Source organism: Lepidochelys olivacea (genome assembly GCF_965140295.1).
Source record: "Lepidochelys olivacea isolate rLepOli2 genome assembly, chromosome: 1".
NCBI classification, from domain to species: domain Eukaryota; kingdom Metazoa; phylum Chordata; order Testudines; family Cheloniidae; genus Lepidochelys; species Lepidochelys olivacea.
The window spans coordinates 47,032,646-47,093,593 of NC_140411.1; the positions used below are offsets into that span (position 1 = coordinate 47,032,646).

The 60,948-nt window shown below is 46.7% G+C and overlaps 2 protein-coding genes across 2 annotated transcripts; one reads left to right on the forward strand and one right to left on the reverse strand.

Moving 5' to 3' along the window:
• Positions 1 to 23,371: 23,371 nt before the first annotated feature.
• On the forward strand, positions 23,372 to 29,236 carry PDX1 (pancreatic and duodenal homeobox 1; the record flags this gene model as incomplete). Its single annotated transcript, XM_084617487.1, has 2 exons — positions 23,372 to 23,771; positions 28,804 to 29,236. The coding sequence occupies 2 exons, from the start codon at positions 23,372 to 23,374 to the stop codon at positions 29,229 to 29,231; spliced, it is 828 nt and encodes a 275-aa protein (XP_084473613.1). The 3' UTR covers positions 29,232 to 29,236.
• A 24,591-nt stretch (positions 29,237 to 53,827) lies between these two features.
• On the reverse strand, positions 53,828 to 60,327 carry CDX2 (caudal type homeobox 2). Its single transcript, XM_084644096.1, has 3 exons — positions 59,803 to 60,327; positions 56,228 to 56,373; positions 53,828 to 55,470 (listed from the first exon to the last, which is right to left on the reverse strand). Exons 1-3 carry the CDS (start codon positions 60,293 to 60,295, stop codon positions 55,270 to 55,272), a joined length of 840 nt encoding a protein of 279 aa, XP_084500222.1. The 5' UTR covers positions 60,296 to 60,327; the 3' UTR covers positions 53,828 to 55,269.
• Positions 60,328 to 60,948: the final 621 nt, after the last annotated feature.

Consider the following 60,948-nt stretch of genomic DNA (forward strand, 5'->3'; position numbering starts at 1 on the left):
TTGCTGTATAGGATGTTGATCTGGTGGTTTTGCAGTTTCTTTGAGACTGTGTGGCACAATCTCTCAGCATAGTCTGTGTGATATGTAGATTGTAATGGATTTTTTACCTTTAGTCCTTTTGGTATGAAGTCCATCTGTTTGCATTTGGAAAGGAAGATGATGTCTGTTTGTATCTGTATGAGATTTTTCATGAAGTTGATGGTTTTCCACTTCATATGGCTAAATTCAGTGCCTTGCATAGTGACAGGTTTCAGAGTAGCAGCGGTGTTAGTCTGTGGATACAGAGTAAAACGGCTGCTACTCTGAAACCTGTTTTATCGCACACACTCCTCCTTTGCCTTTCAGTCCTTTCCCCCTTTAACAGTGCCAATATATCTATGCCTGTGTCTGTGATTCTCACTCCATGCATCTGAAGAAGTGGTTTTTTACCCACAAAAGCTTATGCCCAAATAAATCTGTTAGTTTTTAAGGTGCCACCGGACTCCTCATTTTTTCTAAGGGTAGTGAAGCTCCAGAGCAGGCTTTCAAGGGAGGTTATGGAATCCCCATTTGTCATAAATATAAAGGGAAGGGTAAACCCCTTTGAAATCCCTCCTGGCCAGGGGAAAGCTCCTCTCACCTGTAAAGGGTTAAGAAGCTAAAGGTAACCTCGCTGGCACCTGACCAAAATGACCAATGAGGAGACAAGATACTTTCAAAAGCTGGGAGGAGGGAGAGAAACAAAGGGTCTGTGTCTGTCTGTATGCTGGTTTCTGCCAGGGATAGACCAGGAATGGAGCCTTAGAACTTTTAGTAAGTAATCTAGCTAGGTATGTGTTAGATTATGATTTCTTTAAATGGCTGAGAAAAGAATTGTGCTGAATAGAATAACTATTTCTGTCTGTGTATCTTTTTTGTAACTTAAGGTTTTGCCTAGAGGGGTTCTCTATGTTTTTGAATCTAATTACCCTGTAAGATATCTACCATCCTGATTTTACAGGGGGGATTTCTTTATTTCTATTTACTTCTATTTTTTTATTAAAAGTCTTCTTGTAAAACACTGAATGCTTTTTCATTGTTCTCAGATCCAAGGGTTTGGGTCTGTGGTCACCTATGCAAATTGGTGAGGCTTTTTATCCAACATTTCCCAGGAAAGGGGGGGTGCAAGTGTTGGGAGGATTGTTCATTGTTCTTAAGATCCAAGGGTCTGGGTCTGTAGTCACCTAGGCAAATTGGTGCGGCTTTTTACCAACCCTTGTCCAGGAAGTGGGGTGCAAGGTTTTGGGAAGTATTTTGGGGGGAAGGACGCGTCCAAACAGCTCTTCCCCAGTAACCAGTATTAATTTGGTGGTGGTAGCGGCCAGTCCAAGGATAACGGGTGTAATATTTTGTACCTTGGGGAAGTTTTGACCTAAGCTGGTAAAGATAAGCTTAGAAGGTTTTTCATGCAGGTCCCCACATCTGTACCCTAGAGTTCAGAATGGGGGAGGAACCTTGACATCATTACTGGAGGCTTTTAAGAACAGGTTTGACAAACACCTATCAGGGATGGGATAGATTTACTTGGTCCTACCTCAGTGTAGTGGTTTGGACTTAATGACTTCTCGAGGTCACTTCCAGACCTGTATTGCCATGATTCTATGGGTACCATATTAGTACCTGATATAAATAGATATAAATTTCCAGATTTTGTGAGCAGGATGTCCACAGAATCTCATGGCATTTTTCAGCTTCTTTCAAGAGTATTACCCCTAATGCGAGCATGGATCACAAGCAGATGGGAATTAGAATACTCTCACAGGCAGACAAACAACAGTAGGCGGTAGGAGTTTTAGGTTAATGCTTGCTACAGTCAAACTCTTATAGTCTTTTCTAGTGTTTTGTATGCTTTGGTATCTCGCTTTAAAGCCAAGCAATTTAGCCAAAATGCAGCCTAAATAAGAAACCCAACATATAACAAACATTTTCTATTGAAATACTTAAAACAGTACTTCTAACGCTGATTATGTTCTTATATCATAGACTTGACTGAGAAGATGCAAATGAGCAAGAATCAAAATCATTTCTCCTTTTTTACCAACAGATTATATTAGTACTGCAAGTATTTGTTACAACAGATAGTAGAGTTGCTGGTGCATATATCAATGCTGGAAAGAAATGACCAGAGGGATAAACACACTATTGGAAACAGATTTACCCCAGAGCCGAAGCTAGCTATATAGAGCTGGCAGCACGTCCTGGTGGATAAAGCTCTGGACTGGGGCTCAGGAAATGTGGGTTCCATTTATTGTTTCTGCCACTGGCCTGCTGGGTGACCTTGGACAGGTCATTTCACCACCATGTGCCTCACTTTCCTCATCTGTAAACTAGGAGAAATGATACTGGCCTCCCTTTCTAAAGTGCTTTGAGGTCTACTGATGAAAAGCACCATGTTAGAGCCAGGTTACAGGTATTATTATTATCTACCTATGTACTCATCACTACTTGGAGTTTCTGTAAGGCACATGTGATAGAATGTGCCAGTAGTATCCAGACAAATCATTCCATATTATTGCATTTGTTTGGTCTATCTTTTCTCTTTGCATTTGTTTGGTCTATCTTTTCTCTTTCCAATAAAGCTTGGAATTATTTGCAGAAATTGTGTTGAGAGAGGAGTAAGGTTGCCCATTTAAGCACTCCCTGGAGACTAAGGCCCAGATTCAAAAATGTATTCCTAAAATTAGGCTCCTAAATCCATATTAAAGCACTTTAAAAAGGGGCCTCATTTTCAAAAGTGCTGAACATCTGGTGGCTCCAATTTAAATCTATGTACAGCCTTGGTCCTGCAAAGACTTAAGTCTGTGCTTAACCTTATGCACTGTGAGGTGAGTCAATGGGACCACTCCCAGTGCATAGAATTAAGCCTGTGCACAAATCTTTGAAGGGCTGAGGCCAGTGGGTGTGCGGTAAATGGGGCAGAGGCCCAGAATTCCTAACTTGAATTGGAGCCCTTGCCTCATTCACTGTGTATCTCAGAAGGTAAAAGCTGCACAGTTCCTAAGATTCTCGTGAGAGGGATTCCCTCAGTAGGTGCATGGGACAAGTTGTTCCAATGTTATTGAGCCAAAAATTGTAATTCCACATTTTGGAATTTTTTTCCCCTGGCTTTTTGAAAAACAAAAACAAAAAATAAAAAACCCCAATCACCTATGAAATTTCCCCATAAAAGCTATGTTACGAGAACCTTAAACTCCAAACTCAGAAGTCAGGAATTATTTTAACTCTGGCCCCCAGTGCATATGCAACGATACATTACTTAATTACATGATGATACATTATTTCTCAGTTAATACTGTATAATATAACACAAAGTTTCACATATGGAGCATCTTATAATTCTGTGTACTACTCTGTGTACATCAGGCAAATAGAGTCCAGTAATGTCTATGAAAGTACACATAAAACTGTTCTTACATAAATACAGAGTAAATATGACAACTTATAAAGTTATCTGGAGCACTTCCAGGTACAGACACATGAATTCTGAAAAAAAAAAATACAAATCACCTAAAGAACTTAAATAAAGTAAATAAAATCAAATCAACTAGTTGTTACAACTAGAGTAATACATTCAAAGCAAAACTGAACTGCAGTTCTATGAAATGACTATATCAAGACCTCCACTATTACTGGACTATATACTAAGGACCAAATCCTATTCTCATCATGCAAATCCAGAACAATTCTATCAACTTCAGTAGAGTTATTTTAGATGTACATCAGAATAACTGAGAGCAAAATCTGGTCAACCATTCTTGTGCTTGACTTATCATTTCATGGACAAAGCTGGTGAAATAAATGGAAATGCCACCAGAGCCATCTGTGATGCGTGAATATCTACCTTAAAACTTTCTGTAACTTCCTCAGTGCTCCATGGAAATTCCTACACCTCTTTTGATTTAGGGAAGACAGTGAAACCATCACATTTTAACTATAGCAAAATACAGTAAAAAACAAATGAAGGCTCTTTACTTAGTGGATATTAGGAGAACAGCCAATCTAGATGGAAGAGGCTCTTCTTTCATTTCCTTGGCTCATAAAACATATTGGAGAATTGACTTTCCTCTGATATCTCATTCCTCTGAACAATTTCTACACGAGAGGTATAGACTGTACTGCTGTAGTGTTGAAACTTCCCATGTCAACTGAGTTTTTCCATCGATGTAGGTAATCTACCTCTTTGAGAGTTGGTGGCTAGACCTAACTACATCTCACAGGGTCCAAAATTTTTCCCAGTCCTGAGCAATGTATCTAGCTCACTGTAATATTTAGATTTAGACCATGCCTAGATATAGTTAACATCTCAAATCATGCCTCAATGTATTTGTGGAATTTAAAAAAACAACAAGGAGTCCAGTGGCACCTTAAAGACTAACAGATGCTGAAGAAGTGGGTTTTTTACCCACGAAAGCTTATGCCCAAATAACTCTGTTAGTCTTTAAGGTGCCACCGGAGTCCTAGTTGTTTTTCTGGATACAGACTAACATGGCTACCCCCGATACTTGTGGAATTTAAAGACATGCATGAATTTTCTAACATAGAGATTAAGGCCACAAAACTGCAAAGACTAGTATGCATGCATAAAGCTAAGAGCATACATAAATCTTTGCAGCATTGTGGCCTAAATGTGTCACTCCTAAATAAGAGAAACAATCTGTAAAAAGAAAAAAGAAAAAAAATTAAAGGAAATTGCTTTTTTCATTAAGGAGACAGTTATATCTTTTGCCTCTAAAACTAAAGGAAAGGCAAAATAAGTTAATTATAGACGCTTTAACACAGCCAATACTGAGGGCTATGTTATTCCTTCAAGGCACAGCCCCATGAAGGTGAAGAGCAAGCCTTTCTGTAGTGGGAGCCCCTAGTGGAATTTTGGCTGACACTATAAGGACAAGTCTATACTGGGAACTTACATCTGCATGGTGTCCCTAGCCTCTGTATGGTGTCCCTAGCCTTTGTTTGCCAGAAGCTGGGAATGAGTGACAGGAGATTGATCACGTGATGATTACCTGTTCTGTTCATTTCCTCTGGGGAACCTGGCATTGGCCATTGTCGGAAGACAGGTTACTGGGCTAGATGGACCTTTGGTCTGACCCAGTATGGCCATTCTTATGTTCTTATAGGTACATCTCTCAGGGAGTGAAAAATCCACATCTCTGAGAGATGTAGTATGCTGATCTAACCCTCAATGCAGACAGCGTTAGGTCAATGAAAGAATTCTTCTTTTGATCTACCTACTGCCTCTCAGGGAGGTGGATTCCCTACACCATCAGTGTAGGTGGATTACCTTCCCTTTGCATAGGTAGGGTCTACACTTAGAGCATAGGTAGGGCTACAGCAGCACAGCTGAAGTGGTTTCAGTGTAGACACACCCTAAGGATTATTCCAGGAGCTCCAGAGCAGTGAACTCTGCCACTTTTTTCCACAAGGCAGAGTACACTATGTACCACACCCATGCACCTCCACGGCTGCTAAGGACCAGGGTAGGGCCCTCCTATTTGCTCTGGAGTTGACCGATTGCAATCATGCACTACCCAGCATATAAGGGATCAGCATTTGACTCTAAATGTCTAGCTTTGCCTCTGCACAAACTGCCTCCCTTTGCCATTGCAGAGTGGAACACCATTCCCACTGCCTTTCAGTCCCTACAGCTCGGCAGAGAAGGAGAAAAGGGAAGGATTTGTGCATAAATAAACATAGAAAAATCTCACCAGAATGCTCCGGGGTAGAACATTTTCATTGCTGCCTAGTTATTTAATATTTAGTCCAAACCATTCAAATCACTGTTCAAATAGAGATTCCCCCCCGCTCCCGTGTAGCATATGTGTAGAGCCCTGCAAATCCACACATATCCATGAATCATTTTTACAGATCACGGATAGGATGCAGATACAAACTTTGTATCCAGGCAGGGCTCTACATATGTGGCTGTCCAGTTACATCATAATGCGAGGTAGCTGAAGGGCATTTCCCAGACCAGTCATGCTGAAATACGGTGCCGCAATAATGGAAGCAAATCTAGGGCCAGATTCTGGAGCCGGTGGAACTTCACTTGAGATAAAGGACCACTCAACGCAAGGGAGGAGACCAGAATCTGACCTCTGTTTTGTGAACCTTCTTTTGTCCACTTTGGATATAATCAGATTACAGTGTTACTTTCTGTCTGATTATTTATTTATTTATCTGTGCAACAATAGAGGCCACAAGGAAGATCAGGACTTCATTGTGCTAGGTGCTGTACAAACATATTAAGAGACAGTCCCCGCCCCAAAGGTCCTATACTCTAAGTAGGCACACCTGATGAAGGAAGTATCACGTTTTACATAGGCGGAACCAAGGCGCTGAAAAATTAAGTTACGTTGCCCAAGGGCATTCAGGAAACCTCTAGCCCAGGGACTGGCAACCTTAGGCCTGCGGCCCGTCAGGGAAAGCCGCTGGCAGGCGGGGACAGTTTGTTTACCTGCAGGGTCAGCAGGTTCGGCCGATCGCAGCTCCCACAGGCTGTGGTTCGCCATGCCAGGCCAATGGGGGCTGCGGGAAGAGGTGGCCCGGCCTGGCACAGTGAACCACGGCCAGTGGGAGCTGCGATTGGCCGAACCTGCTGACCCTGCAGGTAAAGAAACTGTCCCCGCCTGCCAGCAGCTTTCCCTGATGGGCTGCATGCCTAAGGTTGCCAATCCCTGCTCTCGCCCATCTGGAAACCCAACCTAGATCATCTGTGTCCCCATCTAATGCCTTCATCGCAAGCCCATCTTTCCTTTCATAATCTGCTGAGTGGCAGGGTAACAATTATTTTGCTGTCAGTGTTGAAGTATCATTAGCAGAGAGCTATCTGACCTCTGTTATACAGCCATTAGCACTGGCCTGCCCAGCTCGGTTGAAGAAGGTATCACTCCTACACATATTTGGTAGCAAATATTAAGTTATAGGCATTGTGCCCTGGTAGTGTTATGTATTTATTGAGTTTAACCTTCTTGCTTTTTTTCCTTTGGACCTTAGACATACTTGATTATATCAAATAACAATTAACATTCCTCTGAGGTGAAGGTAGCGGCATGGTGTGTTTGCTGAGGCGGCCAGCTGTCGCCGCTTGGCAAGCAACTTTTATCATAAGCCAGTTGAATTTAACATATATCAGTATTTATCAGCCAAGACTTTGTCAGTTTTATAAACGAAAACTGAGGGACAATAAATCAGTTGGTGCCCAGGTGATACAGTTCACTTAATAGCATATTTGCCAGTCCGGGTGTATTCTTTCAACTAAAAGGCAAGTAAGGTTTTGTTTTATTTACCTTTTATTAAATGTAACTGTGAATGTCTTTGTCCTGATTTACAAATGGCATCCGTGACATTTGAGGGTCAGATCTGACTGGGCTTTTTTTCCTGCCAAGCCGAATGCTGCAATCCTCACTCACGCTGTGTACCACTCTTGTAAGTAGTTCCATTGACTTCAGTGGAACCGCTCACATGACTAAGCACGGAGCGTATTAATTAATTATTTAGCCAATGAATTTTGTTTCATTCTCAGTGTCCGAGGCACAAAACTGGGGACGGGAGGGCTCGGGTAGATACACCATTAGACACGGCAATCCCTTATTGAAAATAATCTTCTAAAACTATTGCTATTCATTGCACGCATACGCATTACTGTGAGCTTAACGCGCAATCTATGAACTTTATTGCCAGCAATGGTAGCAAGCTTTACAAGTCTATTTTTTGGCTCACCTAACACAATGTATTCCTTACCATTTCAGTATGTTGTTTCCACAGTTTAACAGGAACATTTTCACTTACATCAGTGATTCCCAGCTTTTGTCTGGTATGTGTTGATATATGTCTGTATTTTTAAATCTGTAGTAGGAAGTCTGGCAGGAGGGGGCTGGCCAAGATTCTAGTTAGAAGCTCTACAGTGAAGCGCAGAGAGACAATGTAATTTTGGGGAAAATACTGTTTTAAGAAAGTTCCTTGTTCAGTGTTAGAAGAAATCAGCTCTTTATCTAATTCTTTACCACTAACATATGTTATGGTGTCAAAAGTTGCTGTTCCATGAACTAGCATGACGAAGAGGTAAAGAAAATGCCAAGGTTCAGCCCCTCCCACCCCCCATAAAACTTTCAGCCTGATAAGCAGCTGACGTAAGTGGGAGGAGCTCTTCCCCAGATTCTATTGCTGGGCACAACACAGAAGTTGAAATGAAATTTCAAAAACAGGAGAAGAATGGTTTTGTCCCCTGTCATAAATATAAAGGGAAGGGTAAACCCCTTTGAAATCCCTCCTGGCCAGGGGAAAGTTCCTCTCACCTGTAAAGGGTTAAGAAGCTAAAGGTAACCTCGCTGGCACCTGACCAAAATGACCAATGAGGAGACAAGATACTTTCAAAAGCTGGGAGGAGGGAGAGAAACAAAGGGTCTCTGTCTGTCTTTATGCTGTTTCTGCCGGGGATAGACCAGGAATGGAGTCTTAGAACTTTTAGTAAGTAATCTAGCTAGGTACGGGTTAGATTATGATTTCTTTAAATGGCTGAGAAAAGAATTGTGCTGAATAGAATAACTATTTCTGTCTGTGTATCTTTTTTGTAACTTAAGGTTTTGCCTAGAGGGGTTCTCTATGTTTTGAATCCAATTACCCTGTAAGGTATCTACCATCCTGATTTTACAGAGGTGATTTCTTTACTTCTATTTACTTCTATTTCTATTAAAAGTCTTCTTGTAAGAAAACTGAATGCTTTTTCATTGTTCTCAGATCCAAGGGTTCGGGTCTGTGGTCACCTATGCAAATTGGTGAGGCTTTTTATCCAACATTTCCCAGGAAAGGGGGGGTGCAAGTGTTGGGAGGATTGTTCATTGTTCTTAAGATCCAAGGGTCTGGGTCTGTAGTCACCTAGGCAAATTGGTGAGGCTTTTTACCAAACCTTGTCCAGGAAGTGGGGTGCAAGGTTTTGGGAAGTATTTTGGGGGGAAGGACGCGTCCAAACAGCTCTTCCCCAGTAACCAGTATTAGTCTGGTGGTGGTAGCGGCCAATCCAAGGACAAAGGGTGGAATATTTGGTACCTTGGGGAAGTTTTGACCTAAGCTGGTAAAGATAAGCTTAGGAGGTTTTTCATGCAGGTCCCCACATCTGTACCCTAGAGTTCAGAGTGGGGGAGGAACCTTGACATCCCCGCTCAATACATCAATGCAAAACCATTATCCATCTTCTGAATTCAGAAAAGGCAACAACTTTCTCATGTATGATGACATTTAAACAGGCAAATGTCAAAAGCACTCGTTGGCCTGGGTCTGCTCCCATTGAAGTGAATGGGAGTTTTGCCATTGATTTCATTTTGAGCAGAGTTAAGCCAGTGCTGAGAGCTTTTGAAAACCCTACCCACAGTGGTGATGCATGGGTCAGCTCATTCACTCATGGTGGTGGAGGAGGGGTGATGCTGAAATATTTATAAACTATTTGTCCTTATTGTGGGAAGAGATCAAAAGAACCATGACACAAGCCTTAAAAAGTCTGATGAACTTTCCATTCCGAAAACAATGAGCATGCTTTTACCAAAGGCAGCAAGAGCCCAGAGAAAGCATGGAAGCTTTTAGCATGGCTCAATATGAAAATCACATTGTGACCTTCGTAGCAGTGAGGAAGAACATGTACAAGCTAGTCTGACACATATGGTTTTAAACAAGGCATTTTCAGAAAAAGTACTGCTACTGTCCGAGCTAACTCGGGGACAGGCAATACAGCTGGGCCTGTAGTCTGAGCTAGTGAAAGTGGGAGAAGAACAGTGTGACGCTGGCAACCCTGGGCTCCCTCATGCCAAGGTCCCCACCCAGGCCTCACTGAACACTCACAAATGCATCTCTGGACTCAGTCTGGCTCATCTCTGTGTTAGTATTATTGCACGAGGTGTTAGACTTATAAGAATGTGTTGGGTGTTTAGACTGTACTGAATGCTTGTGAGTCGCGGCATGCACTAGTCTCACTTATAACATCAGTATGCCCCATTGTAGGGTAATATTTAAACAAGTGTCACTATGTCAATCACCAGACAGGAGAGAGATATTGACTAGTGTGGAGTGCCAATCTGCAGCTGAAGGTGTCACGTCCTGCCCAGCAGGAAAGATCCATCAACACCAGACAGATTAGTGTGGAACATTAAAGAGGACAAAAGACTGCCTCTCTGCTCTTCCGCCCCCCACCCTCCAGCCCCAGCAAGATGAGTGGTGCAAGAGGGCTCCTCCCATCAACTGAGTTTGCAGCTCAGAGCACATGGGAGGAGGAGAATAAAACCTCTTAACAAGAAGAAATGGTGTCTCTATGCTGCTTGGACTCTGAGGGCAAGGTTTTACTAGGCATAAGTAAGAGCATCCCACATAAGTCACACGCCTGGTGGGGGTTAGCCCTAAAGGACAAACAGAGCTTGCTGATTACAGAAGCTTCTATTACTTTGTGAAACTTAAGATTGTAACTCATTTGTGTGGGTATGTTCACCTGCTTTAACTTCATAAATAACTCTCTAATTTCCTTTTCCTATGTAATAAATCTTCAGATAGTTTGTTATAGGATTGGCTACAAGCGTTGTCTTTGGTGTGAGATCTAAAGTGCAATTGACTTGAGGTAAGTGACTGGTCCACTGGGAGTAACCTGAATATTGCTGTGATTTATGGGGTAAGGGATCACAAAGGTAGGCTTATCTGTGGGGCAAGACAGATCAGAGTACCCAAGGGGACTGTCTATGACTCCATGTTTAGGTTGTTATAGAGACTGAGTTCACACTTGATAGCTAATTGGTGAAATCTAAGTTCAGAATTCACAGCCAGTTTGAGTTTGAGGCCTGCTTCTCCACAGTCTGCCCTGAGAATCACTGCAGGCAGCCTGACAAAAAGAGCTGATACACTTCTCACAGGTGGAGTGGAGAGGCGGGAGTAGACCCTCCTTGCTTGTGCATCACCCAGCAGCTAAGGGCAGGTCTAAACTAAAAGCTCTACATTGAGGCTACATTTGGCTTCCTAGGCCTCCCCTGCTGAAAGCTTGAGGGGCAGGGGGATGGCCAGCCTCTGTTGGTAAAGTGGTTCCAGGCACTGCTGCTGGCTGTGGGTGGGAGGAATGATCTTAAAGGAGCAGGTCGTTCAAATACTGTGCTGGGGTAGGGAGAAGCCAATCCAGAGCCATGCTGGTGTCTCTATGAGCTGGTAGCATCTGGCTGCTGCTGTCCTTAAAGGGTCAGCCCCCAACCCCACCCCAAACTGCACGGGTGGAGAGAAGGTGCTGAGCTGCAATGGTGCACTCCCAGCTAATATCGGAAGATGGGGGTCCAGCTAGGCTGGTGGCAGCCCTAGAAATTCAGTGCCCTATGAGGCCTGGGCATAGCACCGGCGCTACACAAAGAAGCTCTCTATTAACCGGCTCTCTTTTTAGTCTTCCCGCGGAATATTTGAGCTCCACATCGGTCACAGGCTATCTGAGGGTTAAAGTGGTGAAACCCTGGCTTCTTCCATGGGTAGTAAGCTCAATACCCAGGAAATTCCACAACTCAGCTACAGTGGGAATAGTCCATGTAAGGGAGAATCTGACCCTGAGTTCCAGGCACAGGGCCAAATCCCACCCTCGGTTGTGCTTGCAAACCACCACTGGAGACACTGGGGTTGCACAAACGTAACAGAAGGCAGAGCCTGCAGACAATGGGTTTGCACAAGCACTGCAGGGATCCTCCTTTAGCACAAGGGGGAGTGGCCTGTGCATTGTGAGCAGGAGCCTCAGAGTCCTCTGGCTGCTGTCACTGTGAAATTCCTCGTGACCATGGCATGTGTCACAGTGACACCTGTTGAGTCCTAGCTGGGCATGGATTTGTTCCAATACTGCCCTGGCTTAACCTGCAGGGGGGATTTAAGCAGGTGAAAATAAATTACTCATATCATTATTTGGCCCAGACAACTAGAGCTGATTCATCTCTTATGAGAAGTGTCGGGCACCGTTTTTTCGACAAAGAATTGTCATGACCTGACCTGGGAAAGCGTGCCGGGAGACCAGGCTGGGTATTGGCTTATTCGTGCCTTAAAGAAAGAAGTGCTTCCTACTGAATCACCCACGGCACTTCTGTACCAACTTCCTGATCGACCCCGGGCCCGCTTAGCTTGTGAGAACCACTGAGATCACAACGAAAGGTTGTGTGGCTGTAACATTAAACACAACCCTAGAGGCAAGTTCCAGTTTTATACAAATCAAATGCATCATCCAAGGTAAAGAGTTAGGTCCATCTAGGCTGTTAAAACAATAAACGCATGCCTGAATTTATAACAATTTATGCACAGAGCATCCTAACAATTTAATGGGGAAAAACACACAGCAGTTTCAAGCTTCAGGAGTCTAAGTGGGGTGATTTCATACAAATTGCTGAGATTTTATTTGTTTATTAGGCAATCTAGCTCTTTATGTTGTTTGTCCAGCTATATAATTTTATGTGAAAGCTTTTTAGCGTGGTGCTGCTGCCAGAACTTCCTTGTACACAGGTGTCTGTGCCAATGTGCAAAGGAAATAAACCGCTAATTGCTTTCTTACCCAGTCTTGCACTTGTGCCTGGCTCCTCAATAAATTAGCTGATCACATGAATTGACAGGGCACAGATGAATTGAGCACTAAAGAGGAGGATTTCATCTGCGGTTCACTTCATTAAAGAGGTTGATTTCAGCTGCTAATATTTATATTATTCAGTTATTGAGTTGGAGATTTCCTGATTTTTCACTGGGGTAAAGGCAGCATGAACTAGGGGCTTGTCTGCACAAGCACTTAGCTTGGGCAAGCTGCGCTGTTACTCTACCCAACACTGGCCTGCTGTACACTGTGTGTCCGTGTGGACCCTGCTGCCATGCACTGAAAGCTCCTTCGTGTGCTTTGACTACTCCCATTTCAAGCCAGTGTAGAGCATAGCAGATTCCCTTATCTAGGTAACCACTGCCACTCAAATGTTTATCTATTACTTAGCTCTATTATGTTATTTCTGTTCCAGCGGGTATTTCTGTTTGTCAGGCATCTACACATAAGGACAATGAGTTTTATAAATTCAAAGGAATTGAAACTGACTAGACAGGAATTTCTTATTTCTACTGTCTTTCCATATTTTCCTGGCTACCTGTCTTATTACTCAAAGCATAATCCATTGCAAGCAATTATTACATCTTGTGTGCAGCCTTCACCAAACAACACTTATCCTTTCTACCCTCTTGCAGTCAAGAGGTGTGATTCTAAGAACAGGGAGTGTGTGCCCAAAATTGTAATACATTTGTAATAGATCAGAAAAGACTTTTCGCATCTGACTTTTCTTGACTAAACAGCTAATCAGTCTGCGGAATTGCACTGAATGTTCTTTGACTGCCTTGTTCAAAACCTCCAGTTATTTCCCACAGCTTGGACCTAGTTAATGATTACTGGGTGGAGTTTCACTGAAAATTTTGAGGAAACAGCATTTCTCAGCCTTCTAGATACTCTGAACAGGCTATTCAATCAATTAGTTTGTCCTTGTCATTCAATACATTAAATGGCATTTAGATACAAAAGATCATTCTCAAGGCTTAGACATGCAATGTATGTTCAAACGATCATGCAAGACCCTATAAAAATGGTGTGTGTGTTTAAGGCAGAGCTACCAGCTAGGCATGCTAATAAACTACCTCCAATGCGTGTGAATGCAAAGAGCATTCTAGTCTCATAAGGATGAGGAGAAGATGTTGGTTTTGTTTGGTTTGTATTTTTAATTCATGGCAATGGCACCTAAAACTTGGGATGGTCACTTCTTTAAGATGTATTTATGATACAAGCAGACCAGATGCCAGCTCATGCCAAGGTCCCATGTCTCAGTTGAACACATGACAGATACATAGCTGGAACCAGTCCGGCTCACCTGTGCATTAGCTATTAGAGTTAGAAGAATGTGTTTAGTGTTTAAACTTTATTGCATGCTTGTGAGTTGCTGCATGCACTCATCTCACTTATAACATCTGTAAACCATATTTAAGCAGTTGTATTGGGAGCCTTTGTGACTTTGTAAATCACCAAGACAGGAGAGAGACCTTAATAAGAGCGAAGGGCTGATCTTCGACAGAAGGCGTTACCCCCATCCCAAAAGGAAAGGTCCATTGATACCAAGACAGACTATTGTGGGATGCTGCAATTGGAATTTCTCTGTGTACCATCAATAAGAAGACAAAATACTTTTGTTGTTCTGCACTTCTCCCTGTGAAGATGAGTCATGTAAGTGTATTCCTGCCATCAGCTGAGCTTGCAGCTCAGAACACACTACAGGACAAGAATAAAACCCCTAACAAGAAGGAACTGATTATTTCTATGCTGCTTGAACTCGGAGGGGGCGGGGAAGAGGGAGAAGGTATTTCTCAGTATAAGTGAGAGATCCCCAGTTGCTTAGCCTGGGTTAGTCCTAAAAGACAAATAGAGCTTGATGATTATAGAAATGTATACTACCATTTGAAACCTAAGGTGTAACTAATTTTTGTGTCTATATTTGCTTGCTTTAACCTCATAAATAACTCTCTAATTTCCTTTTCCTATTTAATAAATCTTCATATAGTTTATTATAGGATTGGTTACAAGTGTTGTCTTTGGTGTGGAATCTAAGGTCTGGTCTACACTGTGGGGGTGGGGAATTGATCTAAGTTATGCAACTTCAGCTACATGAATAACTACGTCAACATACTTAGATCTACTCACCGCTGTGTCTTCACTGCGGTAGGTTGACTGCTGACGCTTCCCTGTCGACTCCACCTGTGCTTCTTGCTCCGGTGGAGTACTGGAGTCGACGGGAGAGCGCTCGGCAGTTGATTTATTGTGTCTTCTCTAGACACGATAAATCAACCTGCCCTGGATTGGATCTCTCTGGAGGAAAGTGTAGACATGCCCTAAGGTGCAACTGACCTGGGGCAAGTGACTGGTCCTTTGGGACTGGGAGTAACCTGAATATTGCTGTGATTCCATGTGTCAGGGATCATCTTTCGCAGAGTTATGCTCACTTGGGTGGTGAGATACATCAGAGTACCCAAGGGGCCTGTCTGTGACTCCATGTTTAGGTGGTGATAGTGCCCGAGGAGGTTACTCTTGATCATTGATTGGTGAAATCGTAGTATAGAGCTCACAGCCAATTTGCGGTTTATTCCCTGGTTGCAACTGTCTGCCCTGAGGTTAGTACTCATGCTCTAGAATCACTGCAGGTGGCATTGCAGGATTATTAATGTAATACATAAATAAATACAGATAAATGAAACCCAGCACTGGAAAATATGAGATTGAAACACATTCAAACCCTGGTTTGAAAGCAGTATTATTAATTTCCTCGTGGGCTTTTCTATGGTGCTCATCAAGATAGTATCTGTCCATACTGTGCACTAAATGAGGCAGGGGTCCTGTGGAAAAACATAGTTCATTATTATGTAATTAATTAGACTGTACCATAATGTTATGGCTGCACAAGCAAACTTAATTCTGATATTTCCTAACTTTTGCAAGCTTGCTTTTGCAACTAATGTGTTTGTGTGTGTGTAATTTCCTAGATTTTTGAAAATCAAACTGAATAAAACCAGAACTTCGACCATATGGATTCATATGTACTCCCACATGGTTCCTCAGAAAGGAATTTTAGATCCACTGCCCTGTCCGCTGCCATTTCAGCTAATGGACTAACTGACAGTAGAAGCAAGTTCTCATCCTCTCTGTGGAGCAGCCACTAGCAGAGGATGAAACACGCACTTTGGCTGTGGCTTTCACAGACATTTGCTGACAGCAGTGGAATGGTGAGACTCAGGAATCTTGGGTTATATACTGAGCTCTAAAGCGGAGTGATCTGTACTAGTCCCAGACCCGTCTTCCATGTTCCCTGAACTTCTGCCATCATCTCCTTCTGCCTGTCCCAGTCGTCTCTCCCCCACCCAACTCCTCATCCTAGCCCCAGTCTCCTTGCCCAGCCAATTTGAGTCCCACCCACCTATCAGCCCCCTGTCTCAGACCCTCCCTGCCCCAGCAACTTCCAGTCCCACTCTGACTCATCACCATCACCACCTTGGCTCCGTCTTTCTCCTTACAAACCCTTCCAGCTTCCAATCCCCTTCTCCCCACTCAGACTCCTTGTCCCAATTGATTCCCCACGCCTGGCTCCTAGCCCCAGTCTCCTTGTCCAGCTAGTCCCAGTCTCAATCCAAACGGTCAGCCAACAACCAATCTCAGTTTTTCCCCCATCCTCACAAACTCATTGTCCCTCTCTACTCCCTCCATCATCCCCCAGATCTGGCAACTTCTCCCACACTGCCTGAGTCCCAGCAGAACAAGCATTAAGAGCACAGGACAGACAGTCTCCCTTCTCTCATTTCCAGTGCCTTGCAGCACAGTGGCCCACAGATACACTTGCAGGAAAGTCCAGCTCATCCCCTGCAATGCAGGGTGGGAGCATGCTCAGTGTGGAAGCACACTGGAGAATTTAGCAGCTGAACTCTTAACAAGACTCTACGGAGCATGTGCAAACTGCACTTTTTCAGAGGCTCATAACTTGGCCAAATTTTTCACAGAACATCAAAAGGCACCTCCTTGACACCAGGGTGAATCGCTGGCAAATTTCAAGTTCCACTCCAAAGCATGGATGAGCTAGTGCTTCTCAATTAAATGGTTGTGAGCATCTTAAAAAATGGGCAAAACAAATATTTTATTAGCTTTGTTCTCAAAAACTTTTAGCTGAAGCTTTTCCAGAAAGCAGGCAGGCACCCAAGCATGGAAAATTTCAGTTTAGAAAAGTTAGAAGCAACTGAAACCAGGGTCTTATAATGGGAAGTGTCAGGCAACCTCAGCTATAGGGGATGCTACCAGAACACCTGTATTACAATTGTGCCTAAAGACCTTGACCAAGAGCAGGGCCCCATTGTGTTCAGCAGTATAAAAACACATTTAAAGAGACAGTCTCCCCCAAAGAGCTTACACTCTACCTACAGCCTACAGAGGATGGGTGAAAGTATTATCCCCAATTTACAGATTTTATTTCAAATCTGCAGTTCTCATTAACATTTTTGCAAGGCATTTTATTTGATAGGATATTTGTGGGAACAGAACATAAAAAGAATTGTGAACCCAGCAAAGTGAAATTGTTTAAGAATTCAATGAAAAGTCACTAAACTGTTTTGTAATATCCACTCATCTCTGCTTACAATGCAATACATTATTTTCCTGGTGTGTCTCAATATACTTACCACCACCAAATAGGGGTTAAATAATGATAACAGCATAGAGAGAAGTGGGGAGGGAAGGAGAGGGAAAGACCAAGGAAAGTAGAAACAATATGGGCCAAATTCTCTCCTGTGTTGAGATATGCTTAGTGCAGGAGAAATGGGGAAGCTATCTACTCTGCAGCTGCTGCCCCAGCCCCTGTGCCAACTGACAATGATCCCCAGGCTACTGTCCACTAATCTTAAACCCAATTTGTGCACAGAAACTGCATCAAACCCAGCTCAGGATCTGGGCCTATATCTAGATCTACCTGCAAGATCAAATTAAAGTAACAGAGCGTGTGGTGTATATGGAAGGTTGATGGAGACCAGAAAACTCCTCCTCTAAAGTTGATGATCCAGTATTACTTTAAGGCAGCTGGAGTTATTCATGCTCTAGCTTTTTATCACAGCTCTAAGAGGGTAAGACAGCTTTGTTTTCACATGGTTATTGATAATTAACCAGCTTTGTGAGAGGTTACATTTCTTCTAGATATAGCAGTGTGGGGGTTTTAAAAATCAATTCCTGGAAAAGCTCCATTTCCCAGCCATCCTTTCTTCCTCCCACTTCTTGGGCTTTGACTCTTCCACAATTTCCCTGCATTGGTTTGAACATAGATGGGAGAGGAGAAGGGGATTATTTTTAATCTGCTTCGGGCTTATTTGTTTTTTGTTTTTCCTGCCAAAATGTAAACAGTAACAACACCAGATATTTAAGGAGTGTTCACCTACAATATTAATGAACAGAAAACAACCCAATCACATCACTTTAACTAGGGATCATTAAAACCCCAATCTTGCTACTTTACACTTATATGATGGTAGTCAGAAAAGTGAGAGGAAATAATAAAAATAATAAATAATAAGTTTGTAACTTAAAAGGGAACGAACTGATTTACAAAATCACATGTAATTTGCATTGAAAGACAAAGATTGCTTTTGTTACATTTTCTAGAAATAATTGTGTTCAGAACAGTTTACATTTCAAGGACTCAGTTTATCGATAGCTTGAACTAATAGATATAAGAAAGTTACTTGGGGGGACATGGGCAAGATTAGCAAAACCCAATGCCTCGTATTAAGGTCCTAAATCCAAATTCAGGCATCTAGGATTGGGTTTTCAAAAGTGCCAGTAAATTTAAATAGGATTTGGTGCTTATATGCCTTTGGTTTTATTTATGTATTTATTCAATTTGAAACTCACAGATGGTGCTCCTGCTTTACTTCTCTACATTTAAAATCCCAACCCTAAGCATGTGGCCTGATTTTCAAAAGTGCTAAGTACCCCATTACATAAGGTTGAATTTAAAAAGAAGATCAAACGTGTTAAGCTACGGAAGTATATTGTTAAAACCACCCTTAGCTCTGCCCTGTAGTGACACCATGAAGGGGGGAAATCAATTGTATGGGGGGTGGGAGGAAACCGCCAGTTTAATCCCATTTGGCACCACAAACGTGTCTTAATTATAATCTTTTGATTATTGCATAATGTCACGTTTGCATTATTTTTAAGTATACCTATATTTCTGAAATGCTGGGTTTGTAAAGCTTGATTTTGAGATAATTATATAATTATGTAATGTTTTTATCTTTAAAACACTGATGTATATATACCCTTACCCCTGATTGAATTTTAATTTAGTTTTTTTCGTTGGTTGGTTGGTTGGTTGGTTGGTTTTTTGTCTTGGAATAGAGAACAGTATCTTACTGAGAGGTCCTTACGGCAAATGTCATGTGGGTAAGGACACACAGAAAGTGACGACTCCTCCAAGTGGTGCTGTTATTTGCCACAGTTGTACACAACCTGGATCTCGGCGTCGCTCTCAGACTGTGGTGGCACCCCATGTGATGTTTATGGGAGCCATGCACCCGGCTCAAAGGTAGCACATCACTTTTAAATGGCTGGTTTCCATACCCACTCTTCTGCCAAACCTGGCGAGTGTTTCACTCAGACATGTCCCCAAACTGTGTATGGCTTCTACTGAAGTGCTGGGAGCTACATTTTGTAGCCAGCGAGGTCCCTGTCTCAGGTGAAGCCCATAACTTCTAGTTGCATTAGATCATATCTTTTTGAAAGACATCCAATCTTGGTGTAAAGACTCCAAGTGAGGGAGAAGTTACCACATCCTTCAGTAATCCGTACCAGTGGTTAATTCAGGTCTAATGTGCCACTTATTTCCGGTTTGATTTCCCTCCCCCCCGCGCCCCCCGGCTTCAGCTTCCAGGCACTGGATCTTGGTCTGCTTTTAGCTGCTAAATTAAGAGTCCCCTAGTATTTAGATACATTCCCCCTACCTGGATACTTGTAGGAGATGATCAACTCACCTTAACCTTATCTTTGCTAAGCTAGTCAACATTCTACATTATGTCTCATCATTCTAGGTCTCCCATCCATTTCAAAGGGAGTTCTGGATGCAGCATGAGTGTGCAATATGCCTCCGGAGCGTGCATTCAGATCCTGGCCTGAAAAGCTGTTTCTGTGAGATTTGTCCCGAGCCCAAGCGGCTCAGAGGTTCTGCTCCTCCTCAAATGTGCTTAATTCCAGAGCTACGGGTCTTATTAGAACCTCCCGTCCTCTGGTCATGGGAAGGTAAGAAAATGTCGCTGTTGCCCTGGCAGGAGGGTATCTACAGTCAGCCTTTAAACCTAGCTCATCTCCCTTCTCCTCTCCATTCTGGGACTCGGAAAACCAGAGGGAGGATGATCGCGCTTGCTAACGTGCTAGGATCAGCGACGTGATCCTGCTTGAAATCCGCGAGAGCTTTGCCACGGTGTCCACAGGGCCAGGGTGCTGCAGCTGGAAGTAAAAGCGGGACCTTTTCCTGAACTTCAGTTTGCTGGGTTGTTGTTAACCAGCGCAACATTCCCTTATCGCCTGCTCATGAAGGCAGAATTAAAGAGAATTAGCTGTAAATTATATGAAATTCATTTACTTTTAAGGGAGGTTGTTTGTTCTGCTTAGAAATGCTCGTTACAGCGAGAGTATCGCATTAGGACACCGGTGGTTAATGGTACTACCTGGCGGTGAATCCATTTGCTGTGGTTTTTATTGCCCTGACTTGACTTGTCAGCCTTCTCCTCTGTGTACGCCACTGTGGCTGTACGGACGGCCTCACTTGCTGTGACCGCTGTAACTTGGAGGCAGGAGAATAGCCCAAGAATGACCCATCATTCGTTTGTCAGAGAGTCAGGGCTGTTTGTCAGCGCTGCACAGAAATGCTCGTTCTGAGCAGCTACCACGGTGATGGGCGCCCGGATAAAAGCCTAGAAAGAGGACTGGTATTCGGGGAAGGGCGTGTGTGTTTCGAAGTGACTTTGAAGGGCAGCTTTACCACTCAAAGGGACCATCCTCATCCTGCTGAAACCAAAGGTAAAACTCCATTAAGGACAATGGAGGTAGCGGATCTGCTGCGGGCAGAGAGCTGGCCACCAGAGCACGAGCTCGGCAGAGGGCTGTTCTGCTGAAAGGTGTGTCTTCAGCTGAATTCTGGGGACTCCAAGTCCAAAGATGCCAAAGCCACCGAGGCTCTGCTCCCGCAGTTGGTCCACGACCTGCAACAGAGCGACTCCCCTTTACTGAAGTTTTACCCCCCACGGGGGTAAGTGTTCGCAGGCCCCGGCCCTAAAAGTGCGAAATGAAGCGATTCGGAGACTTGGGCTTTTCCACACCAGACAATCCCACCTCTACCTAAACCCGCCCGGGAAGAGACACACCGGGGGAGACGTTTCTTGCGAGAATAATCATAATGCCACTCGCTGTGGCAGGTTAAAAACATGGAGCTTGCTTCTTGCCTTCCGCTCTCAAATAGCGCCTGGGCTTTTTCGCTGGGGGAGAGGGTGGGGTGGGGGGAGAGGAGCCAAAATAGCAGCCGTGTTTATCAGTAATTCCTGCTAATAAAATCCTTTTTTCACTCTCCGCACTGTAATTGGTTTACAGCCTTTTTTGTTTATTTATCCATAAGAGCCGCTGGTAAATGACTTGGGAAAGCAATTGCTTAATGGCTCGATATTGAATCAAATGCGCAGTGTGCTTTTTAAGCGGGGCGGGGGACGCGAATGGATTCATAGCGGAAACGCATTTGTAATGTAATGGACTCGGAGGTTTTATGATCCCCGGGAACCCTGCATTTGAGCAATCTGCTCAGCCCTGTTCGGCTCCGTGGCATTGGTTTCCGTTGTCTGCCACGCACAGAGCAGCGGACAGCCCTCTCAACCCAGGCACGCTCTTTGCCGGGTCCCTGGCCCGTGGTTAGCCCCCCGGCCAACAGGCAGATCCATGGGCACAGACTGTGTCTCTGAGCGCGGGGCTCTGCCCCCTTCGCCCGGAGATAGGGACAGGGTGGAAAGGTCAGCTTTACGCTCCCCCCCCCCGCGCCCCTTAGTTGGTGTGATAACCAAACCACAACAGGGGAGTCCAGGCAGCGTTTACATGGAGACCGCTTTGCAGAAATGCACCACGAGACTAGGGGTGCAAGGTAAGTCTGGTGTGTGTGTGCGCGCGAGAGAACACGAGCAGGTAGGGAAATGATCTTTGTCCTCTTCGGTAGCTCTCCGCCTCCTCATAGCCTCGTCACCAAGTCAACCAGCACCAACTTAGAGCACATTATCTCTAAGGGTCAACATGTCTCAGCCAAGCTGCAGAGAAGTCTCCCAAACTACCCTGTCGGGAATCAATGCCTTCGCTATCGGCCGCTATATTGATAGCATTGTGGGCTTCCACTGTGAACACCCAGCAATGTCTTTATTCACTCCAGGACAGGGAAAGATTGCAGAGAAGGCAAATCTTTGCCTCTTTTCACTGTCTGCCAGAAGATTGCTTCACAGATGGTCTTTTCCCTAAGGAACGTACACATGTACACACTCCTGTGTCTACAAACACACACACACACATCTGTGTGCCCATATTCCCACATAGGTCTACCACATCCATATAGATATATACACACACAAACACATTTGCTCAGTTTGAATAGCACCGCATCCAAAAAGAAGACGTTAGGATTCACCCCTTGCAAAGAGGTTTGAAATATTAACAACAAAATACAACACACGACAATAAGGTGTGAACATGAAAGGGCACAGAATGTCTACCCAACTTTTCAAGCAAGTTTACCTACCTACTGACAATATTTTTCCTCAATATTTGGGGAAGAGGGGGGTGATATTCTCTGTGTGTGTTGTGTTAATAAATTGCGCATATCTAATTGTGTGCGAGAATATCTACATCGGTGTGTGTTTATGTGATACCTGTGTGGTTTTGCTGATAGAGCTGTCTGTGTGCCTAGACAGAAATAGTAACACAGAGATATACAGTCACCTGAAAACGCAGAGGTCTGGCTTCCCCGGTTTGCAGAAGACAATGAACCAGAGGCTAGTCAGTGTGCTTTGGGAAATGATTCGTTTTCGTTATCACTTGAATTCTTGAGTCCCACGTCGAAGTAAGTGACAATGTGATAAGCAGCGAGTGGCCTTCCTAATCTAACTCACACACGGAGATAGGGTTTCCCGAAGTAGAGGTTTAAAATGCAACAGTCCGGGGCACTTGTTGTTGATTGAGCCTAGACAAACTCTAGTGAAAGCCCAGCCACCTGCACTATCTTGAAACCTATAAGACACACCCGGCCTCTCTCTGTCCCCCCCCCCCCCCGCCCCCTATGTCTGTCTTTCTGTTCACACTGGAAGTACAGAAACCGCAGCAAGTCATTGCGCAATGCGAGTAACAGACCCTAAAAAGCCTCACCCCTCCCCAAACAGGTACGTTTACTTCCCACTCACACTCACACCCAGAACACATGCCCCCGTGTGATGCGCTGCGTGTCAGTACCGGTGCAGCTGCTTCCAGCCGAACCGGCGCTTCCAGCCCTCCAAGGAAAGCGAAAGAAACTCGCCCACCCCAGCCACCCGGGGCTTCTTCGTATGGGAGACGCCCCGCCCAATGGGGAGCTGGGGCAGGCTCACGCGGGGAGAAGTGCAGCCTATGGGGAGGCGCCGCTCGGTCGGCCCCCGTCTCTGTTTCAGCCTCAGCTCCCGCAGGCGGAGCGGACCTGTCAAAGCAGACGTCCAAGCTGCCCGGAGCGGGAGCGCCTGATGTCTCACTAGCGAAGGTCCCCTTCTAGCCATGAACACTGAAGAACAGTATTATGCATCGACCCAGCTCTACAAGGATTCGTGTGCGTTTCAGAGACCGCAGGCACCGGATTACAACCAGAACCCCCCCGCCTGCCTGTACATGGGCAGGCAGCAGCAGACACCCTATTCCAGCGCTTTAGGTGCGCTGGAGCAAGGCAGCCCGCCAGACATTTCACCCTACGAGGTACCCCCCATTACAGAGGATCCAGGGGTCTCCCATCTTCATCACCATCACCACCCTCATCACCCTCAGCTTCCTCATCCCCCCCAGGAAGCTATTCCTTTTGCAGATGGGACTGACACGGGGGTTTTAGAGGGACCTAGAGTCCAATTGCCTTTCCCATGGATGAAATCCACCAAATCTCACGCCTGGAGGGGACAATGGACCGGTAAGATAGTCGCCTTCTTCTGCTGCTGCTGTTGCTTCCTCTCCTTCTGTCTTGTACAATGTCAAGGAAACCTTCTCATCACTAATAATTCCCCTTCGGGTTACTAAATGAAGCCTACGTTTGGGATAGCCCCGTGTGATCACTTTCAGAGAGGGGCTTAGGGAAATTCCCCATCATTTGTTAGCTGTTTCACTTGGAAGTAAGCCAGGCTCGCAAGATTTCTCCTGTAAATGTTTCTTCTCTTCCACTTCCATAAAATCCCTCTTTCAGGAAGTGTTGGGCTCAGTTTGGCATTAGCGATAGCCCCAGTTTTAAATGGGGATGTATTTCAACGTCCTGAGATCTGTGAGTCCATTTTCGATTCAAACCTGTATATATATATATAGCATACTCTGGCAACTCTTGCATAGTTATAAATATGTACACTGTATCCAGAAATATGTGCCCAGCTATGAAGCCATAGCATTTCAAATCAATAAGAAAAGCTCAGGAATAAAGGTCTGTCGCTTTCAGTTTTCTGCTGGGTGATGGCAAAGCGATTGCAATGATACTTAGTCCTTATAGAGTTCTTCACAGTTGCAAAGCACTGAACAAATATTAACTAATTAGTTTAACTAATTAACTAATTAGCACTAAGTATCAGGCTGAAATTGATACTTATCTAAGCTAAACACACAGTGTGCTGCTGTTTCAACCCACCTGACCAGCGGCTTATTGTCCAGGGATTTATACTGATCTCACCGCCAGTTTGTTAGTGGTAAATTCCATCCGGTCACTGGGAAATATGAAATCTGTTGGGACACTGGCCCGGGGCCCCTCGCAAACTCCCCTTGCAGCAGCGGGGTGTGCAAAGAATGCAGGGCAGAGGTCCATGCCTAACAGAAGGGATAAGGGAAACACAAGGGGCCCCATCTTGGTCCATTTGTAGACAATGAGGGTGAAATCCTGGCCCTATTGAAATCAATGGGAGCTTTGCCTTTTGACTTCAGTAGGGCCAGGAGTTCACCCTGAGAGCTGTGCCATTAACTTCAGGATCTGATCCGGAAAATGCAGGTTTTGCCACTTGTCTCAGTACTCTCAGGGCAGAGGGAGCGCCGGATTGGAAATGGACAACTTCCAGTGGAAATGCCCAGGGCTACTCGCACAGTCGGATTCTACGAAAAGGCCATGTTGTGCCATCGCTTTGAGATTCCCTCGTTGATTTCACCGCGTAAAAACCAGATGGCTCAGAATGTCCCGCAGTTCTCACAGCCAAGCTGCTGTTTGAAATGCCCTTACCATATACAGTGTAAACTAAAAGACATTTTGAAAGTAATATTAAACCCTAAATATTTTTTTAAATAACCCCACAAACCCGCCTACCTGGCGGTTCAGTTTTTGTCTGCAAGCGATTGTTTTAGCCTTGCTTATATCCTACTGTGGAAACCATTTAAACCTGGGTAGGGGACACAACACACAAACTAAATTAGCTGCCTGCCAGCAAGGGGAAGAAACTCTATCTGGACAGAAAGTTCCGCTGTAGAACGATATTTCTGTCTCTCGCTGCACAATGTTATCTTGCCAGGTGCCTTGTGCACTCTTTGTCACACCTCTACAGCAAATATTACATTAATGGTTGTGTTCCGACAGTTGAAAAGGTAGTGAAATATTGAAATAATTGTGAAATATTCTGGAAATTACGTTAAACTGAAAACCAGAATCAAAATGTGTTCTTTGCTCCTTACCCTAACAATCTGAAAAGAAAAGAAAACTGCAAGAAATGTACGTCTTTCCTTTCACCCATTTAAAGGGCAAATATATTCGCAGAGGTTTTGATCTAGGGGTAAAATCATAGCCATTTCACATGCGTTTAATAAATAGAAAGAAAACAGATATGCGCCCTCTTTTCTCATAGTTCAATATAGGGAGAGATCCTGAAAACCTAAAAATCATTAACAAACTCTCCCATACCGACTTTTTCAAGGAATCTTAGTAGCTTCTTACATAAAAGCTTGGTTCAGAACATGTGTGTGAAATATATATATGTGTGTGTGTGTGTATATATATATATATATATATATATATATACACACACACACACAATGTAAATATAAGTGTGTGTATATAGAGATATATACACACCTATATAATGTATACACACATGTATACATATATACACACACGATAGGTACACATATTTATGTAATTTGCATAGAGTATGTAGTCTATGTAAATGTACGTATATTCACCTGCGTATGCACATTACATATACTATATATGTATATTTGTATGAATGTGTGCTTATATTTAGAAATAGCAGCTTCATTCAGAAATATCTGGAATTAAGTTCATTGGTATTAATGGCGTAGCTGGTTACTGGCAGTGGTATCGCCTACAAACTGGCCCGATTCGTAGCGATGCAAGGATTCGGAGGAAATCTGCAGCGTCACCTTGTTACACGTTAACATATACTGGTAAAAACAAATATGGGATCAAAGATATCTTACATACAAATAATCGTCAACAACTGGGGCTTGAGCCTTTTCCCATTGCAATCAATGGCATTAGGACAAATCCCTTGCAAATTCCCGGCCCATTAAGGAAAACTTCTCTTTCCAGGAATCTGCCTTTCTTTTTGTAAAGTCAAAAGTAAATATGAGGTTTGAAGTTATTATAACAACAATATATTTTTGCACTTCCATGAACTGAAAATAGCCAGGAGCCATTGACTGCAATGGAGTTTGGGGTGCTCATGGAAAGAAGGGGGAGTCTCGAAATTAGACAGTCTAGAGGTTAAAGAAAGGTTTAAATTTTTGCGCAGGAATTATAAACCCCGGGGTTCCTGATGTCAGTGCGGAAGGACCCTCCTTAGGTGAAGCAGGTTTTTAATTAGAATTTACAAAGTCCACGAAAAGCACAACTGGGCCTTGGGCTCATATTTCTCGTACAAACTTCCTCTTGAATTCCTAAAGCTTTGCCTAAAACATAGTTCTTAAAACCCACGGGGCCCTGCTCTTAGAGCTATGGCACTGACTTCAACTGATCCGTATGGGTCACGCACCTACGCTTCGGTATTTGCAGCAGTGTCCAAAAAAGCGTCTTGTTTTTCTTTACAGGGGTATTGTAATACCTAGGCAAAAGGACTGATTAAACTCACACTCTCTTTAAACGTCCCTGCTCCTTTGAGTTTCACTGAGCCGGACAAGATTTTTTTTTTTCTTTTCTGCACGCAATTCTTTTTTGGTTTTGTAATAACGGGCAAAATAATAATAATTTTTAAAATGGACGTTTAACAATGAGTGACATGATAAATCGAATGGCTCTTGTTATTTAAACGGGTATTAGTGCCCCCCAGAAGGTATATACAAACAAGAAATAATAATAATAATTTATACAGTAGCTTTTCCCTTTTCATTTCTAAAGATCTTGTAAGTTGTGAAGGCTATTTGCTTAAAACCACAATAATTAATTAATTGATTGATGATTAACAGTACTACCTGTCTGAAGCGTGTTTAACCTTAGAACACCCACATACAATACTCATCGTCCAGCAAACACCCAGAGAAAGGAAGAGGTGGCTGGGGACTAGGAGTCCAGTTGTAGGACTGTCCGGATGGGTTTTGCACCTGAATTGTGACACCAGGCACATAGATTTATTCCCAGCTGTTATTATGCTAGGAAGCCTACATTCCGGTTAGTTAGCTGCACGAGGCTTTAGGGGCCGATCCCTCTGTGAGCTCTGCTTCAGTCACTGGCCAGGTCTGTCTAAGGACTGTAGGATCCAGTGTTCTTATTTGTTTGTTTGTGGGGTTTTTTTAATGAGCCTCTTAAAATATCCCTGTGGAACATAGTCTCTGTGAACACAACAGAAACTTTTTTTTCCCGGTTCCACCATTTGGGGAGTTGTATTTGCCTTTGTAAAGTGCCTGGGATGATGGCTGGATTAGGACTAATCCGTTGCAAATTCCAGGCCGATTAAGGAAAACTTCTCTTTCCAGGAATCCGCCTTTCCTTTTGTAAAGTCAAGAGTGATGTTGAGGTTTTGAGCTATAGCAACTGTAATTTTTGCACTCCTATGAACTGAAAATAGCCAGGGGGCATTGACTGCAGTGGAGGTTGGGATGCTCCAGGAAAGAAGGAGGGGCCTCTAAATTAGACCGAATCTAGCGGTTTAAAAAAGTTTTAAACTTTTGCACAAGAATTATAAAAACCGGAGGCTCCTGATGGCAGTGCAGAAGGACCCTCACTTTCGTACAGCCGCAGTGATGGTGACGTGGCAGAGTCTCCGAAAGCCTGAGCACTGGGCGAGAGGCGGCGTGAGGTGTTTGGGAGGTTTAATTTACAAAAAAGGGGCGGTTTTGTCACCCAAAGGCAGTTCCGGTTTTTGTAAAGCATGAAATTTACAAATCGCCCTATGCCAGGAACCGTCAGCCATTGTCACAAATGCACCGGCTGTTATTTTTTCCTCCAACGGGCCATATCATTTCGTCAGTTTTGAGACCTTGATTTCTGCTGGGGACTTGCACTCAAACACAGATGGTACAGTGTGGCCCGGGGATTTTACTCGGGATCCATACCACACAGCGCGCGTTTTGTTACTAAAACGGATTTACAGGTGACAAGCGGAGCAGCTTCGGACGAGTGTCTTCGCTCTGTGCTGGTGTTTCTAAAGAAACGCTCTTAAAAATCCACCGCGGCCCTTTTCTTGTTAGTTTCATTCTTTAGAGGGCGGAATCCATACCCCGCTGTCAATTTCTTGGTCCGGATTTGTAAACCTTTTGGGATGCAGACAACGATTTGTGCTGGGGTTTGGGCTCCGTCTGTTTTATTAAAAACCACATACCCACACACGCCCGTGCTTTCAGTGTGGTCTGGATCTCGAAAGAGTGTCCCCGATCCATTAAACCGCTCATCTGTGAGTAAAAGGGGAAACCTGGGGGAAAACCTGCCCCGCTCCAGGTTGGGTTCAGGAGGAGAAGATTCTATCGCCTTTCCAGCGTCGCTCCGGGTCCCAGTCCCTGGTGGGTAGATTTTAACTCTCCCTTCTCTTTAGGTGGGTCGTACGTGGTAGAGCAAGAGGAGAACAAGAGGACGAGAACCGCCTACACGAGAGCGCAGCTCCTGGAGTTAGAGAAGGAGTTCCTCTTTAACAAGTACATCTCCAGGCCCCGCCGCGTGGAGCTGGCGGTCATGCTGAACTTGACAGAGAGACACATAAAGATCTGGTTCCAGAACCGGAGGATGAAGTGGAAGAAGGAAGAGGATAAAAAGCGGGGAGCCGGGGGCGGCGGAGGAAACAGCAATGACCCTGACCAAGACTGTGTGGTGTCCTCTGGGGACCTGCCGGGGAAAGAGGAGCTCCAGCAATGCCACGCGGGGAACCTGGCCTCGGCCGCCTCCAGAGAGCTGCTCCCCTCCCGCCTGGCTGCCTCCCCGCAGCCCTCTAGCACCGCCCCGCGAAGGCAGCAGGACGCTCGGTGAAAGGAAGCCCCCAGCCTTGGCAGGCACCTGGTGGAGGGGTAAGAGTTAAAGGAGAGAGGCCAGGGGTGCGAAGCCTCTGCGTCACGTGGACTCTTGCCACGCGCCCCCAGGGAGTCCCTGTGCTTTATAGTTACACCGGTGTCCGTGTGGAAACATTAAAGGTTTTTGGCTGTTGCAAAGAAAGGCTCGGTGTGGTTTGTGGGGGCGGGGTGGGGGGGGCGGGTCCTCGCTCTAGTTTGTTACCGCGTCTGCAAGATCCTGCCTTTAAAAAAGAAAATGTCCTTTTCTGCAAGGGGCAGCCGGGGGCAGCTTTGCTGGGATTCAGGTCACAGGAGCGCTTCTTGCTCCTGGCGAGGTTGTTCGTGGGGGGCAGCTCCCCAGGGCCCGTTATCTGTCCAGCTGCAGCCAACGTTCAAGCACCCCACGGACGCGGTAGAAATAGCTGTCCGCACTGGAGGAATACCAAGGAAATAAAAAGACAGGCGCAGTTTTCCGCCCCTAACTATCCCGTGCATCATTGTAGTAAGCGATGAGTACTGCGCTGCACAAACTCCGGGCAATGGAGATCTGGGGGTGGCAGAGGGGAGCCACACTCTCCCGCTCAGTTTTGATGGAGTTGATTAAACTGAAAATATATGGTGGGCTCTGGGCCCGGTTCTCCAAAGGAGCCGAGCCCCCCGAGCTCCCGCTGACTTCGTCTGGAGTTGCGGGGGATCGTCCCTTCTGAAATCCGGCCCGATAGCTACGGTGAACGTGGTTTTCCGAGAAAGCCACACGAAACATTGGTCACTCTCCTTTCCTTCCTTCTAAACTTCATTTTTTCCCGTTCTGAGAAAAATTACCAACACTTTCTTTGCAGGGTGGATTTGTTTTTTCCTGGAGACACAGGGCTGATGACTCAAAACTTCCGCCGGCTAGCTAGCTGGCGAGCGCATTTTCTCGAGCCCTGACGCCTGGATGATGTGTGTGGAAATATCTGTTTCTCTATCTCATCTCATCTATAGGTGGGCTTATATGGGAGAAATCTAAGTGTGGAGTAACCAATTCTGTCTGTGTCTTCAGAAAAAGAGGGTCGCAGGCAGGAGGCTTTGGTGACTCCTGTTTATGGCAATGACGCGTGATTGGCAGCTGCGCCGCACTCCCCGCGGGACGCTCGGAGCTGCAGGGCTTTGGAATTAGTCCCCCCCCCCCTCCCCGAGATTTACACCCGCTGGGACCCGATCCTGCTTTCTGGGGCACCCATGACTCCCGCACTACACTCGTGGGACGCCCACCGAGTGCAGGATCCGATCTGTGGAGAAGCTGAGGTTTAATTAAAAACAAAATTAAACTGACCGTAAGCGAGCTCCAAGTCAGCAAGGAGGATGGCGCTGTGGGCTGTTTTACTTTCAGCCAGGACAGGGCGAACCGACTCCTCTCCTCACGCGGAGGGAGAGTTCGCACTGAATGCAAGGCAGGAGAAGGGAATGAAGGGACAAGGGATCATCTGAACAAGCGGTATTCTTATTTTAATGCCCAAGCATCAGCAATTGTCTTTAAATAGCCTCTACACAATTGAGGGCCATGTTATGCCATCAGGTTTTCAAACGAACTATACTGACTGGCATTATCCGTGCTTTGATGGGGTTTTTGTTTTGTTTGTTATTCTTGTTTCCTATCGGAGTCCATATCAAAGCAGTCTGGGGGTTGTGTACATGCGGTCTGTTCAGAAGGCGGTAAGTAGAAAACATAACACCGACAATATCAGTCTGTTCAGTATGTCCCAACCAAATCCCTCCCTCCCCAAGTCCTTGGAGAAAGATCGCGCTGTGCGTAGAATATGCATTTTCCCTCCGTTGGAAAAGTTTTTGTGTGTGATTGTTTGTTTGTTTTCTTAAGACAAAAATCTGTCTGAGATGAACAAAAAAGTAACTCAAAAGTTGCCTAGAGCAGGGGCTCTGAGCCTTTCCAGACTACTGTATCCCCTCCAGGAGTCTGATTTGTCTTGCCTACCCCCAAGTTTCACCTCACTTAAAAACTATTTAAAAATCAGACATAAAAATACAAAAGTGTCACCACGCTCTATTCCTGAAAAATGGCTTCCTTTCTCATTTTTGCCATATAATTCTAAAACAAAGTAATTGGGATATAAATACTGTACTTACATCTCAGTGTATAGTGTATAGGGAAGTACAAACAAGTCATTGTCTGTAGGACGTTTTAGTTCGTACTGACTTCGCTGGTGCTTTTTATGTAGCCTGGTGTAAAACTAGGCAAATATCTAGCTGAGTTGATGCACCCTCTAAGACCTCTGCGTGCCCCAGGGGTACACGTACCCTGGTTGAGAACCACTGGCTTAGAGCACCAGTCTAATTGAAACCAGCAAGGAAACCGGATGTGAATTGGGACACGCCTGCTGGCAGGGAGCGACTGCAAACGGCATCGCCGCGCTGATGAGCAAGGAGGAAAATGGCAAAGATTACAGCATAGCTCGGGTTGTCTGTTTTGGTCCATAGCCAGCGATGAGGGATCCCTGTCTACATCTGGGATCCCGCTGCACTGGTGTTAGGCTGCTTGTCGCATCACCCACAGGCCGTTGTGCAAAATGAAGCCCGTTCCTGCGCGCATTCGCTTTCCATACACACGGGTAGAGGGGGAGATCTGGGGGTATATTCTGCCCCAGCGCAGGCGGAATGAAGGTCTGGGTAAATCGAGAACAAACTATTCAAGTTTTTGAGATTGCAAAACGTGTACGTGGGGGGAGATGTTTGTATTTCCTTTAACCCGCGGCGCTCACGGCTGCCACCGCCTAAAAGGCGCGTTTGGAGAGCGGGGTTTGCGCGCCTTCGGTGCGGTCTGGTGTTCGGCGCGTCCGATGAGCAGGACGCTGCTCGCACCAGTGGTCAGCAGCTGGCTTGCAGAAGCCCGGGCCTGAGTAACCCGTGTCTATCCGCGGCTCAAATCGAGCTTTTTTCCTTTTCTTTGTTTTCCCCCCGCCTCCTGACTCAGTATTTGCCCATTACGGGAAACTCCTCGGTATCCGCAGAACGGGCACTTGGTGGGAAAAGAACGTGATATTTCCGCCGCCACCCACCTGAAAGGGGTGAAATTAAATTAAGTAAATAAGGAGCATAACGGACCGGTTCATGTTAACAGTCGCTTTGCAGTTAGTTAATAGGAGTTTCACGTGCCTACAGGCTGCTGGCTCGGGTCCCAGCTCGTCGATCTTAATGGATGAGATCTGTCATTTAAAATCTTCTATGCAGGCAAATTGAGACATTCAGATACTGGCGGCAGGCTAGGAAAATACCCACTCTGCTACCATTAGCTAGACACTGAGCAGCAATCGACTCTTCCTTCCATGCGCTGCTGGATGAATCCTGAAATCAAAGTAAATTTTACTTTCAAGCCTTTGACCAAAGAAAGAAAGAACCAGTGATGTAGCCAATAACATACCTGCAAATAGAGGCATCGAGTAGTAATGCCCAGTAGAACGCAAGTTTATTCAAATGTCAACTTGAATTTCTTGATTATTACCCATTATTATTTGTATGATCTTAACACCCAGGCGCTCAGCCATGAACCAGATCTCCTTTCCAACTTAGTCGGAGCAGCTCCGTGTGGGAGGGTCCCTAAATCCCAGAGCGTCGAGACTTGGCTCTGATTTTTCAGCTCTGGAAAGCACTAATTCTTCAGGACATTAAGTGAAATGACTTGTTCTGGGACCGGGCTGGGCTCAATATTTGAAGTCCAGACGGTGTGACTCTAACCAACCAGAGCATCCCTTGGTAATGTTCCTGCCCTTCTTTCCTGGAAGATGTTAGGGTCCTTTGGGTGTTCCCTGCGGACTTCGTTCCTAGTTCAATGTGGCTTGGCTGCTCTATTTCATACCAGCAATGGGAAGGGGGCGAGAATAACGCAGAGGTCCCGGGCACAGGCCGGCGAAATAAGAATGAAACTAAGCAAATACGAAGCAGCAATCGGGAGACCTTTCCCGGGCCTGGGTGTAAACGCTTTATTTGGCTGAGCCAGTAAATCGGATTCGAGTCAGCGCAGCTTCCCTCCCCTCTGGACTATTCTCAGCGAATCAGGTTGGACGCCCTGCGCTAGGTCCCGGGCAGCCACGCGCGCCCATTGCCGGAGTGAGATGGGCCGGATTGGGAGATTCAGACCCCGTTAATAGGGTTCCTGGGGCTGACGCAGGGGGCATCCGAGAGCCGCCTGCCGATCTAGAAATGTGCGCTCACCCGCAAATCTACACCCGTGCACCTGGCGCTTGCAACCCCTCGGGGGATAATTCGATCCCAGGTCCAGCGCCTGGCGGGAGCCTCAGGCTGGCCTGGATTGATTCCTCCGCTCCCTGGCTTGCATTACCCCCGGCAGCCTGGCGCCGTGGGGCGGGGGAGGGGAAGGGGTGTAGATTGATCCTCCCTCCTTGCAGCGACAGGGCTGGCTGGAGACCGGGCACAAGAGGCCGCCCAGTGTGGAGCGGCCCGCCGTGCCGGGGTATGGGCCGAGCGGGGATCGCCCACGCGGGGCTGCCTAGCCGGAGGGATACACGCCGGGCTCAGGCCCACGGCCCTAGCAGCTCGCGGGGGGCCGCGGGAGAAAGCCCTTGGCTCTAACCCAACGCGGCATCTCCGGGCTGCGCTGGTACCTGACGCGCAGCTGGGCAGGCGGAGCGGAATCGGAGAGCAGAGCGCGGGGCTTAGGCGCAGATTAATTATCACTGGCTGGGAGAAAGAAAGCCTCGCGCGGGGGTTAGTTTATGTCTGTTGATTTCTCAGCACGGAGCTGGCGCGGGAGGGCGAGCTCTGGGAGCCTCGGCCGAAATACAAGGAGAGAAATTAAGGCAGCCGCTGCGCCTCGCCCCCAAGCAAAGAGAAGGAGCAGCCGCGGTAGAACCAACCCCCCTCAACTCGCCAGCCTGCGCCAGCAGCGAGCGCCGGACCTCAGCGGGTACCCCCGGTGCAGGGGTCGGTCTCCACACCAGGGGATCGGTGCCTGACTGTGCCCTTTCCTCGGCAAAAACCGGGGCAAAGGGCTGAGCCTTGCAGACGACTCCCGGGGTCATCAGCATCATAGCCTAGCAGCCCCAAATGCGTTTGGGACCCCATAGTGCTGGGCCCGCTGCACATACAAAAAGCGAGGCAGTCCCTGTCCCAAAGAGCTTACAATCTAAGCAAAGCGGGTGGGGAAGAGACACTGAAGGAAGAAGTCACTTGCTTAAAATCACACAATGGTAGAGCTGATCTGCTTTACTTTGACTGCGAATCCAGCGCTCTAGTCCCCAGGGCATGGCACCTCCCAAGAATATAGTGCGGCACATTATATTTTATATTCATGCAAAGTGGGTCCCCAAAACACATAGAGACAACCTCGGAACTGAAGCACTATTCTATTCTATTCTATTCTATTCTTTTTCCTTTCATTAATATTTGCATCCACGCCTAAAGAAATATAAATATTTATGGGACGTTTTGATGCAGGTAGTAAGAGGAACGTAGCGCCCAAAGCTAAATAGTTTTACCTATCACTGGAATAGGGAGTTGCCCTATTCCAGTGATCGGTAAAACTATAATCAAGAGCTTGCCATAGATTTTTAAACAAAGCTCCCCCAAATAGATTAGATAGATGTTCTGCTTAAAAAACACTATGATGTAATAGGACCTACATGAATAGGAGTTTCCAAAATATGGCCCTTATCTCTTCTATTAAGAAGAATTTACGGTTCGTTAATATAGAAAGTTGCTGTAGCTAAGCATGATTATATTGCATTTTGTTGCTTAAATTCTCCCTGCACTTTCAGTAGAATATGGTATTCAATTTCTGCCCTACACCGTTGTGCAGTATTGTCATGCATCCCAACAACAGTTTCATCCCAACGCTGGCGTAGGTTTATATCTAGCTATCTGGCTTGCATGTGTACATTGCATTATGTAGTCCTGAATCTTCTGTCCGTGGCAGGTTTTACTTCACCAACTTCAGTGGAGTTACTCCTGATTCACAGCAGCGTGAGTGAAAGGAGACCCAGATCCTATTTCATTTGTAAAGAACAAAGTGTCTATCAGCATAAAGAAACGGGTCACGCTGGCACACTTTATTTCTGTCTCTGGGCCGCATCCTCTTCCGACTAACGCGAATGGGGAAACTCCCACTGACCGAAAGGGAAGCGGGATTGGGCTCCATGTGGGTACAGACCTGCTCCCCATGCTACTGCACACTGGGGAATGTAATGCAAGCAGCCCCGCCAGCACCCACCCTGGCTAGAGGTGTGTTTTCGGCTCTTTGGGTTAGCCGGTTACACAGCTGCGATCGTTCTTGTGGAATGTCAGGTCACTTGCAGGGAGAGAGCAGAAGCCTTTGCACCTAGCACCCCTTTGGTTGCCATGAAACCACAAATAAGAACATTCCATCAGCTTGAATTCTGTGAATAAAAATATGAAAAATCAATGGTCTAAATCTGATTTAAAACATTTTTGGGGAACTGAGGGAATAGGTTTTGTGGTGCAGTTAGATTTGCTTATTGGATAACACTTGGTTCCTTTTCCTCTGCCACTGAGCCATCCGTTGGAAGGAAGTACCCTCCAAATACCACATGCATGTTGATTTGGCTTTCTTTTTAATATATACCAAACAAGATTTCTGGCCAGATTATTGCCTTGAGGGCCTGTGGAGCCCAGGAGTAGGATTCAGACCCTTCAGCAGTGGTGAAGGGAATTGTTATTTCTCCATAAGGCTCCAGATGAGCACAATAAGGAGCAGGTCTTGATGCATCTTTCAGAAGCCATCGCCTGCTTTTCCTCGTCAGCTGGCATTTGCCAATGCACAGTGCGTGCAAGGACGTGACCAAGCCCCCGCTGTTTGGTAAGTACTGCTAGGAGGGCTAGTCGCGCCAATCCTCTTTCTTGCTTCCTCCAGCACTTGCATCCGAATTTTAGCTGCTTTTGCACAGGTGTGCTGTGGGAAAGGGTTCATTGTACTTTCTTCTTCCTCTAGAGCACATGTGCAGAGCCATCTACCTTTCACTCAGCTCCTGTGGTGATGGGTAGACCAATAAATAGACAAATAACATCACAGGTATTAATTCTAAATGTCTTTTTTTCTGATACAGTTGAACCACTTTGCTAATGCATCAGATTCTGGGAATACAGGATTTGCTCTCCAGACGCAGCCGAGTTCCGTTCAGTGACGTTATGTCATCTTTCTTCCCTGCCTTAATTCTGAGGACAACTAGGGGTTGGTGTGGCCCAAGGTGCAAGCTAGAGAGAGGGCTGAGAAAGAGAGAGAATGGCTTGAGGGGCACTAAATGTGAGCACCCTTGTTCGGTAATGACGGCCTATGAACAATTGTGCTACAACCATACATATCAAAGTAGATATAGTGCCTACCTTGAAGAGTAAGAAACATGACTGACTCCAAGGCATGATCAATGTGTGTTATGGGTGAACCCACTTCCGTTGAAACTTGCACTGGTGTGTTCATGTTAGTTGGGTTACTAAAATCAGTCCCATAAGTGCTAACTTATGCTGTTGTTATTTAATTAATGTATTGCAAACAGGCATGCAGTCTGGTCTAATAAAATAAATAACAGGTCTCAGGCACCAATGTATTCTCCCAGTCTCAGGCCAGTGTAACTTGACTAACTTTCAACGTCATGACGCTGGGTAATGCCAGTTAAGTCCTGTGACAACTAAGCCGAGCAGTTCATACATAGGGGAATCTCAGGACACTGTAAAATAAAGTACATTTAAAACATTCCACTTTTAAAACTAGTGACAAACAGTGGTTTCTTTTGTTTCATTTTCACACCGGGAATGGACTGGGTAATACAACCAGATTTAGGAAATCATGGAACACGGTTGCTTCAAGCCCTTTCTCCCTAGAGATTTTATATTGCATTTTTGCCAAAGCAAACTGCCTGCTGATTCTGACCTCCCTAGGTGGCTGAGGACAATGAGTGGCAATATTGCACCTATTAGGCACCTTAAAAGAAATTAAAACCTCAATGCCTCAGGGCAGGGTGGAAGGAAGATCTGTATTTGTATCTTGTAGAGGAGAGCACTGAGCCCCGCCACCCAAGGCTGAAGCCCTCGGGCTTTTGCACCGGGTTGTGGGGCTCGGGCTTCAGCTTCGGTGGGTCCTGGTGTTGACCCTGGGCCCCAGCAAGTCTAAGCCAGCCCTGGCGACCCTGCTGGACTAAAGCACAGACTGCATCATCAGTGCTAGAAAAATAACACCGTCCAAAAGATGTGCTTTTTCAACCTATTTGAAGCAAGCACCAGGAAGACACTGATCACTCCTGGAAACTGAAAAAAATAAGTTTAGGGTAAATCTCCAGAAGAACTTTTGTTCCCCAGGGGTATTGGTATGGTTTATATAGGATTCAAGAGTAAAATTACTGGGAACCAAGAGTATCTTAGGGTAGACGCCTACTCAGGTCATCTAAATTGGCAGTGGAAAGGAATATTCCCGGAAACATTGGCAAGTTATTTTAAACTTCTTCTGCAGCATTGAATAGAGGTAATTTGATGAGATCAGATAATAGCTGTGATGCTCCCAGGCCAGGGTCCAGTTCATGCCCAAGTCCCCGTGTCTCAGCTGGACACTCACCGATACATATCTGGAATCTGTCTGGCTCACTTGGAGGTTAATAGTGATAAAATAGGTATTAGGGAGATAAGAAAATGTCTAGTGTTTGGACTCTATTGCATGCTTGTGAGTTGCTGCATGCATTAATCTCACTAGTAATATCTGTGTTTCAAGTTGTAATGTAATATCTGAGTGGTTGTACTGTGAGCCTCTGTGACCGTATGAATCGCCATACAGGAGAGAGACATTAATTAGTGTAAAGAGCTGCTCTTCTACACAAATTATTACACCCCTTATGAAAGAGCATACCCATTGATACCAGATGCATCTTATGAGGGAAACTCCCCACATCTGGAGTGAGGAACTGTCAACAAAAGGGCTAAAGACGCCTATATTTCTGCTCTCCTCTTCCTGAAGAGGAGTCATGTAAGTGGACTCCTCTAATCAGCTGAGTTTGCAGCTCAGAGCACATGGAGAAGGGGGACAAAACCCCAAACCAAATAAACTAAGGCTGTCTTTGCTGCTTGGACTCTGGTGGGGGCAAGGTGTTTCTAGACATAAGCAAGAGATCCCCAACTGTTTCACCTGGGTTAGTCCTAAAGGACAATTAGCGCTTGCTGATTATTGAAGCTATGTTATCATCTGAAACCTGAGACAGCAACTCATTTGTGTGTCTATGTTTGCTTGCTTTGAGCTTGTAAATAACTCTTAATTCCCTTTTCCTATTTAATAAATCTTCATCTAGTTTACTATGGTATGGGCTACAATTGTTATCTTTGGTGTGAAACCTAAAGCACAATTGACCTGGGGTAAGTGACTGGTCCTTTGGGATCATGAATAACCTGATTATTGGTGTAAGAATCCATGTATATCAGAGATACACTCACCTGGGGCAAGACAGACCCAGGGGACTGTCTGTGACTCCATACTCAGGTTGTTAAAATGCCTGAGGAGTTACACTTGGTGCAGTTGGGTAGTGAAGAGTAGAACCGATATCCAAATTGGATTTGTGCCCTGGTTCTTAACTGTCTGCTCGGAGGCTGGTGTTCATGCTCTTGCATCACCGTTAGGAGTGTTACAATAACAGTAATAAATTATATTGTGTTTATACAGGCCTCTCATCCACAGATCTCAAAGCTTTTAGCAAAGGTGGGTAAGAATTATTTTCCCCACCTTTAAGAGAAGCACAGAACCGACCCACCCGAGAACTCACAATGAGCCAGTCACAGAGCCAGGCATAGAATGGAGGTCTCCTGATACCCGATCCAGAGCCCAGTTCACTGGACCACACTGCCTACAACCTGACCAAGCTTGAGACTGCAACAGATGGCAATGAAGTGTTGATTCTTGACTTTCCCAAGGTGCAAAACCTACTCTTAGGAAAGGCAAGTCTCTGAAACAGTGACACAGGCAGGGAGCTGTAGATCATGCAGCATCAGGATGAAGATTCACATTTTAAACATGAGTATATTTAACTCTGATCTCTCTAGGCTAAGCCGCCTTACTTCTCCTGACCGAGAGGTCGCTGGGAAGATGGCTTTCCTCCCAGCTCTCATCTTTGCCTCCAGCCTTTCAGATACCTTCTTCTCCAAGACACCTTTCTCCATTCCTCCCATAGGTTTCTGTTTTAACCGATGGAAGTTTGTCTTCCAGCCAGAACACCCTGTTTCCTACAGTTTCCTTTTCACCTTCCAGCACCTCTGGAGGTGATTCAGTATTTGGTTAAGACTGCGTGGGGGTGATGTAACTCCAGATAAGGGGGAAGCATGGTAAAAATGTTACTCAGCTTTTCTATTTCACTCCATGGACCAGATTGTGCCCCTTGTATCAGAGCCTGGAGGGGCAGCAGGATTGCCCAGTGAGAGAAAGTGGTTCCCAATTTAAAGGCATCTTCTGCGTCTGGAGAGGAAAGACTTTGCCCCTAGCATGGAAACAAGGGCAGGGGAGGAGGAACAAGCTGGCGAAAGGGGGTGCACATAAGGCCCCCAAGGAGGGAATTCAACCCCATGGAGAACCCACCATTGCCCTGTGTATAATGTAGCTAGGCAGCCAGGAAAATGGCCACATCATTTACCTGGTTTGTGAGCTGAAAACAAACGCCCATTTACACCTCACTATCCAGTTAGCTGCCATCTTCACCTTGCCCAGCTGCCATTTGGCCTGCCACTCCCCTGCCTCCACGTGTAATGTTCTATAACCTCTCCCCAAGGGGCAGGCCTGGGAGTTCAGAACCTGCTCCCATGCTGCTGCCTTCAAATGAGAGAACAGGACACAAAGAGGGGGAGCTCATTCTGCCACTAGTGAGGGAGCACAGACAGCAACACTGTGATCACCTGGGCTTGCTCTCCAGTGAGCTGGGGGGGGGGAGGGTGGGCAGGCAGGCGGCAACAGCAGCTAAAGGCCTTCCCTCCAGTAGGGGGTAGGTGCTCGTAAAAAGGGATCCATTGAAAAAAAAAACAGTGTTGGGACTGGGGGTGGCAGAAAGGGCCTGAAGCCATGCCGAGGTCCAGGGGAGGGAGGAGAGGCAAGTTTCTGGCTCGTGACCCATGCCAGAGCAGAACTCTACTGGTGAAAACTACAAGGGTGAAATTTTGCGCCAGGGTAAAGGTCTGATCTCTACGCAAAGGAGCTTGGGCTGAACTGTGTGTCCCACAAGAACACGTCCTGGAGAGGAGCTCAGTGTGTTAGGGGAAGATGCTTGCTCCAGTACCAAAGCTGGCACTTGTAGCACAGACTTAGCCGAGTCTTATCCCCGTTGGCGCAGAGCAAACCTCTGATGGGCCCAGTGAGGCCCTGGGCTTTCCAGCGGAGCACTCCACCCTGCTGCAGTGCAAAGGAATAATCCATGTTTAGCTCTATTTTCATCTTTGGTGCCCTTCCCCAATCACCGTTTCAGCCCAATGGACAGTTCCCTGGTGATTTCCTGGTCACTTAACATTCATCCAGGGGGCCCAGTTTTCTGCAGAATTCTGTGCAGCTCTGCGCCGTAGGTCACAGAAATTAGCCCTGCAGAGTACTGGGCTCTGGGCTTGCCTTGAGCCCTATACACCTCTCTGATAGCATGTAGGCGATGAGGAGGCATGACTAGAGGGCAGGAATGACATAGGACTATTGCATGCAGCCCTACACTGAGCCCTTTATAGCCCCCAGGATAGGGGACATGTTGGGGGTGGGTGTCACAGACTGGAAGAGTAGTCTCCATAATGCTCTGGGCTGCAATAAATTATAGTGACCAACCTTGATTTCACCCATCCTGTGTTCCTCAGCACAGATGCTGTCCCTGGATCCTTGACCTTCTGGGTTGATAAGTGACTTGACCAGTCTCCACTATCATAGGGGTTCAAAATTGACAGCAAGGGTTCTTAGGCAGCCTGTACAATTAACAGTCAGTATGGGGAATGGAAGGTTTCACTTTGCACATAAAATCTGGGATGTGCTGAAGAGAAGAGTTCCCAGAGGGAGAAGAGGTGGAGGGGAGGCAGGTACATCTATTATATGTATCAAAAGGTGAGATAGAATGTGACAGTGAAGTAGGTAGCAAATATTTTGCCTATGTATGCACAAAAAAAAATGAAAAACAAAGAAGACTCTGTAGTGTGCATTTGTTACAGGCCACATGGACATAGGGAGAGCAAGGATGAGAAACTCCTGAACCAAATGCTGAGGATCCAGGCACCCTGGGTGAGAAGTAACGCAGACTTACCTCTTATGGTAAGATGGTCATTCAGTCCCCCTCCCTGGGGTTGAGAGCTCAAGTTACAGCCAGAGGCACAACAAAAAACCAATATCTATGCTGGCTAGCGCAAGATCCACTCAACACAAATCTGTCAACTGGGGCTGGGTGGCTCGCTCCCAGATGCACTGTAGACATAACATTAGTCTATGAGTCCCTTTGTTCCTTGGCCTCAGCTGAGACTGCCCAAAAAGTTACCATCTAGTTAACTACAGCACCCAACGTGATGGGTCCCTAGTCTCTGATTGAGGCCTCTAGGTGCTATCACTTTACAAATAATAATTACTATTATTACGTTGATGGTTTCTGATGTGGCCATTTGGCCACTAGGAACTGGTTAGAGACCACAAAATCATTTGCATAGGCTGTTGGATTGTCGAGTATTCTTTGAGAAGACTTATGGATAATAGAGAGTTACTAGAGATTTGGAGAAATGCAAATGCAATTCCCAGTCTCTTAAAAATGGAGGGAAGGAGGGATCCTAGTGATTACTTTTGAGATAGCTAATTGTAAGTCCCACTAAGTAGTTGAATAATTGTTAAATGGGAAAAAAAAGTCTGTAAACAGCTAGGAGATAACAAAATCATGAGCAATGACTAACAGGGGCCAAACCCTTAATTGATGTAAATTGGTGTAACTCCATGGACTTCAATGGAGCTATATCAGTTTACACTAGCTGAGGAACTGGTTATATGTGTATGAAGAACAAATAATGCTATAGAAACCTAGTGGTTTCTTTTTTTTTTCTTTTCATTTTAATGAACTACAAAATCAAGGTTGGACTCTTCCCTTAGGGAAGTCAGTGGCAAAAGCCCCATTGACTTAAGTCAGAGCAGAACTGAGTTAACACAGCATAACGGATGTAATATAGCTAGCTGTTAGTACAGCCTTTGATATAGTGCCCCATCATATCTTACTTGAAAAATAAGTCTGTTTAGTTTGGATATGGGCATTCAAAATGGTCAGAAAGACTGTGTGAGGGTAGAGGCTAAATAAATATCCCTGGGGGAACAGATGTCTGTCCAGCCTCAGCACAGCACTTGCTTCATTTTAAGCAAACGAGTGGTCTCCTTGGCTTCTTAAAATTAAGTACAAGTTTCAGTATTTTGCAGGATCATAGCCATAGGTGTTAAGTCCAGTTTTATTGAACACCTTTACTGGTGATCCAGAAGATGTGGTAAACAGCACATTAGTTACATTCACTGGTGATGTGAAATTAGGAAGTTCATTCTGCTTCTCTGCCAATGAAGTTTCACTGTTACTGTATTATAGGTACAACTAGTAATTCTGACTATTCCTAAGGTTGTCTGACACTGCCCATTATGAGAACCTGTTTTCGGTTTCTTATAACTGCCAAATTTTGTCTGCTTGGGCTTTTATTTTCCATGCCTGGTGTCTGCCTCAGGCTGAATAGTTCTGGAAAATTTTAGTTAAATCAGAGTTGCCATTTCTGAGAAAAAGGCAAGGGAAAACCACATTGTTTTGCCCTTACTAAAAAAATCTGGTGATCTTTCTTTGAGAAGCTCTGTTATCCCCTTGATTTGGAATGGGAATTTGAAATTTGGCAGTTCCCATCCCTGTGAAAATCTGCCCAACCTTGGACATGTTACATGCCTTTGAAAAATCAGTTTGTACATGCTCAGTAGAGACTTATTGGGCATTAGCAGTGAAATTCCCTGAATGTTTCATTCCCACTGGGCATGCTCCAGTGCCCAGGGCTGAGCAGAACTTTCCCTGTGTTTGTAGCTCTGGGCTGCAATGGCCTGGGCTGGGTACCTGAACTGAGAGCAAGAAGATGCTCTGTCCTGTACTGTCAATGATATCCCTGCTGAGCCTAGACAACAAGGAGAAAGAAGCTACCTGATCTGAACGCAGAGAACAAAACTGAACCTGCAGGGATGGGAGAGGAGAGGGAGTGAGGACAAAAGATTGGAACAAGGGTTGGGGTAGAGGAGGGAGGGTGAGAGACGGGGACAGGAAGCTAGCTGTGCAGGAGAAGGAAATATGGACTTGGGGAGGTAGGATACTGAGCGTGGGAGCTGGGGGAAAGATGGGCTGGCCAAAGAGACTGTGACTGACAGCCAGGCGGAGACTGGGAATGGCTGGCCAAGGAGACTGGGGTTAAGAACGAGTGGATGGAGAAAAAGAAATGAGAGTGGAGATGGATATCACACGGAGCTGAACTGCGAGGGTAGAACTGGGAGTGGCTGGGCAAAGAGTCTGGGACAGGGATCCAGAGGGATACTGAGCTTGTATGAGGAGCAGAGGAAGGGATATTGGGACTGAGAGGCAATGGAGAGGAGGAATTTGGGCAGTGGAAGTGTGGGGTGACTGGAAGTCAGGGTGTGTGAGAGACACAGACAGATCAGATGAGCAGCCAGGAGGCGGGGAACTGAAATTGGCTGGACAAGGAGACTAGGGACAAAGAGCAAGGAGGAGGATTGTGAACGGTTGGGCAAGAAGACTGGGACTGGTAGTGCAGAGGGGTGAGACTAGCATTTACAGAGTAAAGAGATTGGGACTGGGATGAGAGGCCTGATAAAAATAGGACTGGGCCAAAGAACCGAGGCTGGGACAAGAACAGGTCCGAGGATGTCAGATCAGATGGAGTCACACGTGGTAAGCAAGGACAGAAGAGTCTGTTCTCCTTGGAACACAGTCCGCTCCCCTGCCTGGAACGGAACCCTTTATTCCTTAGTCTCAACATTCCTTTGCTGTAAGTGAGTATCTGTGAAACCTACTGGCAAAGTGTGTGTCCTATACCCCTCTAGTGCTTGTCCACAGAGATGGCAAAGGTTATGTTCACAGCATACACACAGAGAAATTAGAGAAAAACATAAAAGGTTGCAGTTGAACGTTATTTTATTTCTTAGAATTCAGAAAAATAACACACAAGAGCCCAAAACAGAGAAAGAGAAAGCAGGCTGCTCTCTAAGGCAGTGAGGCATGACTCACCCAGACTTACTCTGATTGCACGCTCTGCTTCCCATCCCCTCAGCTTGCCAGCAGAACCAGGAAACCCCTCTGCTTTTAAAGTTCCAACACAGTCCTCAATACTCCACAACAACCTACTATTCCTACCAGTCATTCCATTAGCTCAGAGGTCTGTGCGGAGGCTCTAAAATGTTCCTACCCCGCTGACTGTCAATATGATGCCACATAATGGAAGTTCTGTTTTTTCGGTTTCCTTTTTATTAAACTCTAGGAAAACACACACAGAGTTAGAACACGATTAAGGTTGAAAAGTCCAACCCTCAAAACTTAGGAAATACTAGTCATTTAGGGCCTGACCCTCTTCCCACTGAAGACAAGAAGGGTTTTGCCATTGACTTCTGCCAGAATAGGATCAGGCTCTTCCACCTGTTCAGCATAATTTGGTAGCATTTTCTACACCTGTACATGGCTCTACAGGTGGTAAGGCAGAGAGAATTCTGCTCCAGTCGAGTTACGCCATGGGTTAATGTGGCCCAGATTACTTGCTAAGGTTAGGATGGTACCCTTCTGTCAGCGTACTTTGCAGTATATGTTTATTACGCTGACCCCTTTTAACTAAAGGGAACACGAGGAAAATGTAATATTAAGATCCAAAGTTTTCAGAATTTGCCGACATCTCAATAGAATCTATGCAAGTTTTTCGCCTGAAGCAATGTACTCCCGTAAGAGTAAATAAATATGTTGAAGATCTATGAATATTAATTGAACTCTAAACTTGCTATTTTCCCTACGGGGAAGATCGGTTTGCGTGGGTAATTACCCTCCATTTTCAGGAGGTTAGAACTTTGCTTTTTAAAGAAATCAAGAGTGTGAATTGGTGTGAGATTGCCAGAAATGTAAAGAAGCCCATGAAGGAGTCAACGGGGAACTAGAAAGGTTAAGGGGAGGGTAAACAAAGTGGGGGAAGGCGCAGTGGAACTTGGTTTCTTTGCGGGAATGAAGTTTGTTCAAAGGTTCCCAGGGGCGCTGCCTGATGATCCTGGAACAGAACCCGCCAGGCCTGGGCCCAAGATTCCAGCATCAACAGCGGGCACGTGTTTCCTCGCCCCTTTGCTAGCGGCGCAGAATGGCAGACCAGTTGCCTACTCTGGGAAGTACTGGGGACACCTGCGAGGGAAGATTTTGCTATTTTCGCTTGCCACAGGTAACACCTATAAGTGTCCTGGCGCGGGAGCTTCTTCCTGTTAAACAAAGGCAGTGGCTTGCAGTCCCCATCGCTCTTCCTTGCCGTGAGCTCGTGCAAAGGTGGCAGACCCCCCCGGGCTGGTGGCGGGAAGGTGTTAATGTCGCTCATTAATAGTGGCTCTCACCTCTGCCGGCATTCCCTATGGCTGTGCTCCTATGGCTTTCTCACTGATTCCTTCCGCCCGGCGCCCGCTGTAAGCTCCAGAGCGGGACGGGGGAAGGGAGTCACGGAGCTGGTCACATGGGGCTCCAGGAGGAGCTATTTGGCTGGAACCTGTTTGTGAGGGTTGTAAACCGAGGAGGAACTGAGGGAAAAAAAGGGGGGGGGGTGAGAAAGCCTGGATTTGTGCTGGACATGGCCCACCTTGATTACCATGCACATTGTAGGGAGAGTGGTCACTTTGGATGAGCTATTACCAGCAGGAGAGTGAGTTTCTGTGTGTATGGGGGTGGGGTGTGTGTGTGTGAGAAAGCCTGGATTTGTGCAGGAAATGGCCCACCTTGATTATCATGCACATTGTGTAGAGAGTTGTCACTTTGGATGGGCTATCACCAGCAGGAGAGTGAATTTGTGTGGGGGGGTGGAGGGTGAGAAAACCTGGATTTGTGCTGGAAATGGCCCAACCTGATGATCACTTTAGATAAGCTATTACCAGCAGGACAGTGGGGTGGGAGGAGGTATTGTTTCATATTCTCTGTGTGTATATAAAGTCTGCTGCAGTTTCCACGGTATGCATCCGATAAAGTGAGCTGTAGCTCAGGAAAGCTCATGCTCAAATAAATTGGTTAGTCTCTAAGGTGCCACAAGTACTCCTTTTCTTTTTGTGAATACAGACTAACAGGGCTGTTACTCTGAAACCTGAGGAAGAAAAGTAATTGCAGACAGATTCCTGGGAGCAGCCTTTCCCCAGGCCAGTGTCAGGGTCAATACTGCCATCTGCTGGCCACTTCCCAACAGCGCCAGGCTTTGAAAATGACCAACCCAGGACAAAGAAGCGCACCTCTAACTAGTCACTAATTCTAATAACAGCGAGTTCCTGCGAACAACCGGAAGAGTTTTGGCTTCATAGAAACTTGCAGGTTTCTTACGTCCCTTGGCGGGAAGATCACAGCTTTAACAAACTCACCCCTGTGACTGCGGAAAGAAAGCGCTTGCAGTTGCAGGTTAAATCCTTCGAAGAAAGCTGAAGAGCACAAGCTAAGCAGTAGCAAGCCTTTCGGAACTGGTCTAAATAATAAATGTATTCCATGCACAGGCTTATTTGTTATAAGCCAGTGTAGCACTGTCAAAAGAAAGGCATAGGTTCAAGGTCTATGAATATTAATTAAATATATATTTTTGTTAGTACAGTTAGCACAATGGGGTCATGGTCCATAACTAGGGCTCCTAGGCGCTGCATAATGTATTAATTATTAATTATTATTGCCCTTGTGCTAAGTACAGCTACAAAGTACACTTTGGTGTCAACTAAGTCAAACTAAATCCAGAGAAAATGTAAAGGGGAAATATCTAGATCCTACCAGACCGAGAGGAAAAAGCTCCTGATTCTGCTTGTTCTATGCATTTTATTACTATTAATTGTCCTCCTAGTATCTAAAGTATGTGATTAGTCTATTGTTCTGAAGTGGGAAGTCAGCGTTAGAGTTTACTTTTGGTCCATACAGGCGACCTCTATTGCCTGGTTCTCAAAACCAGTAAGCCCAAATGAACCCCAAAGTTGCATGACATTGAGAATATTTTCACCTCCAAGCCCTACAATACTTTAGCACGTCTGCAAAAAGTTCATAATTGTACATTGTTGGAGAAAGTAATAAATGTGCTAAAAGACACGGAGGAATAAAAGATGGAGAGAAAAGCTGAAGATGCACTCATTAATACTGCCCTGGCACAGGGAAACATATCGCCTGCTCCTCTCGAGGCAAACTCTGATCCTCGGTCACCTTTGATAACCCCATTCCGGATTTACACTGCTGTAACTGAAGGCCATCTCTTGTCATCAGTTTTTCAGTAGACGTTCCCACGGCATTGACTATAATGGGAACTTCTGCTCGAAAATTCATGGCGTAATATGGCCATGCGATCACAATGTGCGACCCCCAATATTTAGAAGAAAGAACGTGAAGATTCGTGTGATCTCGGCGGAAGGGGTGGGGGGGAAACGAGAGGGCAAATGTGGGTAACCAGATTGAAAAGCTTGTCTGTAATGGGATAATGGTGCGACGTGGGACAGGATTGTGAGTTCTTGGTGTTTGAGGTGTTTTGCACGTAACAGACACGTGCTTGTAATCATCACACGGGGCTGTGGTGGTCATTTACAGGCGTACTCACAGATTGGTCTGAGTTGGACGATTGTTTCCGTACTAAGCCATAGCATTGTAGCTCGGAGGGAAAACGCTGCTTTTGTTTGTAGGTCTCCTCCAGTCCAGTAACTCGGATGCATCTCTTGTTAGCTCGTTTTATCGTTATTTCAGCACAAAGTCTGCCCGCTTCGTCGTGGTTTCCTCGTATTTACAAAGTGTGAGAAAGGGGGGGGGACGACCCAGGTGGGGCCAGATAGACTGGAGAATGAAAGGAGGGCATGAGACGCCGGGTATGATATTATTAATCGTGACATGTGGTTACCGCGACGAGGAAGATGATCCCATTTCCTGCCTGGAAACCATGGGAAACAAAAAACTAGCTGATAAAAGAGAGCTGCTTTCGGTTCTGAATCACACCGATACCGACTGAAGTCAGCGAGAGTCTGTCATTGCATGAAGTCCTCTCTCAGTAATGGCCTTCAGAGCCGCCGACTCCCATTGACTTCAGCTGGCATTGGCTGCGACCTTTAAACAGCGTGAAATGTGTTTCTGGAAATTAGCAAATATTATAAGCATATGTTGCATTTCATACACTTGTTAGTAGAAACATTTCTTCTATTAGTGCAATCCCAGAGTCCTAAAGCAGTCGATGTGCTTTTAAAGTAGAGTCATTAGTTCTCCCCTATAGCTAATTGGGGCTGATTTTTAAAACCACAGCAAGAATGAATGTAAATTCCCTGTTTTAATCTTCAATTCTGTAAATTAAAAAACCCTAGTTTGTAGGGGCTTTTAAACCCATAAAGCAATAATGCGTTGACAACTAGCAGCGAATATTATCAACAAAGCTAACTCCTGAGGCTGTTTTACGTATTTTATGGTAGTGAAATGTGACTTTATAAATAACTGAAGGCAACTTTTAGAGCATGTAAACCAACAGAGCCGCGGTATGCAAATATATCTCAGGTGGAGGATGATTTGGTGTGTCATCAGACGGCCACTCATAACAGTCTTGAAATGAAATTGTGGGAGAGGTATCTAAACAAGGCTAATGATATTTAGCCATCATATAGCTATTTTCCAACTGTGTGCAAACATGAGTTACTCCTGATAACCCCTGGCGGAAGGAGGTAAAATTGTCCAATTTTTACAAAGAGGGACTCTTAAGTGACTTGCCTATTTGCAGAACGAGTTAGTGATACTGGCAGGATTAGACCTCGAGAGGTTTGGTTTTGGCTTCTAGAGCTGCGAACTAACAACTAAACTACTCCGGCTCTAGAAAGTGTTATTTTCTAGAGTCCCATAATTAAAGGAAGGCTACGTTCCTTACAGAATTCGGAGTTCTGTCGCAAACAGTTTAAAGTTCCACAATGCACAGAGGGCGGGCGGAGGCAATGGGACAAGCAAAAGAAACGGGATTTAGCCCCAAGGCAAAGCTACAAGAGTTTACAGTGGGCTCTGACATCAAAGAACATTTGGATGACTAAGGGCGTTAACAACGAGGAGACCGCTGACAGATTTATTTGGGCATAAGCTTTTACGGGTAAAAAACCCCACTTTTTCAGATGCATAGAGTGAAAATTACAGATGCAGGCATAAATATACTGACACATAAATATACTGTACCTCCCTTCTCTTCATGTGTCTGTATATTTATGCCCGTATCTGTAATTTTCACTTCATGCATCTGAAGAAGTGGGTTTTTTACCCACGAAAGCTTATGCCCAAATAAATCGGTTAGTCTTTAAGGTGCCACCGGCCTCCTCCTTGTTTTTGTGGATACAGACTAACACGACTACCCCTCTGATAAGGGCGTTAGAGCGCTTACCATGGAAAGGGTCTCTGGGCTTGAGTCTCCTGTCTCTGCAACAGTATTTGCGGCTGTACTGTTGTCTGTTTGGTTTGTTCTCCTTTCTTTCCCTGCAATAACGCAGGCTGTGTATTACTTCGTGCCCTGTCTTTTGTACTTTGGTAAAGGAACGTTTGCCTTTGGATCTGGCTGTGCCACTCCTTTTGATCATATCCGCATCGCCCCTATCTCTTGTACTTTGCATTTTCTGTCTGCCTCCGGTCCTTTCCTTATCGATGTATTCCTCAGCATACGCTGGCTAGATAGTGCCTGCCCCCGGGTTCATTTTGTGCCTGACTTCTTAGCTGCTCAGGCTTCAGCTTCGGCTTGCAGCTGATACAAACATCCAGCTGTGAGAACTGCTCTAGATCAATACACGGAGCTCCCTTTAATAGCTGTGATTATCACACGTGAACTCAGGACGATATATGGCCCTTTGGCATTACATTTGATCGTAAAGCATTGGTTGGGTACAGCAATTTAGGTATCAATGACACTTCAGTAGGCCATAGAGCTCACTTCCTTTTCTATATCCCCCATTGACGTACGTGTGGATGGAGATATCTTTCAGCTCTTTGATTCTTGTATCTGGGGCCTTGTCCTGCTCCACTCGAAGTCCGTAGCAAAACGCCCATCGATTTCCATAGGGCAGGATCTGGCTTCTAACCCACGGTTGAGATACTTGTTTCTAGCAATTAATTCAGCTAATCATCGATGCGTGGAAATAAGGTAGCCACAGCAAGGCGATTGTATGTTTATAAAGCAGAAGGGATAGTTTTGTCATTGTTTTCCCTTGTTTGCTTTATTTGTCCTGGAGTGGGATTTCTCAACTACCATTTGTGTGAAGACTGTTATTTCCCTCCTTCGGGTTTAAAGTGCTGAGATAACAAGCCGACGACACAAACCACGTTGATATAGAACATGCTCGCAGTTAGAGAAACGTGGCGTTTATTTAGCCAGGGAGAGGCTGGAAACTCGAGCAACAAAAGGGCGATGACTTATAGAAGTGTTGGGTGTCCGCCCTGCTCGGGAAGTGATTGCTGGAATTCGGATTCCAACTACATGCGGCGAGCTTGCTGGTATCATTCCCATTTTCCTCGCTGGGAGTTACTGCTAGGGAAAATAGCACTGGGGAGGGCCTAGGTGAAGGAAGTGGGGGCAGAAGGACGTCCCTTGGCCTACCCCTGCAAAAGTGAGCAGAGGGTGGCCTCCGGATTCAGACATAGGGCTTGGAGCTCTGGGGTTTATACCCTGTTCTGTTTCCTGAGCAATTCACCTAAACTCCTTGTGTCTCCTTTTCTCCACCTGGACCAGGGAGAGGTAATTGTGCTGCCATACCGCACAGGGGTGCTGTGAGGATACATTCATTAGTGCTTATCATGGGCTTTGAGAACCTTATCTGGTAGGTGCCATTAGGTGCCATATAAGCAGAAATATTTACCACCTATCACCAGAATCCTAGAATCTTCAGAGTAAAAAATGGGGAGAAAAATTCTGTTAAAATAATAATCCAGCTCCCAGGGACAAATGAGGGAAGCTCACGCTGCAGCGTATCTGCCAGGGTTTTGTGTTGACTAGTTTCAAAAGTCACCTGAAATGAACAAAACAAAACAAACAAACAAAGCACGTGCCTTCTTGTACTCCTTTATGATGCATAGGGACCAGGAAGATCTGAAAGATTTTTCCCCCAACTACAAATATTTTAAATTGGGGTGGAAAGGTTAGTATTTTTTTTTTTGCTTTGTTTTATTTGGCAAGTTGAGACTTCGAAGATTCCCTGACAACTAGTGACATGATGCTGTACCAAGAGTAGAGAAAGCCAGCGCTGAGTAATCAAGAAGGAAACAGATTTGTAGTCAGGCTGTTTAAAACTCCGGCTTTGTCTCCACATATTGGAATATAACGTTTAATTATGTTGGAGAAACGAATTATTTTTTAAAGATTAAACGCCCCCACCCCTTCAGTGAAGAGGAGGTAAGTAACCATTTTCTGATTGCTCCAACAAGTCCTCCAGGAAACACAAGAAGAGCTGATATTCCTGATATTTCTAAGATAAAACCAAACAGAAAAACCAACTTCAAAAAGGACACCAGCCCAGCTGTTTTAACAATCATTTGCAGACCACAGTTAAATGTGGCAAAAAATGAGGCTCCCAGCGTTTTCCTTGGGAGACTATATTCAACAGATTCCATTAGAGCGAAGCTTTCCTAATTGCCACCCTACTTATAATTATTTCATTTCCTTCCCTGGCCTCTAGCAACGGGAACCCCACGGCTTTGCCAGCCCTGCAAGCAGAGACGCCCCAGCCTAGCTCCTGCAGAATGGAAAAATGCCAGCAAAACCACAGTAAAGGGCGCGTATTGCACCCATAGATCCGCTGTGTTTAATTTCCTTATTGATGGCCTTTCATAACTCAGTGGTCATCTTTCTTGCTCTGCCATTAATTATTCCGGGAAGCAAATAAATGTGCCCAGAGTCAAGACACTGACATGCCTCCCCCCGCCCCTGCAGCCAGTGTTCCTGAGGGAGAAAGAACTTGGGATCGTTCGCAGTAGGACAATGCCGACTTTTGAACCTCTAACCACTGAGCAAACAAACCTTGCGCTCTGCTCCACAATCCAAACACGGTTTATTGACAGCCGTTTCACAGCAACGCATAGCAACGGAGGCAGCAGCTCCAGCCGCCAGCTCCAGCCCGGCGGAGCAAGAGGATCAATGGCGTGCGGGCGCGGCCCCTGGCGCACCAGAGGGCAGCCGAAGGCTGCGCCCTTGGAGCCAGAGGGGGCAGAGTCGTTTCCCCCCCGCGCCCCGCCAGGGCTGGACACAAGCCTTCCAGGCCAGCCCGCACCCTGCTACCAGAATGGGGCTGGGGCAGGGAGAGAAAGGCTGGCTTTGGTTTTAACTGGATCCTGCAGTTCCAGGCACAACTCTTGTCTGGCAGGGATGAAGAAGCGCTGCAGGCAGGAGTGGGGGTTTTTAGTGTTTGGGGTGAGACGCTCCTGATTGCTCAGGATGATCCAGCGTTGCCGGGCTGACCGCGTCCCAAGGCCGGCACACGGGCCGGTTGGGATCACACAGGCCAGACTTTCCCCCTGCTTTTTTTTTTTTTAACAACACAAAAAGAGAATCCTAGCAGACACATCTCCCCACTGACTCCCCTCTCCCAGCTCCAGGGTCTAGCGGCTAGGCCCGGGGGAGCTGGCCTTTGACAGGCTTCCCGGCGATGCCTTTTAGTGGGTATAAAAATGAGGCTTTCAGTGGATAGGACCAGCTCCCTATTCCAACCAGGCTGCCAGATCTTCAAATATCGCAGATGCTGCTCACAGCTTTACAAAAACCGCATCCTACCTAACAGCCACCCACACCTATTCTGTCACACACACGCTCATTCGCATACATCTGCAGGGGCTCATACTGTTAGCCGCCAGATTTCGGTGCACGCTGCCTTTCAAAATACACCAGGACACGAGATCTGCAACCGAGACAACAAACAAACAAACAAAAACCCAAACCCAAACCTCTGCTCATCAGATTATAGTGGAAGCAACTAACAAAAGAGACTCGGGCTTTAAAACCACTGCAGAGCCCGGGGGAAGCCCCATGTTGATTTCACATGCTTGGCACATGACGTCAGCTTCTCTGCCTTCGGGCATGAGCCTGCATGCAGCACTAGACTCCCCTCTTTGGAGGACCCTTAATTTCTAACACATCTTCAACCCCCCACTGCGTGGAATCACACCGCAGCTACACAAACGCTTACACAGCCTCTCCGTTGTCAGCAGACGTCTGCCCTAGCCCTAATACCTAGTTAAAAACAAGGTCGGTAATAAAAGAGGCCCCCCCCCCTCATTTTATTAATAGCCTTTCTAAAATTACAAGTGGAAATCAGTGTATTTAAAACTGCACCAGCATGGAAAGGTTATAAATAAAAATAGCAGGAAGCATTTAATAGACTATTTCCCCCCTTGATTATTGCTGTTGACCAGATTCCCAGAAGGGATGATGGAGTAAAAATTGCACCATGAACAAAAGTCCTCACCAATGCTGTCTTTGGCCATAGTTTATTGGCCAACGATGTTGGGGATGGGGGGCCAGGAGCTCAAGCGTTACCATAGGCAATAACAGGTCTGAAATGTCGAATACATTTCACCCTCATAGCCACACTGTTAACTGGAAATCCCGGGCAAAGTATATTGCAAATGCCCCGCTGAGTACAGACTGGCTGGTTGTCCCTATCGGATGGCAGGTGCAATGAGTACATGCAGTTTCCGACCTGGTTGGAAAGACTTGGCCTGTGTGTGTTTCAAAGACTAATTTTCCAAATTTTGGATGAGTTGAGTAAATACTACAATAAAATGACGAAAACCAAACTGAAGCTTGCCCAGGGACTGCAGAGATTTTCCCCCCTGCTGTCATCAGTGTCCAGATCTGGCGAAAGAACCCATATTTTGGTCTTTCTCCCCCATTTAATAAAAAGATTGAAACCTGCCAACCCCCAAATGTCTGTGTTCCAGGCAGCTTTGTTGAAGAACCTTCTTACCGCTCAGAGGGTCCCCTGGGGTCTTTCTTTTCAATTTCCGCCCTATCATAAAGCTTGGATAAAGCCTGGAAAACCAGGAAGGCTCGTGTGTTTATGAAGCTGTTCGGTTAGGGAGACAAGAAATCGCATAATTTAAACAACAGAACATGCCACTGGGTGCATTTCTTAACTCTCTCCTCCCAACCCCCGTGGGAACAATATCACACCCGCAGGGATCCTTACGCTTGCCAGTGTAGCTGGTTGCAGTTTCCACTGGAGAGCTCACCTCTTAATTTCTCCGCTAATAAACCCGGCGGGGTGACTATGGGCGCCAGATTGATGAGCTCTTTTACAGGTGCCTAACATTAAGCAATTCACTTCTGAACATTTAAGCAGTGTTGTTGTTGCTGGTTTTTTTATCTTACCTTCCCCCGGCTGTAAGGCAAGATGGTCATTTTGAAGGTGTATGGTTAGGGAAGGCAAATGTGCTTTACATTTTGCTATTAAGATTCCTCGCTAGCCCAGCCTGTGTAATGAAAACATGCACACCGATCCCGAGTTTGAGAACTTACAGGCTATTTCGGTTCAGCTCTCGGCTATATTGGTATTTTCTGCATTGCAAACGCCGGTGTAAAAATACAAAAGAGCATGAATATCCCCGCACAAGGAAACAGACACACTGTACACTTTGTACAAAAAGTAAATGGCTGGAGTGTGGTTGAGGAAGGTCAATGCGGCCATTGTAGTGCACAGAGGGGAAAAGCCTTGGCTCTGTCCATGTCTTTGGGTGACCAGGGACCTTTTCCACGATGGGTTCTGTGAATGTCGGGCTCCTGTTCACCAAGGAGGGCAGAAGCCCCCCCGCCCCCGACTCAGTCTCTGGCTGCGGTCACTGGGTCACTGATGGCGCTAAGACCCCAGCGGCTCCCAGGACGCCCCCAGCTGGGCCAGGACCCGTTGATCCCTGGAGGGAGGAGACCGGGCTCAGCGCTTGCGAGCCGCCGTGCACCGCGCCGGGCTGCGATTGCTGCAATTTCTTCTTGTTGATCTTTCTTTCTTTCGCTCGCCTGTTCTGGAACCAGATTTTTACCTGGCGGGGATACAAGAGCGAGAGAAAGGGATGGTCAAATCAGAGAGCGGAGCGGCTCCAGAATGACCAGGCGAGCGGGGCTGCGCAGCTGGAGACGGCACCTCGGGGGTTTGCTCCGCCGTCAGCCCTGCCACCTCCGCCCGGCTGTGCCGCAACACGCAGGGAATAGCCCCGTGTAAAGCCAGCCAGAGTCTCCTGCAGAGCCTTTCAGGGGGGAGTGGGGCCCGATCCCCAGCTCCTGAGGCAGGCCACAGCCAAGCGCAGCGTCTCCGGAGTAAGGACTTTCTAAGGTGGGGCTGACACGGACATCTCGGCCGCCGCCCGGAGCACGCTGAGCGCGAACAGGCGCACGAGTGGGCTGACCACCGCAGGCTCCTGGCTATATGGGCCACTTGGGAGTTTGTCGGGTCGGAAAGCTCCCTGTCTGCCGGTCTGTGTCTCTGTCGCACACACCGGTCTTGAAGGCGTGAGAGAAGTTGCAGACACGGCCACATACCCCATTACCTAGGAAAACACCCACGCTCCTGGCAAGAGCAGACAGCGCCTCGGTATGTATCGCCCTTCCTAGGCCTTCCCGGCCGATTGGTGCCAGCCATTCTGCGACTGGGCCCGCGGGGGGCCCGATCCCACCGGCCACGTTTGCGTTATCTCTGGGGCCAGCGGCGCCGTGACAAAGCGCGTGGGGGCGTGGGGAGGGGGACGAAAGAGCATTTGGGTACTTCAGAAATAAAGAGAAGGGAACGCTCAAAGGACAGACCTGTCTCTCCGACAATCCCAGCGTAGCGGCCAGTTCTGCTTTCCTCCTGATCGTTATATACCGGCTGTAATGAAACTCCTTCTCCAGCTCCAGCCGCTGGTGGTCCGTGTACACCACGCGGTACTTATCTTTTGTCCTGGTTTTAACTAGAGAGGAGAAATCCATGACAACTGATCAGGCACATTTAACGGCAAACCTTTCCCCCGATCCATTCTTTCCATCTCCTCCTCGCCTGATCTGGGACTGGAGTGGTGCTACTCCTCACCCAGGCCAACCCCTTCAATGGGCCAGGAGTCCAGGATCGGGACCCCTTTAATGATTGCATTTCCCTAAGCGTGGACTTAATAAAGAGCGTGGCCGGGCTCGAGAAAGAAGATGTGCAGAGAACCAATTTTTTCAGGCCGTGGGGAAATAATGCAAAAACTGCATGAATGTCATTTGGAACCAAACGCATGCACGATATTCCCCAGACTGGGGCAGCTCAGATGTCAATGATTTTGAAATGTACCTTAGCTGTCCATTTCTCCAAGGAACATCGTTCTGAAATGCAGCTGTTCCCGTTCATCCCTTATGGTAATAACCCCTGATTAATGTAGGCACGCGTTGTCTGGGGTTATTTGCTCAGAGTGGAAGAACTCTTAAGAGTCTCACAAGCAAACTTGTTGGGCATTGCTCAGATTTCCCCCCTGATTTTTGAGGTCCCTCAGCAAACGATGGTAGCGCAGACAATCTGCGATTGGTGTGTTGAATCCGCACCTTTACTCGGATTCATTTATTTCTGAAGACGAGAACTGACAAGCCTAACACTAGAATGGAGGCAGAAAATATCAGTGCTCAAAAATGCCAAGTTTGACGCATCTGGTTTTTTTATGCGGAGCATGTATGTACATTGCTAAATCAATTGATCTCCCTTGCTTCTGATTGTTTCTTGTTTAACTGGTTATATCCCCAGCTTTCTTGTTCATCAGAAAGATCTGAGGAGTGGGGAGGCTCTGCCTCTAGGTATGTAATGCCCGGCAGGCTGACTTTGTTCAGGTAAACTCTCTGCAAACTACAACAAAAGCGCCCTGCAAAGATACAAGTCTGATCAGAGAAAACTCCCCAGAGCCGCTGAATGGGGAACACAATCGCAAACAATGCCGGACAAGGAGATCTTATCAAAGAAAGACCTTCTCAATGCCTTAATAACAGCCCCATTCTGTTTGAATTACCACTACTGAGCAAATGGCGGCAGGCGCTTTCATCCCCTGGCTGAGCAGATTAACATAAACACTGGCTCCAAAGGCAGCATTTGAATGGAGACATCCCCCTCAAGTGACCAGCCACCCTTTCCAAAAGGAAAACGGTGGGAACAGGACGGAATTGTGGGAAAATCCGACAACTTCCATTCCTGGATGGCTGGCCACTGGGGAGGGTGCTCAGCGGCCTGCAGATTCCCTCACATTAAAGTTGGTCGTTTGCTTTTCCATGTAGTCCGCTGACTCGATGCCCTTTGGTTTGGGGGAAATGGTCAACCCCGATCGCCCCCCACGTTGTCTGGGGAAGCCGGGGGATGAGAGAGGAATGCCAGAATTCATTATTTACTGCGAAAGTTGCCACCCTCTTTCCGGCCAGTAAAAGGGACAATAGCGTGGAAGGTGTATATCAAAGCCAGATGTGTTTAAAGGCCCATGACAGATGAGGGTCTGCAGAGAACAGGAGCTCCTGGCTAGTCTCCAGGCACCCGGGGGACATTAACATCACAACTGAGAACGGCGCCTGGCCACCTCCTTGGCACCTTAGTGCAGGACATCACGGACCGTTCTCAGCTGACATTCAGCCCCATCTACCGCAGCTCCTCTCCAAGCCTCCTTTCCCCCAGGAGACGGGAGGAAGGGGGCAACTTTTAAAATCGGGCTTGAGACACCCGGCCCCACCCTTAACACCTTCCGATCCGCGCCCCTCTCCCGAAGGCGAGGAGGAAAAGACACACAGATCAGTTTCGCCTTCCCGGAGGAAACCTGCCCCCCAGGATAAGTTGCAGCCCCAGCTCGATGGGATGGGAATTCAGGAGCCAGCCCGAACCCTGACAATCCCAGGACTCAGAACCGCCTTCGCCCATTTCCCAGCGAGGGAGCAGCAGGTCGGTGTGAGGACCTAAAGCTCACCAAGACGTTAATAAAGGTATGCGCCCAATGACTCAGAAACGAATGCAAAGCGACACCGGCCAATGATTTATATGGCTGTAATTGGTTATAAAAATCTTTTAAGTGCCTATAACCAGGGCTACTCGGACTGAAGGCCTGGGAGGACCAGCAAGCACTCCATTGGGATGAAATTTAACTTAACTCGTCGGGAAATCGGTCAGCTTCCTCAGCAGAAACAGGCTCTCCCGGCCCCTGCCAAACTTGGCTTGTCTAGGAAAAGCCCTTCCCCCCCGCCCCCCAAGACTGCCCCACGGCTCATCGATTCAAAAGACACCTTGAAATAGGGGTTCCAAAGCTCAGTGGGGTCGGGGCTGCCAACCCCCAGTGCGTTAACATCGTACGGCAACAACCCTCCCCCCGGCCCCCAGCAGGGCTCTGTCTTTGCTGCCTACGTTTTTCGTGTTAAGCTAATTTCTCACAAAAGGAAGGCAAAGGTCCACATTTCTCTCTGTACCTGCAGCTCGGGAACAAGAGTCCCAAGCCCCAAAGCGACTCTACTGGTTGTTACAAACTCTCCCCACAAGGATCTAGAATTCAAGTGTCGTCCAGACTAAGACCAGTTATTTGAAGATTTTTTCTACCCGCTTCAGTATTTTTTGTTCAATGTAAAACAACCGCAGGGAAAATAGATTTTTTTTTTCCTTCTGAGGAAGAGCCTCATTTTTGAGCTGCTGCTTCCTTATTTTCTTTTTCAAAATAAATAAATGGGAAGTGAGGCTATTCCAGTGAAACGTCTGGGCCCGCATCGCTAAGGCGGGCTCCAGAACGAGTGAGCTTCTTGGCATTATCCAGTGCCCCTGCAAATCACGTCCAGGCGTGTCTGCCACAAACATCTCTCGAGCAGCACCCAGGCTGCTCCGATCCTGAACGAGAGCCAGTGGCTCCAGACTGAAAGAGGACTCAGCGGGGGGGCTTTCCCTCCTGCTACTGGAAACTCTGGGCACTGGTTCCCACAGGGTTTTCCTGGAGGAGGTTCCCTCCGCTCCCCGAACCGAAAAGCAGTCCGGCGGAGAAACCACGAGCGAAACAACCGCCGGGTGTTAACCTTCGCAGCCCCCACCCGTGCAGCCCGAGCTGTGCGCCGCGCGGGTCAGTCCCCGGAGGGTTACGGTTTCCTGGGCGGCTCTGGGTCCCAGCAGGGCCCAGGCTGGTTACAAGGGGCCTCGAGCTCTGCTGCTTCCCAGACTGCCCTGGGCTGGGCTCCCAGGCCGAGCTCCGGTGCGCAGGGCCCCAGGCCTGCAGGGCTCAGCTGCAATCCGGGACCCCCCGAGCTGGGCTACGGTCCAGGGCCCTGGTGGGCAGCGTGCTCTGGGTCCCAGCGCTCTGCCCGGCTGCTCTCCCGGGCCTCAGTCCTTTGCTCGCCCAGGCCCCCGGCGCTCCGCCGCTTACCCTGGCCGCCCAGGGCGGGCTGTGTCGGCTTCCTCATCCACTCGCACAGATTCCGCCGCTGGCCGCCAGGGGAGAGCTGTTCTGCGGCCGGGGCGCCCGGGTTGAGCTGCTGCATGCCCCCGGAGGAGGCGTGGGGCGCCGGGCCCGGGGGGTGGTGGTGGTGGTGATAGTCAGCCGGGCTGTACGCCAGGGCCGCGGCGGGGGCGCCGCCGTTCAGCCCGTGCACCGCGCTGGCCGCCGCAGTGGCCGGGCCCCCCTGCCCGTAGCCGTTCCAGTCATCCCGCAGCGGAGCGCCGTAGGGAGAGGGCCACGAGGGGCCCGGGGACTGGGCGCTGTCCAGGTTCACCCCGGCCGCGGCCACATGGTATCCTCCGTAGTCCGGGTATTGCGGGGCGCTGACAAAGTTCTGCGCCGCCAGATTGAGCCCCCCCGAGTGGCGCACGGAGCTGGAGTACATGGGCACCTCCTTATCCAATAGGTAGCTCACGTACATGATGGCGAGAGCCGGGCAGCAGCTCTCCACATGCTGCTTGGGGCTCTGGAGCGGCTCTTCTCTTCCTTGGGGATGGGCTCCCCTTCTGGTGGGGGGGGCGGCGGGGGGCGGCTGTCCCCCGGGTTGCCTCTGCAGAGCCGTCTCTCTCCCACTAGCGATCCGAACCCATTGGCCGGCAGCACTTACATGCTTAACGATTGTTTACAAGGCTCTATTAGTAATGGCACAGACACACCAAAGGCAGGTGACGTGGAGAGGCGCTGGGTATATAGCTACTACCCCTAAAAGAAGATTTGCATTTAAAAAGATAAGGAGAGGGCAGCGACCTGATCACAGCTAAATATTCAAGCCTTTATTGTTTAAGAGCTTCCTCCTTCCATTGCAACCTGGTGCACTTTATCCTCCAATCACAGGTTCAAAGAACTAAAAGAAGAGACTTGCAAAAGAGAGAGAGAGAGAGAGTTCTGAGAGGCAGGGTGGGAATATGGGAATCGTGTATCATGGACTATCTATAGGCATCACGTTACAGAGCAGCCCGTGTTGAGGTTTTTGCTTTTGTTTTAAATGTTATAAAGGCAGCACGTATAAGGAGATATACAGGTAGAGACGTTTCGCTTTTTAGAGCTGTTAGTTTAGAATAACTTTTCCGTAGA

Excerpts from the sequence above, each read along its gene's own strand:
- CDX2 (XM_084644096.1), bottom strand. The coding sequence starts at position 60,295 with ATGTACGTGAGCTACCTATTGGATAAGGAGGTGCCCATGTACTCCAGC. Across the intron at positions 56,374-59,802 it reads GCCCGCCCTGGGCGGCCAGG|TTAAAACCAGGACAAAAGAT; the intron begins GTAAGCGGCGGA and ends TCTCCTCTCTAG. Across the intron at positions 55,471-56,227 it reads TGGGATTGTCGGAGAGACAG|GTAAAAATCTGGTTCCAGAA; the intron begins GTCTGTCCTTTG and ends TATCCCCGCCAG.